The following is a 72,089-nucleotide window of genomic DNA, read 5'->3' on the forward strand; positions in this document are numbered from 1 at the left end:
AAACACCCAAGAGTAACAAGATCCGCAAGGGATTTGTGTGGGGAATCAAATTTCTCTTGGTGGAAGTGTAGATCGGGGCCTTCTCAACCAATCCCTAGAAAATCAACAAGTTTGATTGGCTAGGGAGAGAGATCGGGCGAAAATGGAGCTTTGAGCAACAATGGAGCTTGGAGAGGGAAGAGGTAGTCAACTTGGGGAAGAAGACCCCCCTTATATAGTGGGAGGAAAGATCCAACCGTTACCCACTTATTCAGCCCGCGACATGCGGTACTACCGCACATACCCACGGTACTACCGCTGGCGCGGCAGGGGCCAGACGAGGCCCTGTTGCGTATAGCTACGAGCGGTAGAACCGCCGGAATGGTACTACCGCGCGCCCTTGTGGTACTACCGCAAGGCAGGGTTCAATCTGGGCTGGGAAGGCACGGACTAATAAAATTACATCTGTGGCTACTTCCGCTGAGTATCGGTCTGTACAAAAATCCGGCACGGTACTACAGCTCACAGGGAGCAGTACTACCGCGTAGGGTGCGGAAGTAAAAAATTACTTCCGCCCCTACTTCCGCGCATGCCAGCGTTCTGGGCTAGAGGCCACTGTACTACCGCTCGCCAGGAGCGGTACTACCGCACAACGCGGTACTACTGCGGCCCTGGGCGGTACTACCGTTGGTCACTGCGGTACTACTGCTCCCCTGATATACAGTAGGACTTGGAGGCCTTCATCTTTGCAAAGACAAGGGAAAACGACCAGTGCTCGAATGAAGTGAAGGAAAGGTGGTGCAAAGGAACAGAAGTGTACGTGTTGATTCCACCCTAACCGTTCCGAAGCGGACCCCCTCTTAATAGTACGGCTTTCCTACGACTCAAATCCACGGAAAAGAAACGTAGAGAAACGTCGTCTTCAATAGGCTCCGAGGGGCACCGAATTGTCTTGTGCCTAGACATGAGATATCTGAAATGCTCAATGCACACGATTAGTCCGCAAATGCATTGTCATCAATCACCAAAACACCATAGGGAGAAATATGCCCCTACAATCTCCCCCTTTTTGGTGGATTGATGACAATATTGGATTTGCACATAGGGATATAAGATGAACATAAGCAAACCCAACATCTACAAAATATAGACAGGCACCCCTAGATGTGCGCACTCTATAGAAATGCTTTGGACTGCACGACACACATGCTAGGATCAACACTCCCCCTATATTTTATAAACAAGGCAACCCTTGCAACAATATGAATGACACTAAGCTTGGAGGCAAGGTAAAGTAATGAGCATGAAGTACAGGGCACATGATAGCATAAGCTCACAATCTACTAAACATAGTAGACAATAAGATAAGACAAAAAGATAAGCTGAGGACATATGTCTTACACCATATGATAGACTCCTGGACTCACACAAACACAACCACAAACCAACAAATCAAAGCAACGAAGGTTCAACAGAACAAAAGCAGAGTGAAACAAGTGAAACAAGACACGATACAAGACTCGCAAATCCTACACTCTCTCCCACTTTGGCAACGAGACACCAAAAAGGCAGAGAGGACACCTACGACACAGGTGGTGGTAGATCTCCAAAGCATCACCAGTCATGTTCCTCCTCCTTAGACTCCTCAACGGCACGGGATGAAGAGGGAACTCCAGACTCCTCCTCTGACTCACTCCACCGGCAGTGTTGTCCGGTCCATTGCTGCTCATCTGTGATCCTCTCCTCAGAGCCATCCTGGACTTCAAGGCCAACCTGTCTCATAATAGCCTTGTCGCGATGACGAGCCATCTTGGCGTTCACATGAGCCTAGTACTGCCCCTTGGCCTGCATGCAGAACAGAGCCTTCATCTTGGCCTTGAGCTTCTTAGCCCAAGTTGGCTCAGTAGAGGGAGGAACGTATCCCTCAGAACTGTCCTCAGACGCCTCTTCCTCCTCAAACTCATCCTCATCCACATCCATCCTAGCAGCCTCTGCCTCAGCCCGGGTAGTGGTGTTAGCCCACTTGCTCTTGATGCATAGCTTAATAGGCTCATGGCGAATAAGCCAGCTGGAAGCATGAAACTCTTCATCCAAAAAGAGCTTCTCCCAAGTCTTCGAGATCAAGAAAAACAGGTAAGGTCCATAGATGGGCACCTTACGATTGAACACAACAAACTGCAGCTCACACCACATGATATGAGAGACATCAAGTGGTTCCGTCTGTTGGAGACGCGCCTTCTCACAGATGAGCATCATGTCCACAAGATAGGCATGCACCTTGTCCTTGTCGCCTATGCGAGGAAAAATTGAGTTGCGGAAGATCCGGTGCATGATGTCAAGGAATAGGTTTAGCACACAGGTCTTCTTGTCATTGGCAAGCTTCTTCTCAACGAGGTAGGGTTGAAGCTTGTTCTGGTTGGCCGACTCGGGGTTGGCATGTGGGCGGACACCAACGGGCACATTGAGCCCCTCATCACGAACGTGCAACAATGACATGAACTCCTTCCACTTAGTAGACATCCTCTTCCCATTAGTCATCCAAGTCATGGTCCGCTGCTCATCCGTGTGGAAGTGGACAGAAGCAAAGAACTGAGCCGCAATCTCCGGGTCAAAGTCCATGTGGAACGTGAGCAACTCCTCAATGCCAAAGTGCTCCACCAAGTCCAGAGGCTCACCGAAATATGCCCGGTTGCTTTCCTTCTTCATATGATTCATGTCAATCCATTGCACTGGCACATAGATGTTCTGCTTGGCCTTGATCACATCCAAGAAGATAACGTTTTGTTGCTTAGTCCAGAACAGGTCATTACCCCTTGTGATCTCCCTAGGACTGACGTAGGGTTGAGCTTTCTACGAAGCAGAAACTGCACCTAAGGCATTTCATCCATGCCAACATTTGGCTCCTTGATCTTTTTAGCTGACGTCTTGACGTTGCGTTGTGGGGCACTGGAGCCCTCAGGAGCTTCTTGGTTGCGAAGCCGCTTGGAGCTCGTGTCGCGGCTGGGATTCGAGCGACGGACATTGGACCCACCACCTATGAGACACAAAACAAACACGCGAGAAGAACGCGAAGGATTATTGCAAAGACCAAGGCCAAAACCAAACGGAACATGTAGAAATGAGATTGAGTGGACAAAACAAGGCAATTTTTAACTCAACGGTAGTACTGGGCCGGAATGCGGATGTAAAATTTTACAGCCGCTCTAGCCGTGGTAGTACTATGCCGGGGTGGCACGGGAGTACCGCGCCTGCAGCGGAAGTAAAATTTTACTTCCGCGCCCCGAGCGGTAGTACCGCTCCAGCGGAGCGGTTCTCGTACGAGCGAGCGGTAGTACCGCACGGAACCACATCGCGCAAGAACGGCATCTATGGATCTAGAAACATCCGCAAAAGTAGATTGGTACTACCATTGATAAAAACTACACTGTTGCATCACACCAAATAGCATATCTACTGCACTAGCACTCTCCTACAACCTCCTGTTGCTAAGATTTAGCCGAAAATCACAAGAACTACACATGCATCTCCCCAAGACCTAGAAGCACAAAAAAGGGGCAAAGAGAGAGGGACTAGGGGAGATACCGGGGTCCATGGCAAGAGGGCGAGGTGGGGATCGATCCCACCGGTCGGAATGCGAGGAGAGCGGCCGGAGACGGAGATCCGGCGAGGTCCTCCGGCGCTGTTCTTGGGCAGGAGAGAGAGAGAGAGAGACGAAGTGGGGGAAAGAGATGAATGGGTATGGGGGAGTTAGAACTCCCCCTGCTCGCTCTTAACCCCCACGCGCTCGTGACTGCGCGGTAGTACCGCGGGTCATCTCGGTAGTACCGCCCGGGCGGAAGTACCGCACACGGGGCGGTAGTACCGCTCTTCCAGCGGCAGTAAAAAATTACTGCCGCAATGGAAGCGGTAGTACCGTGCCTGGCATGCCGCTGTGCACGCTCAGGGCAAGCCATCTCCTGCAGTAGTATCATGGCTTGCCACGGTAGTACTGTAAGCCCAAGAAAGTGCATGTTTGGACAAAAACTGAGAAAACACGGCCTTTGCAATGCAACCTTCAAGCAACCGGACATGCAAAAGAGCACACAAACAAGGCAACTCAAATACAAACACGGCACAAAAGAAGGCAAAAGACAACAAGGACCAAACACGAAACAAAACCCCTCAAAAAGAGAGGGCGGTGGCCGGAGCCACCTATGTTTGAGTCAATTGGTATGGCACCGCGAAGAATTATCCTTGGGCCCATGACCAAAACTCATCTTTGAAGCACAAGTACCATAAAAATGGCTAATGTGAAAGAGTTGATCAATTTATGCATAATAGGGGGAGGGAGAGTTCATTGAGAGAACAACACTCCCCCTGTGTCCATGCCTACACCTAAACAAGACATCAAGATGAGTATGGTGGGGTGTGCAAGGGTTCAAGCCACATTGCTCAAATCAATGATATTTAGCTCATGCCTTAACTCGCGAAATCTTGCTTCATCCAAGGGCTTCGTGAAGATATCTGCAAGGTTATCATGAGTGTTGACATAGTTGAGCTCGATCTCCCCTCGCCTAATGTGATCCCGGATGAAGTGATACCGAATCTCAATATGCTTCGTCTTGAAGTGTTGCACCGGGTTGAGAGAGATCTTGATGGCACTTTCATTGTCACACCAAAGAGGCACTTTGTCACAAATGACACCGTAATCCTTTAAAGTTTGCCTCATCCAAAGAAGTTGAGCACAACAACTACCGGCGGCCACATACTCCGCTTCGGTGGACGAGAGAGACACACAACTTTGCTTCTTAGAAGACCAACTCACCAAAGAGCAACCAAGAAATTGGCACCCTCCGAAAGTTGACTTCCTATCCACTTTGTCTCCCGCCCAATCCGAGTCCGAAAAGCCCACAAGGTTGAAGTTAGCTCCTCTTGGGTACCATAAGCCAAAGTTTGGGGTATGAGCCAAATATCGAAAGATTCGCTTGACCGCCATGTAGTGGCTTTCCTTAGGTGCGGCTTGAAACCATGCACAAATTCCCACACTCAACATGATATCCGGTCTAGATGCACAAAGGTAAAGCAAGGAGCCAATCATGGAGCGATATACCTTTTGATCCACCGCTTTACCATTGGGATCTATGTCAAGTTGGCATTTGACGGGCATTGGAGTGGAAGCTGGCTTGACATCACTTAGCTTGAATCTCTTGAGCATGTCTTGAGTGTATTTGGCTTGGTTGATGAAGGTTCCTTCTCTTCTTTGCTTGATTTCGAACCCGAGAAAGAACTTCAACTCTCCCATCATGGACATCTTGAACTTCGAGGTCATGAGAGCGGCAAATTCCTCATTGAAAGCTTTGTTAGGGGAACCAAAGATAATATCATCAACATATAGTTGTCATACAAACAACTCCCCTTTGACCTTCTTAGTAAAAAGAGTGGGGGTCGATTTTCCCAATTTCAAACCCACGATCTTGCAACAACTCGGTAAGGTGCTCATACCACGCACGTGGGGCTTGTTTAAGGCCATAGAGTGCCTTATCGATTTGGTACACATGATTGGGGAACTCGAGATCCTCAAACCCTGGGGGTTGTTTGACATACACCAACTCATTAATAGGACCATTAAGAAAAGCAGTCTTCACATCCATTTTTTGCAACTTGAGGTTATGATGAGAAGCATAGGCAATCAACAAACGAATAGATTCAAGGCGAGCAACGGGAGCAAAGGTTTCACCGTAGTCGATACCCTCGACTTGGGAGTAGCCTTGTGCTACCAAACGAGCCTTGTTGCGAACGATAATCCCATGAGCATCTTGCTTGTTCTTGAATATCCACTTGGTTCCAATGACATTATGGTTCCCCTTGGCCTTGGCACCAATCTCCATACCTTGTTGTGCTCGAAGTTGTTGAGTTCTTCATGCATGGCATTAAGCCAATTCGGATCCTCGAGCGCCTCATAGACCTTTTGGGGTTCAACACAAGAAACAAACGCGTGATGTTCACAATAGTTTGCTAATTGTCTACGAGTGCTTACCCCCTTTCTTAAGCTTCCAAGCACATTCGTCATGAGATGATCTTTGGTAGTGAGCTTGGATGCAATCTTGGCGGCACGACGCTCCAATTCCTCCTCAGGAGAGAGTTGAGGAGCGGTAACTTGATCATCTTGAGCGTCGTCTTGAGCTTGTTCTTGATCTTGAGCTTGCTCTTGATCTTGAACTTGCTCGGTGGTGAGAACTTGACCTTGGGCATCACTTGGTGGTTCACCACCATCTTGAGGTTGATCTTGCCCTTGATCTTGTTCATTTGGTTGAGGGCCTTCACTTTGTTCTTCGGAAGCGTGTGGGTCTTGGGTTGGTGATGGTTCCACTTGAGTGGAACATTGTCCTTCTCCTTCGGCCACAAGGGGTTCCTCAATGGGTAGGATATGACCAACACCCATTCTTCTTATGGCTTGGGGAGGAATTTCATCACCTACATCACAAGTACCACTTTGCTCCACTTGGGAGCCATTATTCTCATCAAACTCCACGTTACACGTCTCCTCAATGAGTCCGGTGGACTTGTTGAGGACACGGTAAGCATGAGAGTTTGTAGCATAACCAACAAATATGCCCTCATGAGCTCTAGCCTCAAATTTAGACAAACGAACACCTTTCTTGAGAATGAAACACTTACACCCGAACACCCGAAGTACTTGAGGTTGGGCTTGTTACCGGTGAGTATCTCATATGGAGTCTTCTTCAAGCCTTTGCGGAGATAGAGCCGATTGGATGCATGACAAGCGGTGTTGATGGCTTCGGCCCAAAAGTTGTATGGGGACTTGAACTCCGCCATCATGGTCCTTGTCGCATCCATCAACGTCCGGTTCTTCCTCTCCGCTACACCATTTTGTTGAGGGGTGTAAGGTGCGGAATATTGATGCTTGATCCCCTCATCACTAAGAAACTCATCCAAGGTGTAGTTCTTGAACTCGGTGCCGTTGTCACTTCTTATCGTCAAGATCTTTGCATTGTGCTGACGTTGAGCTTCATTTGCAAAGTCGATGACGGTTTGTTGGGTCTCACTCTTCCTCTTGAAGAAATATACCCAAGTGTATCTTGAATAATCATCCACAATCACCAAGCAATACTTTCTACCCCCAAGACTATCAAAGGATGGAGGCCCAAACAGATCCATGTGAAGGATCTCCAAGGGCCTCTTCAAGTAGAATGATAGTCATGGGAGGGTGAGCCTTCTCATGTAGCTTTCCTTCGATACAAGTACTGCAGGCACGATCTTTGGCAAAACTAACATTGGTTAGTCCATGGACATGGTCCCGCTTGAGAAGACTTTGCAAAGATCTCATATTGGCGTGGGCTAAACGGCGATGCCAAAGCCATCCCACGTCAACTTTAGCCATTAGGCATGTCGCAGTCTTAGTGGGTCGCTCCGAAAAGTTAATCACATATAGACCGTCCTCGACATGCCCAACAAAGGCTACTTTAAGAGTCTTGCTCCACAAGAGGGCCACGGTATCAATATCAAAGAAAGTGGCAAAGCCCATGAATGCAAGTTGACAAACGGAAAGTAAGTTGTATGCAAGGGACTCAACAAGCATGACTTTCTCGATCGTGAGATCATGAGAAATGACAACCTTGCCAAGCCCCAATACCTTAGAGGACGAGGCGTCACCCCACTCGACATTGGTGGGCGTAGATGAGACCTTGTGCACGTCCACCACCAAGTCCTTGCTTCCGGTCATATGATTTGTGGCTCCACTATCGAGCAACCATGATCCCCCACCGGAAGGAAACACCTATAAGAGATCAATGCTTGGTTTTAGGTACCCATTTTGTAATGGGTCCTTTGATGTTAGTAACAAGGGTCTTAGGAACCCAAATAGACCATTCAATGTACTCATAAGGAGAACAGGCATAAACATGCCCATCACTAGCATGGCATAGCACATAAGAAGGGTTAAAGTCGCCGGCTTTGTTGGAAGGAGTGGCAATGCCCTTCTTGACACCACCACCCTTCACATTGTTCTTCTTCTCCTTGGAAGCACCCTCTCCCTCCTTCACAAAAGTTTGCTTGAGAGGAAGAGGTTGTTTGGCCTTGTCATTCTTCTTCTTGTTCTTGGACTTGGGTGTAAACCTAATTCCCTCCTTTTCCACAACTTCCTTTTGATTGCTCAAAAGATCGTTGAGGTTTTTCTCACCTTGTATGCAAGACACAAGGCCTTTCTCAAGTTGCTCCTTCAACTTGGCATTCTCCTCCACAAGATGCACATGCTCACAACACGGGTTAGTAGCATTTGCATTATCAATTAAGACCATATGAGGAAATGTGGCTTTCTCCTTGGTTAGCTTCACTTGGAGTTGATCATGAGACTCCTTCAGGCTAGCATGAGCACCCTTCAAGGCCTTGTGAGCCTTGTCAAGTATATCAAACTCCTCCTTGAGTCTAGCATGATCAACCCCAAGTTTAGCCTTCTCGGATTGAGCACACGAGATACAACAAGAGCACGATCAAGATCTTTCTTTAATTTAGTATGATCATCATTGTGTGACTCCTCAAGAGCCAAACGATGACCACGCTCTTCCTCGAGCGCATTAGAGAGATCCGATATCTCATCGGCATAATCACGACTATGTCCTTCCATCTTAGAGATGGTTTCTTCGTGAGCCTCGATCATGTCATTGGCTTCACCAAGTTGTTCCAAGAGAGCAACAAAGTGCTTCTTGGATTTACCCTCGAGCTTACTCATAAAAGACTCAAATTCATTAACTTCCTCATTAGACCCCTCACTTTCATCAATGCAATCCGTCAAGGAAGGATTAGTAGTGATGGTAGTTTTTATGTTGGGGGTTACCTTGTTGGTGGCTTTGGCCATGAGGCACTTGGCGGTGATGTTCTCGTTGGGTGAGTCAAAGAGGGACACCCGTGGAGTTGTGGCAATGGCAACGGAGGCCATGGCAACCGTCTCACCGTATTCATCATCATCATCATCCTCATTGTACTCTTCTTGTACCACCAATCCCTTGGGAGGAGTCTTCTTGGTGAAGTTGTTCTTGTTGGGGAAGGACTTGGCCTTGTCTTTTCGGATAAGCTTGCCACCATTGTCTTCCCGCTTCTCGTATGGGCACTCCGCAACAAAGTGGCTCACGTTGCCACAATTATAGCATGTCCTCACATGTTGCTTGCCTTTGGCGCCACTTGAGTTGTTCTTGTTGAAGTTGGGCCTTCAGTTCTTCTTGCTCCAAAATTGCCTTGAAGCGAGAACCATGTGCTCATGATAAGCATATTTTGTATCTTCGGGGTTACTCTCCTCTTCTTCCTCTTCGTCCTCTTCTTCCACACTAGCCTTGGACTTCAAAGCAAGGTTGGGTTTCTTTACTCGCTGAGAGCGCAACACCACATTGTCGGCGGTCTTGTCCAAGATTCTCATAGCAACAAACTCATCCAACGCTTCACTTGAGGACAAGGTATGAAAGTCCGGCCTTTGATGGATGACATGGCCTTATGGTAGGGCATCATGGCCTTGAGAAACTTGCGCTTGATCCAATTTTCATCCGTATCCTTTCTCCCATGATCTCGGAGTGAGACCGCGAGAGTGGTTAATCTCCGGTAGAGCTCACGAGGTTCTTCATCTTCATTCATCGCAAACTCATCGGCTTCATCTTGCACCACTTCATAGTTGGAGTGTTGAATGCTTGCGCTTCCCTTGTAAATGGAAACAACATGTTGCCATGCTTCCTTGGCCACGGTGAAAGGTCGGAGATGCGCAATATCTTCGGGTGGAATTGCATCTTGGATAATGAAGCGAGCGGACTCGTTGAATTGATGATCCGCGGCTTCTCTAGGAGTGAGGTTGCTTGGGTCATGTGGGTAGAAACCTTGCGCAATAATTCTCCAAAGATTAGTAGAAGTATTATTTAAATGACGCTTAAAACGGTAGACCCAAGAGGCAAAATCCTCATTTTTCACAAACTTAGGAGGAGGACCAACGTGATTCAAATGAGTGGAGGGAACTGGTCCTCCATAAGTAAGGGGTGGTTCAACATGGGCAAAGATGTCGTTTCCACTTCTACCACTAGGCAAAGGAACTTTATCACTAGTAGCTTCCCCCCTTGTCGGAGTTAGCATCCGTCACCTTGTTAGTGAGATCGACCACTTCCAACGGTGCGGTGGATAATTTAAGACCATCAAGAAACTCCTTAAACATGCCTTTGACCTCGGTCGTCATGGAGGTTTTCAATGTGTCCAAAGCCGCATTGAATTCCTCGCGAGAGACCGAGGATCCCCCATCGGCCCTAGACAAGGACGGATTCGCACCGGGGTGCTCCTCCCCACCGTCTACGGTGTCAACCATACTCTTCGGACGGCAATGTCCTTAATAAAGAGACGAGGCTCTGATACCAATTGAAAGGATCGATATAGTTGACTAGAGGGGGGTGAATAGGCAACTAACAATTTTTAGCTTTTCTTTATCAAATTAAACTTTGCATCAAAGTAGGTTGTCTAGATATGCAACTAGGTGAGCAACCTATATGATGCAGCACCAACAACAAGCACACAAGCAAGCAAGGGATACAACACAATATAAGCTTGCACAAGTAAAGGTGAGAGATAACCACGAGTGGAGCCGGTGGAGACGTGGGTGTGTTACCGAAGTTCCTTCCCTTTGAGAGGAAGTATGTCTCCGTTGGAGCGGTGTGGAGGCACAATGCTCCCCAAGAAGCCACTAGGGCCACCGTATTCTCCTCACGCCCTCACACAATGCGAGATGCCGTGATTCCACTATTGGTGCCCTTGGAGGCGGCGACCGAACCTTTACAAACAAGGTTGGGGCAATCTCCACGACTTAAGTGGAGGCTCCCAACGACACCACGAAGCTTCACCACAATGGAATATGGCTCCACGGTGACCTCAACCATCTAGGGTGCTCAAACACCCAAGAGTAACAAGATCCGCAAGGGATTAGTGGGGGGAATCAAATTTCTCTTGGTGGAAGTGTAGATCGGGGCCTTCTCAACCAATCCCTAGAAAATCAACAAGTTTGATTGGCTAGGGAGAGAGATCGGGCGAAAATGGAGCTTTGAGCAACAATGGAGCTTGGGGAGGGAAGAGGTAGTCAACTTGGGGAAGAAGACCCCCCTTATATAGTGGGAGGAAAGATCCAACCGTTACCCACTTATTCAGCCCGCGACATGCGGTACTACCGCACATACCCACGGTACTACCGCAAGGGCATGCGGTACTACCGCTAGGCGGTGCGGTACTACCGCTGGCGCTGCAGGGGCCAGACGAGGCCCTGCTGCGCATAGCAACGAGCGGTAGAACCGCCAGAGCGGTACTACCACGTGCCCTTGCGGTACTACCGCAAGGCAGGGTTCGATCTGGGCTGGGAAGGCATGGACTAATAAAATTACATCCGTGGCTACTTCTGCTGAGTATCGGTCTGTGTGAAAATCCGGCATGGTACTACAACTCACAGGGAGCGGTACTACCGCGTAGTGTGTGGAAGTAAAAAATTACTTCCGCCCCTACTTCCGCGCATGCCAGCGTTCTGGGCTAGAGGCCACGGCCCTGGGCGGTACTACCGTGGGTCACTGCGGTACTACTGCTCCCCTGAGCAGTACTACCGCATGCCACAGAACAGTAGCACTTGGAGGCCTTCATCTTCGCAAAGACAAGGGAAAACGACATGTGCTCTAATGAAGCAAAGGAAAGGTGGTGCAAAGGAACAGAAGTGTACGTGTTGATTCCACCCAAACCTTTCCAAAGCGGACCCCTCTTAATAGTACAGCTTTCCTACGACTCAAATCTACCGAAAAGAAACGTAGAGAAACGCCGTCTTTGATAGGCTCCGAGGGGCACCGAATCGTCTTGTGCCTAGACATGAGATATCTGAAATGCTCAATGCACACGATTAGTCCGCAAATTCATTGTCATCAATCACCAAAACAACATAGGGAGAAATATGCCCTTACACACATGTCTAATGAAACTATTCTAGGTCTAAATGAAATATTTTTCTTGTAGGTGCTTATTTCGATGACTCTTTACAAAATTACAACTTAGCAGTTTTGCCCAACACCTGTTATGTTCCCGAAAGAACTTGATTTTTTTGTTGATTATACTTTTCTAGAATTAGAAATCATATTACCATGTTGTAAGTACAAACACCAATAATTTTTCCCTATTGTCAATAGGGATATCAGAGGGGGGATGTACTAGGTCTCGTCACCATTATAATGTTTGGCACATTACACAAGACGCTTTTTTCAGAAAGAGTGTTTTGTATAGTGTCGCCGAAATGTCATGGTGATAATGACATTATGTTTTAGGTGTAGTCGAAAAAAATCTGTAAAGAAGAGGAAGGGTCAAGAGGAGACACCAGCTACTCAAGACGACAATTCTTGTCTTCGGCATTCATAATTGCACCTTCCTTTTAAATACCGATTATGTGTTGTTGTCTTTTGAACTTCTTATTTAGAGGCACATTGGTACTGAAGATGAAGACATTGCCGACAATAGGTCTTGGGATGTATAATTATTCTAAGCAAGTTTCATTTAGTTCAATCATACTCGTGTTTTAATTCCAAATCATTACTTTCTAATAAATTATTTATGTTGGAACAAATAATGCATTCTGGGACACTAGAAAATAAGGATCGGGTTATAGTTCCTCCACGGTGCATCACTTCTAGTGTGCATAATTTGAGCACATGCGAAAATACTTAAAAAGAGATCTACTAGAGACGACATGAAGAGGCGAGATGAGTAGACTACTCATGACGATGACATAGTATAAGCACATCACATTGACATGCAACTCTTAAGCGTGCCGGAGAAATTAGTCGGCATTTGAACAAAGACAAGGGAACTATAACTCTACAAGTCTACAAAATATAGTTGATTTCTGTTCTCATATGTGACCGTGTGTTCGTTGATTTTTGTTACCTACACTAAATTTTCCTATCCTACACTAAAATATGTTCACGAATAAAAAGCATAACAAAGTATAAGATAGGTTAAGGGATCTTGTCTTTGTCGAATTCAACTCTAGCATGAAGCATCAGAGAGAGAAGAAGAATAGAGACCCCATAGAGAAGACCATTGATGATGTTCTGGAGGATGAAGACAATGAGTTCATTATTGGGATTGTCTCAATGATAATGTCTGCAAACATTTTGGTAATCAAGCTCAAGCTCAACAAGAGACATCAGCATCACAAGCACACACAAGAACGAAGATGTTTGCACCATCTAGGAATAAGAGGAAAAGAGCATGCACTCTATTCTTAATAGCATCGTAGAAGACCCCATGCTTTCTACTTCTTCCAGTTCTTTGTATTCAGAATCAGAAGATAATCAAGCTATTCCAAGATGAGTCTCACTCGGCCTATGCCGACAGACTAATTCAATGTTTGCATTGCACTATGCAACTATAAGGTTTTTTGTTTCTAGTTTGTAATCATATTGTTCTTGTGTGCAGGTGTGCCTTTAGTCCTACCAGTTGCTAGACCGGAATATGTCCAAGTTATGTACCTTTTGTTGTCTAAGTCATGTAGTAGACTGGATCATCTCGAGCTATGTACTTTGCAGGTTTGCGTCTTGTTGGGTGCAAGTTATGTACTTAATTTGCTATGGCTGGGTGTTATGTTAGCTGGATGTTATGTGCTAGGGCATCCTGTAGTTATGTAAAAGTTATGCACTGAATATTGCTTTGGCTGGGTGTTATATTGGTTGACATACATGCATCAAAAACTATGTTTCGGGCAAGTGATATCAAATAACATGTGGTTGTTTGTGCTAGTTGCTAGTAGCCATATGTGATTGAAATATTTATCCGTGACATATACATGTGACAATCCTATATGATATCCGACTGTATCACTATTATTTTTCATGATTTGGCGTTAGATAAGGGCATAGCCTGCTACACTAGCTTTTTAGGGAATGGCCAACACTACATGCTCGACCTCTGCCCCAGCTATCACATCGGCTCAATCAGTACATCTCAAATAAAAGGTGTTGTCTACATAGGCTAACAGGATCTTGCGGAGGAGCTCGGTTCTTCACCGACAAAAGTGTTTAAATGGTAGTGGTTGAGGCACTGCATGCTAATATGTTTTTTTATTGGGAGAGATCATGAAGAAAAGGGAATGAACTAGTAACGAGAGACTAAGAAAGGGACCACTACTACCATTGAGTAACGGTTTGTTTGGATAGCAGCTTCAAAACAAATGTATCTGTGGAATGCACTAGGCAAGGTGCTGGCCCCATAGGTCATGTCCGGGCATCTCCAATAGCAGCCTTATTTCTGGGCACAAAACAGGGTGTTATAAAGAAAAATGGGCATGATAACACGTTTTTGGCACAACAAGGCGCCGTCTTCAACAGCTGCCCTAAAATAGGGCACAACTGCTCCAATAGCTTCCTTAAAATAGGGCACCACGCCACAAATTTGTTCTCCACAATTGCATATGTATTAAACAAAATATGAACTTTGAAGAGAATTTAACTTTGCAAGATCACTGCACACTGCTACCTCTTGAGCACTGCGTTGGTTTTCCCTTGAAGAGGAAAGGGTGATGCAGCAAAGTAGCGTAAGTATTTCCCTCAATTTTTGAGAACCAAGGTATCAATCCGGTAGGAGGCCACGCACGAGTCCCTCGCACCTACACAAACAAATAAATCCTCGCAACCAACGCGATAAGGGGTTGTCAATCCCTACAGGTCACTTACGAGAGTGAGATCTGATAGATATGATAAGATAATATTTTTGGTATTTTTGTGATAAAGATGCAAAAGAAAATAAAAGGCAACGGAAATAGCTAAGTGTTGGAAGATTAATATGATGGAAAATAGACCCGGGGCCATAGGTTTCACTAGTGGCTTCTCTCGAGAGCATAAGTATTTTACGGTGGGTGAACAAATTACTGTTGAGCAATTGACAGAATTGAGCATAGTTATGAGAATATCTAGGTATGATCATGTATATAGGCATCACGTCCGAGACAAGTAGACCGACTCCTGCCTGCATCTACTACTATTACTCCACACATCGACCGCTATCCATCATGCATCTAGAGTATTAAGTTCATAAGAACAGAGTAACGCTTTAAGAAAGATGACATGATGTAGAGGGATAAACTCATGCAATATGATATAAACCCCATCTTGTTATCCTCGATGGCAACAATACAATACGTGCCTTGCTGCCCCTACTGTCACTGGGAAAGGACACTGCAAGATTGAACCCAAAGTTAAGCACTTCTCCCATTGCAAGAAAGATCAATCTAGTAGGCCAAACCAAACTGATAATTCGAAGAGACTTGCAAAGATAACCAATCATACATAAAAGAATTCAGAAGATTCAAATATTGTTCATAGATAAACTTGATCATAAACCCACAATTCATCGGTCTCAACAAACACACCGCAAAGGAAGATTACATCGAATAGATCTCCACAAGAGAGGGGGAGAACATTGTATTGAGATCCAAAAAGAGAGAGGAAGCCATCTAGCTAATAACTATGGACCCGAAGGTCTGAGGTAAACTACTCACACATCATCGCAGAGGCTATGGTGTTGATGTAGAAGCCCTCCGTGATCGATGCCCCCTCCGGCGGAGCTCCGGAACAGGCCCCAAGATGGGATCTCACGGGTACAGAAGGTTGCGGCGGTGGAATTAGGTTTTTGGCTCCGTATCTGGTAGTTTGGGGGTACGTAGGTATATATATAGGAGGAAGGAGTACGTTGGTGGAGCAACGTGGGGACCACGAGGGTGGAGGGCGCGCCCAGGGGGGTAGGCGCGCCCCCCTACCTTGTGGCTTCCTGGTAGCTTTCTTGACATAGGATCCAAGTCCTCTAGATCATGTTCATTCCGAAAATCACGTTCCCGAAGGTTTCATTCCGTTTGGACTCCGTTTGATATTCTTTTTCTGCGAAACTCTGAAATAGGCAAAAAAAACAGCAATTCTGGGCTGGGCCTCCGGTTAATAGGTTAGTCCCAAAAATAATATAAAAGTGTATAATAAAGCCCAATAATGTGCAAAACAGAAGATAATATAGCATGGAGCAATCAAAAATTATAGATATGTTGGAGACGTATCACACACGTAATCAAAAACATATTGAATTGAACTACAAATCCATCCATCATTTTTTTCGCCCTTCTTCTCGTTCAATACACATCTAAATAAAACATGACATTCATAATTAGGTTGAATCAAGGTATTTGTGACATACATAATTATATGATTCGACAAAATAATACCATATTACATTTAGTAACTAATCAAACTATAAAATAAAGGGTTTAGGGTTTGTGGCACACCTCCAACGTGGGGTGGCCTTTGTATTATATAGGGAGTACATCATCGTGTACAAATACAATTACAACTATAATACATGTAGCCCCAGTATATACAGAGTCTAACACCCTCCCTCAATCTCAACCGTGCTCAGAAGAATTTACTAGGTTGAGATTGCGCCTACAGCCTTCAAACTGAGGAAGAGGCATTGGCTGGGTGAAGATGTCAGCAAGTTGATCCTTTGAAGGGATGAACTTGATAAGAAGCAGCTTCTGGGCAACACGTTCTCTGACAAAGTGGTAATCAACTTCGATGTGTTTTTTCGGGCATGGAATACTGGATTCGAAGACAGATACGTAGCACCGATGTTATCACACCAAAGAACAGGAGGTTGCTCCTGAGAGATCCTCAACTCTCGAAGCAAGGACTGTATCCAAATCAGCTCAGCTGTGGCATTTGCAACTGCTTTGTACTCAGCCTCAGTGCTACTGCGGGACACTGTTGCTTGTTTACGAGCACTCCAGGCGATCAAGTTAGCACCAAGGAACACTGCATAGCCCCCCGTTGATCGCCTGTCATCCGGATTCCCAACCCAGTCTGCATCAAAGAACGCGGAAAGAGCTCCAGAGGTCGCCGGTTGCAGGTGCAAGCCATAAGAAGTAGTCAACCGAATATAGCATAATATACGCTTAACAGCAGTCCAATGAGAATCTCGAGGTGCATGCAGAAATTGACAAACACGGTTGACAGCATAAGAGATATCCGGACGAGTGATAGTCAAGTACTGCAGACCACCAACAATACTGCGATACTCAGTGGCCTCATCAGCACAAAGAAGTGAACCATCGAGAGCAGACAGTTTGTCAGTAGAAGACATAGGTGTAGTAGCAGTCTTGCACTTGAGCATACCAGCACGTCAAAGAACATCAAGAGAATACTTCTGCTGAGTCAGTGTCAAACCAGAACCAGAGTACGAGACCTCCAGACCAAGAAAATAGTGCAGCTTCCCAAGATCCTTAACCGCAAAATCAGCACGCAAGGAAGAAACCAAGCGATCCGCAGCGAACACCGAGGAGCTGACAAGAATGATATCATCAACGTAGACTAGCAGATACATAGTAATTGTAGGACGCTGAAGAAGAAACAGCGAGGTGTTAGCCGTAGATGGAACAAAACCATGAGCCCGAAGAGTGGTGCCAAGACGTGCATGCCAAGCACGCGGAGCCTGCTTCAGACCATAGAGCGCCTTAACAAGGCGACACAGATGCTGTGGACGAGCTGGATCAACAAAGCCAGGAGGCTGACGCATATAGACCTCCTCCTCTAGTGCACCATGAAGAAAAGCATTCTGGACATCAAGTTGGTGAAGAGACCATCCACGAGTAACAGCCAGTGAGAGCAAAAGGCGAATGGTAGTGGGTTTAACCACCAGATCGAAGGTATCCTCATAATCAAGACCCTGGCGCTGTTTGAATCCTTTAGCAACCAGGCGAGCCTTGTATCTCTCAATAGAACCATCGGCATATCGCTTAACCTTAAAAACCCACTTGGAATCAATAACATTGACACCCTCCTTGGGAGGAACTAAACACCACGTACCATTCTGAAGAAGAGCTTGGTATTCTTGTTCCATCGCAAGATGCCAGTGAGGAATGCTCATAGCTGCCTGAAAATGCCATGGTTCAGCAGTAGGATCCGCATGTGCCTGCGCCATGCAAGTCGCGAGCCAGGCAACAGTACCGTCCGTGCGCTTCTTCGGTTGAACCATACCACTCTTGCTGCGTGTATGAGGACGCTGAACAGGAGCTGGGGCCGATGGTGGTGAAGGCGCCGGCGACAGCGGCAAGGAAACCGCAACCTCAGGAGAGGCCAACGGCGAGGTAGCCGGTGGAGGCGTGGACGACGTCGACGCAGCAGGAGTCGGCAGCCCAGTGGAGGGCGAGGCCGACCCAGGCGAGCTTGGCGTACAGGGCCTCACAGGCGAGGCCGGCCCAGGCGAGCTCGGCGTAGCGGGCCGGACAGGCGAGGCCGGCCCAGGCGAAGTCGACGGGGAGGGCCGGGCGGGCGACGCGGCCGGCGGGGGACTCCCAAGCCCAGGTGTGGAAGGCGAGGCAGTCCGTTGGGCTAGGGCGCTGTTGGCTGGCGGGCAGGTGATACGTCTCCAACGTATCTATAATTTATGAAGTATTCATGCTATTATATTATCCATCTTGGATGTTTAATGGGCCTTACTATGCACTTTTATATTATTTTTGGGACTAACTTATTAACCCAGAGCCCAGTGCCAGTTTCTGTTTTTCTCCTTGTTTCAGTGTTTCGCAGAAAAGGAATATCAAACGGAGTCCAAACGGAATGAAACCTTCGGGAAAGTTATTTTTGGAATGGAAGCAATAAAGAAGACTTGGAGTATATGTAAGGGAAGCAACAAGGAAGGCACGAAGCAGGGGGGCGCCCACCCCCCTGGGCGCGCCCTCTACCCTCGTGGGCCCCTCGTGGCTCCCCTGACCGACTTCTTTTGCCTATATATGTCCATATACCCTAAAACCATCGGGGAGCAGAATATATCGGGAGTTCCGCCGCCGCAAGCCTCTGTAGCCACCAAAAACCAATCGGGACCCTGTTCCGACACCCTGCCGGAGGGGGGATCCCTCACCGGTGGCCATCTTCATCATCCCGGCGCTCTCCATGACGAGGAGGGAGTAGTTCACCCTCGGGGCTGAGGGTATGTACCAGTAGCTATGTGTTTGATCTCTCTCTCTCTCTCTCTCGTGTTCTTGAGGTGATACGATCTTGATGTATCGCGAGCTTTGCTATTATAGTTGGATCTTATGATGTTTCTCCCCCTCTACTCTCTTGTAATGGATTGAGTTTTCCCTTTGAAGTAAGCTTATCGGATTGAGTCTTTAAGGATTTGAGAACACTTGATGTATGTCTTGCCGTGCTTATCTGTGGTGACAATGGGATATCACGTGATCCACTTGATGTATGTTTTGGTGATCAACTTGCGATTTCCGCCCATGAACCTATGCATAGGGGTTGGCACACGTTTTCGTCTTGACTCTCCGGTAGAAACTTTGGGGCGCTCTTTGAAGTTCTATGTGTTGGTTGAATAGATGAATCTGAGATTTTTTGATGCATATCGTATAATCTTACCCACGGATACTTGAGGTGACATTGGAGTATCTAGGTGACATTAGGGTTTTGGTTGATTTGTGTCTTAAGGTGTTATTCTAGTATGAACTCTTGAATAGATCGATCCGAAAGAATAACTTTGAGGTGGTTTCGTACCCTACCATAATCTCTTTGTTTGTTCTCCGCTATTAGTGACTTTGGAGTGACTCTTTGTTGCATGTTGAGGGATAGTTATATGATCCAATTATGTTATTATTGTTGAGAGAACTTGCACTAGTGAAAGTATGAACCCTAGGCCTTGTTTCCTAGCATTGCAATACCGTTTGCGCTCACTTTTATCGCTTAGTTACCTTGCTGTTTTTATAATTTCAGATTACAAAAACCTATATCTACTATCCATATTACACTTGTATCACCATCTCTTCGTCGAACTAGTGCACCTATACAATTTACCATTGTATTGGGTGTGTTGGGGACACAAGAGACTCTTTGTTATTTGGTTGCAGGGTTGTTTGAGAGAGACCATCTTCATCCTACGCCTCCCACGGATTGATAAACCTTAGGTCATCCACTTGAGGGAAATTTGCTACTGTCCTACAAACCTGTGCACTTGGAGGCCCAACAACGTCTACAAGAAGAAGGTTGTGTAGTAGACATCAAGCTCTTTTCTGGCGCCGTTGCCGGGGAGGCTAGGTAAGCGGCATTCACACCCCATCAACTAAGCTCTTTTCTGGCGCCGTTACCGAGGAGGTGAGTGCTTGAAGGTATATCTTTAGATCTTGCAATCGAATCTTTTTGGTTCCTATTTTATCACTAGTTTAGTCTATAAAATAAAACTACAAAAAAATGGAATTGAGTTTGTCTCATACGCTTCATCTTTTTAATATCTTTCATGAGAATGATGGGAAGGAAAAATGTGCTCAAGTGCTAGAAGAAGAAGTCTATAAAATGTTTGGCACTAAATCTTTGAATGATGAGCATGATTGCAATGTTGTTAGTATGAACTTCTTGAATATCCATAGTACTAATGATGATTGCACTAGTCATGATGAAAATATCTCTTACAAGCATGTCGATTTTTGTGGAGTGCATAGAGTTTGCAAGTACATACCAAATAGAGAAGATAGATTTTGCAAGAGGCATAAGTATTTAGAAACTAAATGGTTGCAAGAAAGGCTAGATGTTTGTGCTGAAAATTTAAATTTTCTTAGCCATACTTGTGAACTTTGCAATGAACGTGGTCATTTAACTATCCGATGCAAATTGTTTCATGATCTAATCGTTTCCAAAAATTGTGATGAATTGATTTCCCTTGCACATCATAATGAACTTAGTTTGCTTATGGGTTATGAAGAAATGAAACGTATAACTAACTATCTTCCAGTATTTGCCCGTGATAAACTTCTTGATTTTGATCTAGAGGAAATTTATATGTATTGTGCGGTGAATTGCATTGAAAATCCTTATATTGCCAATTACATAAAGAAAAGAAAGCAAATAGAAGATGAAGAGAATACTAATGAAAGGGAAGAGACTTCCCAATATCCTCCTATTATTTCTTATGATGAATCAGGTAACGAGGAGGAGCCTTCTATTCAACCAATCTCATTAATAAGGAGCACCAAAAAGAGGATTGAACCCACACATGATGTGGTGAAGAAGAAGAAAAGAAAAAGGAAGAGAGGTAAAAAGATATCTCTCCCAAATAATGTTGCTCCTATTATTGTTGTGCCTCATGAAAATGAATCAAAAATAATTGTGGAAGATGATGCACTTGATGATGATCTCGTTATGCCTATTGCTTGTTGTGATGATTATGATTGGGAAGATAATGATACTTCTTATGATCATGAAAATCTTTTTGGCACTTGCTTGGAAAAATATGATAATAATGTTTAATATATTATTGGTGATATCCATACTATTAATGATGAGAGTGATTATGCTTATGATATGAAAAGGCCCAAGCTTGGGGATGCTATGTTTGATGAGAATGACATGTTTGAGAATATTTTGCTGAAATTAATGTTTGTCCCAATCTTGGGGATGCTACGTTTAATGAAGATGATATTTTTAGCCTCCCAAGTTTTGATGAGCAAATTTATTATGAGGATAGCATGGCTCCTACTTATGATGATTATATTGATGAAAGTGGGTTTGGAAGAGTGTCAACTTTAGGAAGTAAGGATCCCATATTTTGGAGGACGTTGAATCTTATTGTGATGAATATGAAAGTGGATTTGGAGACGTCATGACTTTATTTAGTGATGATTCCACTATCTTGGAAGAGGTTTCAATCGATTATGATGAGAACAAAGTTGCTACTTATGATGATTATTGTGATGAAACTTATGCTATAAAAAGTAGTGATGACTATATTTATAAAACTTGTCATGATTATGATTCCCCTTTTTTTGAACATTACTCTTTTAATGTGGAAACAATTTATAGTATTCAAGTCTCTTATGATACTCCCACTATCCCGAATGAGAAGAATTTTGCTTATGTGGAGAGTAGTAAATTTTCTATGCTTGTAGATCATGAAAAGAATGCTTTAGGTGCTGGTTATATTGTTGAATTTATTCATGATGCTACTGAAAATTATTATGAGGGAGGAACATATGCTTGTAGAAATTGCAATAATATCAAGTTTCCTCTCTATGTGCTTAAAATCTTGAAGTTATGCTTGTTTTACCTTCCTATGCAAGTTGATTATTGTTCCCATAAGTTGTTTGCTCACAAAATCCCTATGCATAGGAAGTGGGTTAGAATTAAATGTGCTAGTCATATTCTTCATGATGCTCTCTTTATGTTTCAATTCCTATCTTTTATGTGAGCATCATTGAAATCATCATGCCTAGCTTGGGGCGTTAAACGTAAGCGCTTGTTGGGAGGCAACCCAATTTTATTTTTGTTCCTTGCTTTTTGTTCCAGTTTAGTAATAAATAATCTATATAGCCTCTGGTTAGATGTGGTTTATGTTTTAATTAGTGTTTGTGCCAAGTAAGACCTGTAGGATCTTCTTGGATGATAGTTATTTGATCTTGCTGAAAATTCCAGAAACTTTCTGTTCACGAAAACAATTGTTTAAAATCACAAGAACGTGATAAAATACTGATTCCAATTGCATCAGATCAATAATCAAATTATCTAGGTCTTCTTGTTTTGGTAGAATTGTTTGAGTTCCAGAAGTTTGCGTTAGTTACATATTACTACAGACTGTTCTGTTTTTGACAGATTCTGTTTTTCGTGTGTTGTTTGCTTATTTTGATGAATCTATGGCTAGTAAAATAGTTTATAAACCATAGAGAAGTTGGAATAAAGTAGATTTAACACCAATACAAATAAAGAATGAGTTCATTACAGTACCTTGAAGTGGTGGTTTGTTTTCTTTCGCTAACGGAGCTCACGAGTTTTCTGTTGAGTTTTGTGTTGTGAAGTTCTCAAGTTTTGGGTAAAGATTCGATGGACTATGGAATAAGGAGTGGCAAGAGCATAAGCTTGGGGATGCCCAAGGCACCCCAAGGTAATATTCAAGGACAACCAAGAGCCTAAGCTTGGGGATGCCCCGGATGGCATCCCCTCTTTCGTCTTCATTCATCGGTAACTTTACTTGGAGCTATATTTTTATTCACCACATGATATGTGTTTTGCTTGGAGCGTCATTTTATTTTCTTTTGTTTTGCTTGCTGTTTGAATAAAATACCAAGATCTGAAATTCTTAAATGAGAGAGAGTCTTCACATAGCTACATAATTATTTAACTACTCATTGATCTTCACTTATATCTTTTTGGAGTAGTTTGTCATTTACTCGTGTGCTTCACTTATATCCTATGAGTAAATGGTGAATGATTTGAATGTTATAAATCTGAAATTATATATGTTTCATATGCTTATCCCATGGGGAGTAATGACTTCACATATAAGAAGTAGAGGTGGTAAATTTATTGAAGGTTAGCAAACATTGTATTGGTCACTTGAACAATTCATGAAAGAATATTGAAGGAAGAGAGATTTCACATATAAATATACTATCTTGGACATCTTCTATGATTGTGAGCCCCATTAATTATTTTCAAACCTGAGCAAATTAGTTGAAGTTGGACAAGGAAGACAACATAATGAGTTATGCTTGGGTATATTTGTATAGAAGTTATATTGTTATGGATCCTCTAACATGTGGTGCTTGCTATTTAGAATCCTTTGCTAGCCAAAATATCTGTACTAAGCGGGAATACTGCTTGTGCATCCAAATTCCTTGAAGTTTCTCCATGAGTGTCCACCATATCTACCTATATGCGGTATTTACCTGCCATTCCAAGTAAATTTGCTTGTGCCAAACTCTAAACCTTCAAATAATAATCTGTTTTGTATGCCCGAATCGCTCATGTAGTGACTAGGGGCTGTCAGTATCTTCCATGCTAGGTGGGTTATTCTCACGATGAGTGGACTCCGCTCATCATTCACGAGAAAATGGCTGGTAACTGGGATGCCCAGTCCTATGATCAAAAGATCAAAAACAAATTCGCAAATAATTTAAACAAAACTCCCCCAGGAATGTTGATAGTTGGACGGCACCCGTTGTTTCGGATAAGCCGTGGAGTGTGAATGTTGGTGGAGGGGGAGTAAAAAATTTACCTTTCTACGTGGGAACCGCCTATAATGTATCTAGGATGGAAGATATTGGGAACTCTTGGTCGTTATGTTGACAATCAAATCATACCTCTCAAAATTATTTTCATCCCTGTTTTAGCTTCGAGCTCTGGCACCTCTGCAAATCCCTGCTTCCCTCTACGAAGGCCTATCTTTTACTTTTATGTAAGAGTCAGTAGTATTCCTTCTCATTCCAACCTACTCTTTAGTTGGCAAGCATCATGTGATGGAAAGATCTAAGCATATATGGCCATTCAAATATGTTTGAGCATGAATTATTATTGTTGACATTACCCTTGAGGTAAAAGGTTGGGAGGCGAAACATTAAGCCCCTATCTTTCTCTATGTTCGATGAATACTATTTGTTCTAAAAATATGCTTTGGTGGTAGCAATCATGGAAGACTAAATGATAGTTGAGTATGTGAAGTTTGCGGAATCAAAGCTCTGACATAGACTCTTCCTGAAAATAAGATGAATTGTAATTGTTTGATGGCTAATAACACGGTTTGTTAGTTTTCAAGAAGGTTTATGATCTATACTTTAACATGTGAATAGCTTGTTACTTGATCATGAGAAGCTTTATGAGTTGAGCTATTGTTATGACATATGATGATGCTAGAAAAGGTGATTGAAATTATCATTGATCAAACTTGTGCACCTGCTAGCATTCACACTTCATAAATTATTTCTTTTATCATTTACCTACTCGAGGACGAGCAGGAATTAAGCTTGGGGATGCTGATACGTCTCCAACGTATCTATAATTTATGAAGTATTCATGCTATTATATTATCCATCTTGGATGTTTAATGGGCCTTACTATGCACTTTTATATTATTTTTGGGACTAACTTATTAACCCAGAGCCCAGTGCCAGTTTTCGTTTTTCTCCTTGTTTCAATGTTTCGCAGAAAAGGAATATCAAACGGAGTCCAAACGGAATGAAACCTTCGGGAAAGTTATTTTTGGAACGGAAGCAATCTAGAAGACTTGGAGTATACGTAAGGGAAGCAACAAGGAAGGCACGAGGCAGGGGGCGCGCCCTCCACCCTCGTGGGCCCCTCGTGGCTCCCCTGACCGACTTCTTTCGCCTATATATGTCCATATACCCTAAAACCATCGGGGAGCAGAATAGATCGGGAGTTCCGCCGCCGCAAGCCTCTATAGCCACCAAAAACCAATCGGGACCCTGTTCCGGCACCCTGCCGGAGGGGGGATCCCTCACCGGTGGCCATCTTCATCATCCAGACGCTCTCCATGACGAGGAGGGAGTAGTTCACCCTCGGGGCTGAGGGTATGTACCAGTAGCTATGTGTTTGATCTCTCTCTCTCTCTCTCGTGTTCTTGAGGTGATACGATCTTGATGTATCGCGAGCTTTGCTATTATAGTTGGATCTTATGATGTTTCTCCCCCTTACTCTCTTGTAATGGATTGAGTTTTCCCTTTGAAGTAAGCTTATCGGATTGAGTCTTTAAGGATTTGAGAACACTTGATGTATGTCTTGCCGTGCTTATCTGTGGTGACAATGGGATATCACGTGATCCACTTGATGTATGTTTTGGTGATCAACTTGCGGGTTCCGCCCATGAACCTATGCATAGGGGTTGGCACACGTTTTCGTCTTGACTCTCCGGTAGAAACTTTGGGGCGCTCTTTGAAGTTCTATGTGTTGGTTGAATAGATGAATCTGAGATTTTTTGATGCATATCGTATAATCTTACCCACGGATACTTGAGGTGACATTGGAGTATCTAGGTGACATTAGGGTTTTGGTTGATTTGTGTCTTAAGGTGTTATTCTAGTATGAACTCTTGAATAGATCGATCCGAAAGAATAACTTTGAGGTGGTTTCGTACCCTACCATAATCTCTTTGTTTGTTCTCCGCTATTAGTGACTTTGGAGTGACTCTTTGTTGCATGTTGAGGGATAGTTATATGATCCAATTATGTTATTATTGTTGAGAGAACTTGCACTAGTGAAAGTATGAACCCTAGGCCTTGTTTCCTAGCATTGCAATACCGTTTGCGCTCACTTTTATCGCTTAGTTACCTTGCTGTTTTTATAATTTCAGATTACAAAAACCTATATCTACTATCCATATTACACTTGTATCACCATCTCTTCGTCGAACTAGTGCACCTATACAATTTACCATTGTATTGGGTGTGTTGGGGACACAAGAGACTCTTTGTTATTTGGTTGCAGGGTTGTTTGAGAGAGACCATCTTCATCCTACGCCTCCCACGGATTGATAAACCTTAGGTCATCCACTTGAGGGAAATTTGCTACTGTCCTACAAACCTGTGCACTTGGAGGCCCAACAACGCCTACAAGAAGAAGGTTGTGTAGTAGACATCAGCAGGCTGCATGGGGCATGCAGGCGCCCGGCCGATCGACGTGAGGAGTCGGGGATGAGGGAGCCGCCGGATCCTCCTCGTCCAGAAGCTGCAAACGTGCACCCCTCCCAATACCTGCACCATGGTTAGACAACAAAGAGGGCGAATGTGCAGCATCTACAAATTGATCAGGCAAGGTAGTGGATGGGTGCACAGGCGGTGTGGAGGCAGCAACGGAGGTGGGAAGAGCAGAAAAGGGGAAAACATGTTCATCAAAAACAACATCGCGGGAAATATACACACAATTAGACGGAACATGAAGACATTTATACCCTTTGTGAACAGAACTATCCCAAGGAAGACACATTTTTTGGATCTAAACTCAAGCTTGCGATTATTATAGGGACGAAGGTGTGGCCAGCATGCACACCCAAACACCTTAAGAAACGTGTAATCAGGAATTTGACCAAGCAAGAGTTTAAGTGGAGTTTTCATATGAAGGAGCCGCGAGGGAAGCCTATTTATAAGAAAACAGGCTGTAGTGAAAGCATCACTCCAAAACCGAAACGGAACAGATGCATGTGCTAGCAAAGTTAACCCAGTTTCAACAATATGACGATGCTTACGTTCGGCTGAACCATTCTGCTGATGTATGTGTGGGCAGGACACACGATGAGCAATCCCAAGTTTTTCAAAGAAAGTGCTAAGATTGCGGTACTCACCCCCCCCCCCCAATCCGACTGTACATGAATGATCTTATGATTGAGAAGAGGCTCAACATGTGCTTGAAACTTAAGAAACACATCAAAGACATCAGACTTGAGTTTAAGAAGATATAACCAAGTAAAACGACTATAAGCATCAATGAAACTGACATAATATTCATGACCACTAACAGATAGTTGGGCAGGGCCCCATACATCTGAAAACACAAGCTCAAGAGGAGTTTTGACTATATGGTTGGAAACAGAAAATGGTAACTGATGACTCTTGCCTTGCTGACAGGCATCACAGATAGCAGCATCATTAGTTCTAGACTCTGACGGTAGTTCATGACGGTGGAGAACATGGCGAACAATGGGTAATGCTGGATGACCAAGGTGAGAATGCCATAATGCAGGAGACACGCGAACCCCGCTGAAGACCTGAAACTCAGCAGCAGCAGCAGCAGGAACGGCGGTGGGCGCATCCAGAGCATACAAGCCTTGGCGAAAACGACCTCTAAGAAGTATGTCCCTCGTAGCTCGGTCCTTAACAAAAAGATGAAACGGGTGAAACTCACAAAAGACATTATTATCCTGAGTAAGTCTAGGAACAGAGAGTAAGTTACGAGTAACAGAGGGGACACGAAGAACATTTCTAAGATGCAAATTCCTAGAGGTGTTTGTGAGAAGTGATGCCTGACCAATATGAGAGATGTGCATACCTGCCCCATCCGCTGTGTGAACCTTGTCGTGGCCATGGTAGGGTTGCTGAACGGTGAGCTTGCCCAGTTCATTCATCACGTGGGCTGTAGCTCCAGTATCCATGTACCAAGAAGGATCAACAGGATATGAGGACGTATGCCCCTGTTGCGCCATGAGGACTTGGCGATCATTGCCCTTGCCGTTGTTGCCGAGGCCGAGGAAGTCGGTCTTGAAGCGACGATGACAGCGAGAGGCGACATGACCCGGCAGGCCACAGAGTTGACACGGCTGAGCCGCACCACAAGCAGCACAACATGCATGTGGACGGCCATCAATGGTGACCACAGAGGAGCCAGGGCGCGACGGCGGCTGCTGTCCCGAGGATGCACCACCGGGTTTGCCCCCCCCCCCAGCCGAGGGAGCAGAAGAAGGGTCACGACCACCTCCTTTGCCGCGATACGCAGCGTTAACAGAGGGGTCCGCGGGGATGTCTGGGCGGCGCGCGTTGAGCCGTTGCTCCGTCGAGAGGAGGCGGCTGTAGAGATCCTGAGGACGGATAGGAACCTTCGTTCATTGATCACCTCCGACAGCGAGTCGTAGTCGCTATCAAGGCCCACGAGGATGTAGGCCGTGAACTCAGTGTCACGAAGAGGCTCTCCAATGGAAGCAAGAGTTTCGGCCAACTTCTTGATCTTGTTGTAGAAGGCGGTCACCGAACCGCTGTCCTTACGGGTCTCGGCAAGTTTCGCGCGGATGGACATGCTCTGCGCAGTAGACTGAGATGAAAAGCTCGACTCCAGGATGTCCCACACCTCATGAGAAGTAGCGGCGAAGAGAACCAGGCCGGCAACACCCTCCCCCAGGGAGGATTGTATCGCCGAGAGGATGGCTTGGTCCTGAGCAATCCACGCGCGAAACATCGGATGATTCAGCGGTGGACACGGCAGGGTACCATCGACGAAGCCCTCCAAGTAATGGCTACGAAGTAATGGAAGCACTTGCCCGCGCCAGTAGAGGTAGTTATCCGGCTTGAGCTTCACCGGGAGGAGGTGCGAGAACAGGAACGGCGGCGAGGAGATCGCAGCCAAAGCATCTTCAAGGTCCATGTAGGGCGGCGGCGCGGACGGAGGCTGATGTGGGCGCCATACGCCGAGGTGCCGTACGACGGGGGTGCACTGTACGCCGCCGGTGGGCCATACGGCAAAGAGGCCGCGGGAGCGCCGGGACCAGGATACGCGCCATATGGAGGACGCGCTGCTGGCGAAGGACCGTATGGGGCACCGTACAGAGGAGAACCAACATAGCCGACGTAGGCCGCGGGTGGTGCTGCGGTGTAGACGGGGGCAGCAGGGACAGACACAGCCGTGCGCATCATCGGATGCGAGGCGGCTGAGGGCGGCGGCGGAGGCACCATAGGGTACTTGGCGGCCGGGAGCAGCGTAGAGGCAGCAGATGACGAGGAGTTGCCGGCATACTGGTAGGCGACGGGACCGGCGTACTGGTAGCCAGCAGACCGCGTCGTCAGGGGGCCAAGCGTGCCCTCCGTCGTGTAGGGCGCAGCTCCTCCATAGAGGAGAGCCGCGAGCGACGGCGGCAAGAACGCATGATCCATGGGAGCCATCGGCGAGGCGACGGGGCGGGGAACCGCACCAGCGGCGGCGGCAGTCGATGCGGTGGCGAGGGCCGCTGCTAGGGCAGCAGCGGTGTCGGCGGCCGGGTGCGACATGGCGGCGGCTGGCGGCGGGGGCGGAGCGGAAGACATTAGGTTAGATCGCTAGGCGTGCTACCATGTAAAACAAAGGGTTTAGGGTTTGTGGCACACCTCCAACGTGGGGTGGCCTTTGTATTATATAGGGGGTACATCATCGTGTACAAATACAATTCCAACTATAATACATGTAGGCCCAGTATATACAGAGTCTAACACAAACAACAAGAAGGAAATCCTTATCCAACAGATGATGAAATTAGATTTTGGAAATCATGTGCAACTTGATCAACTTGAACATTACTATTTTGTTGTTAGGTAAACTGAACGTGCAAAAACTTTGTACATTCGCTAGCCTGAATGTGTCAAAACCCTGTACACAATACTTTGTACTGAACTGAACACTAGCTAGCCTGAACTCTGAAGGTGCATCGGTTTAGTACTGAATTGAAAATGCATAGAAGGCAGCGCAGCCGCGCAGGTGCATGTCCAGAAGGGAATCGCAGGCCATCTACGTACTGAACTGAAAATGCATAGAAGGCGTCGGAGGTGCATGTCCGGTTAGAGCCGCGAGATTTTGATGCAGCAGCCGAAGTGCTGTGTATATGCAACACTGTATTTTACGGTTTGGCTGTTGTTGGAGGATGTTTTTTGTCCCCTCGTGTTCTAGGCTTGTTCCAGAAAATAAGGATGCTATTGGAGATGACATATTAAAACTTTGGTGCCAAGCACAAAGCCATGAGAGAATTTCTTATTTGGCCCTTTCTTAAAATTTGCTTTTCTTTTTGGCCCAAGAAACTTCTTTCTTCTCTTTTTGACACTTAAACTTCATTTTGTTCCCTACGTGACACATTCATCCATTTTTCCATCCGGCGATGTGAAATAGCATGTACAAAGACAATTTTACCCCTGGTGATAGTATGTCGCCAAGAAAGGGAAGACAAGGAGCGCGAATATGTTGAGATCTCACGTTCAAATATTCATATCCACCACTGCCCAACTAGTCGCGTTGCAGCTTGATCCCGCGGGAGCCCGCATGACGTGCATCCGGTTCGGAGTCCTGACGCTAGCCTCTTCCTCCTCACCACCACGCCCGTGACGTGTAGTTGGCTTTTAAAACGCTAGACCAAATCACCCAGTTGCTCACGCACGATACGCGCAAAGCTAGCTCTAGAAGCACGCTAGCTAGCACCTCGATTGATTTTGCCTGGAACAGTGCATTGTGCACGCACGTCTAGCCGGCGTGTCACCTGCGTACGCGACCAGTGGAAGCTAACTCTTAATTGATCGGATCGATTCAATTTCGACGGGATACTCTCGTAACTTATACGCTACAGTAGAGGCTGAATGGGTTGTCACTGTTCCATTCATCATATTATTATTCCCGAATTCTGAATCGCGCAGCTGCGTTGGATTGCTGTCTCGAGCGCACGCGCTACCGGACAAAAGCCCCACGTACCCTCGTCGCTGAAAAAAACACCGCTACCCATCCACTATCTCTCTCCAGAAAAGAACGCCTTATCCTAATCTCCTTTCCTCGTCTCAACCTGGTGGTGGCGAAGAACCAGAGGGCCACAGCCGCCGCCAGTGTCGTAGCCCGGGGTGTCGAGGGAGAGGCGACGGACTGGAGGAACCAGGCGAGCCGGTCGGCGGGTAACCGGAGCAGCAGCGCCATCGTCTCCTCCCTTCGTCTTTCTTCTAGCTGGAGCGGGGTCGGCCAGCTGCCGCATCCCCGTCGAGGAAGGGGCCACGGAGCTCACGCCGGAGAGTGGCCTAGTGCTTAGGTAAGGCTGCAGCCGCGCCGTCGTGTGGTCTGCTGACACCAAGGGCTGGTCCATCGCCGGGGCGTGCATCAGCAGCGACGCCTCCGATATTGGCCACCCGCCATGGATGTTCCTCTGGTCTGACCCTAGTGCCATGGAACAAGTCAAGGTACCCCGCCTGCCCCCCCCCCCTGTCACACCCTCTGTTCGCTTGGATTTGGCAGCCCTCACCTTGGATTCTCTTTGTATCCAGCACGCATGGCAGCAGATCGCTGCAGCCATCCTTCTCACCTGGGAAGGAGGAGAGCCATCAGCAGCAGCCCAGGTTCGTCTCTCTTTTTCCTCGTCCCTGCTCACTTCCTCAACTCTCTGCTCAGGTTCTGTGTGTTGCTGCTAGATCCTCAAGTGTGAGTTTAGCCTGCTAGATGTGTATACTAGTTTCAGTTTATCTAGAAGAAGAGGGGAGTGAGGAGACCAGTTTCGCTCGTGTCTTGCTCAATTCTGTACTAGTTTCTCACCAAGTGTCTCCTGACATGGGTTAGGTGGATGGATGGATACATATATCTAGCAAAATGAACATGAGTAATTATTGTCTACTGATTAAGCCGATTGATGCAAGGTGTTCATATATCTATCTATCTATGTGTTACTACTTCTAGGAAATGGAATCAGTGTTTTTGCTTGGAGATTGTACTGATTTTTACGACCAGGAATTTTTTTGTTTTTTGCATTCTAGCTACCTCACTTTTTAGCATGAGTTGCCTAGAGTTCCAATTCCCCAACCCCCTTGCTTCTCCATCTACTCCAACTTGTTCTATCTAACCTGCTCCGAACTGCTGCAGGATCTACTCAATTTTGATCCTTTTCTTAGTGCCTGCCAGTAGTTGCTTCAAAATTTAGCATCAGTTGCTTGAAATTATAGGCAAAGTTGTTGCATTTTTTTTTACTTTTGCACACGAGATCATGTGTTATCATTTTTGTTTAGAAGGATCATGTTTGAGGGAACTTGGTGGGCAGAACAAATCAACATATACAAGTATAAGTCTATCATATGCTCTGCTCTGCTCTGTCTCTTGATTGATGACAACAGAATTCAGTAGGAGTACCGTTTGTTCATCCAATTGATAATTCATTCCTGAACTGCCACCATTTTTGCGAGATGAATAATGGGCTAGATTCAGAGATAAGTGAATTTTGCCTACATATAGAATTAGATTGCTACTATTTTTTTTATAAAATGAAATGAATGTGCTCCATGCAACTCAGGGGGTTTTGGTGTTGATTTTGCATGAGATACAACTGATTTCAATGTCATAAACACATTTTTTTGTGCAACTTGTTGCTTCAAAGCATGTGTAGTTGCTCAAGTTTATAATATGGGTTGCCTGGAATTAAACGAAAGGTTACTTTAATTTTTACTAAATCTATAGGGCCTGGAAACAGGGGGAGGTGCGGATTTTGTACTCCGCTGAGTGGCTTCTCTTGTGACGGGCGTCACGCCTGATATGGGGATTGAAGGGGGTTGGGCAGCATTGGATTCGGAAGGCGACTTTCCACTCCAAGGATAGAATAGTTACTTGGATTTCGTTAAAAGAGTTGCATTTTGTGCGTGTACCGCAGTTGCTTAGTTTTGTTGGGGCAGTTGCTCGGATTCGTTTTTGAACATTTTTGTTGCATTTTTGCCTCTTGTAATGCGGTTGCTTGGTTTTCCTAGGACAGTTGCTTCCTTTTTACTAGAACAGCTTTGCATTTTTGTGTTTTTTAATTGAGTTTCTTGGATTTTTGCTAGGCTAGATGAGAAGTTGCATGGAGAGGGGGGTCAGATAGTTTTCCACAAAGGTTATTCAAGTTTCTCACACCTTTTTTTTCTTCCTAAAGTAGTAGATAATCTAAGTAGTAATGCTAGGGACAATTACCTATTTTTGCTAGGACAATTTCACACTTTTCTGTTTCGAGTTGCTTCGATTGTTTGCTGTAAGTTTTTTAGATTATCATCTCAGATTTGAATACGCATGCAGACTGAGAAGATACATCTATGAAGTAGTTCCTGATGGCCTATAACTGATGCGATGATTGACTTGCATGGCTATCATCCCGATCCTCCTCCCGTCGACGCGCTCCGTGCGAAGCACACCATCGCCCCACCCTCTACCCTAAAGTAGATGCTAGGGGAGTTGCTTGATTTTTCTAGGACAATTGCTTGGTTTTGCTAGGGTAGTTGCTTGTTTTTCTTGCTAGAACAATTTTTGCATTTTGTGTACTTTTGTAGTTGAGTTGTTTGGATTTTTGCTAGAACAGATGAGAAGTTACATGGAGGAGGGGGGATAAGATAGTTGTCCACAAAGGTTATTCAACTTACTCATATGTTTTTTTTCTGCCTAAAATAGACAATCTAAGTAGTAGTGCCAGAGACATCTGCTTGTTTCTGCTACAAAAGTTTCCCACTTTTTGCGTTTCTTTGTAATCGAATTGCTTTGATCTTCTGCTACAACATACGAGAAGGTGGATGAGAGGGGAGTTGCTTGGTTTTGCTAGGACATTTTTTTCATAAAAGGTTATTCAAGTTGCTCATACATTTTTTTCCTCTGCCTAAAATTGATGGTAGGGGAGTTGCTTGGTTTTGCTAGGACAATTGCTTGGTTTTGCTAGGGCAGTTGCTTGTTTTTTTTTTGCTAGAACAATTTTGCATTTTTGTGTTTTTTATATTGAGTTACAAGCAAAAGGGCTGCTCAACCTGATGTTTCACAGGGTGAAATGCTGGATCGACATGAGGTACCCATGGTTTTTTCAGATTTTTTTTGATGAAACGGTGATGATGAAGAAGGAAAGCAACCGGAACGGGCGAAGAGAGGTGGATATGAAGTAATTCTAAAAAATACTGTATTAGTAGATTAAGTTGCATCAGAATATATATGGAGCTGCTTAGTTCACATCAACAGTTGAATAAAAATGCCTGGAACACATTTTTGCTTTTTTAATAGTTGTCCATGAATCACACTAAAGTTGCCTATGTTAGAGAATATATATGTTGTCTCTATTTGTTGTTTTTGTGGTTCTTTTTTTTCGCACAAGGGTTGCCTGATATTACTGCAAGGAGCTTATGGGGCAGCAACCCCTCTTTTAATGCATGACACTAATTGCTTCAAATTTTAAAAGAGTTGTCCGAAATCATAGCAAAGTTGCTGCATGTATTTTTACTTTTGTTTTGGGGATGCATGCTACTTTTTAATGCAAGGAACTCATATGGGGCAGCGGACCTTTTTTACATGCCTGATAGTAGTTGGACTCATTGGATGGTTAAAAGTGTCTACAGAGGCAGATTCCGATATTTGGGGCGTTTTGGTGATCCACGTTGGAGCTGACCTTATGATAGGCGATTTAGAGGTGAAGCTAGTCAATTGGTAGTCATGGTAACCAACTTATAAGGATCCTCCGTTGATGGGTAGTCATACTAGGTGGGAAAAGGAGTTGCTTTTCTATAACACTAAAGTTGCCTCTGCGGCACATAAAGTTGCTCAGAAAAAAAAGTTCGGCGAAACCTACTCACATGGGATCTAGTTTTGAAGAACTCATCACGAGAAACCCAACGGTGAAAATGGATTTGAATTTTGAGATTCTATTCAAAAGTTACAAGTTTTTAAAGTTTTTGATCCCCTAATAAATGCAGGTGTGATGGATAGCGTGAGCACATAGGACCTGACATTTTTGTGTGTGGACGTGACGTGGTAGTTTTGCCAGATTTTTCTATTCGCATGCGAATTCGCGCGCAGGGGTTGTCCTTTCCTTATTCGGCTGCATGGTCGCGCGCGCGGGATGCCCCTTCCCTTTTCTGGTAGAGCACTAGCTATTGCGATCGGGCGCCCGTGTGCCAGCGAGCCGCATCCATTATTATTAGCCCCTGTAATATATTTTATGATTAGTCATATAGTACTTTTTGTTTTTGTTTATTCAATCACGACAAAATGTACCACATTACTTCTATGTTTGCTTGTGAATAACCTGGTCCAACACTGGGGTAAAATAGTCCTTTTAGATCATACTTAACGCCATTACTAGCCAAAACTGACGGAAATGTCACGTAGGGAACAAAATAAAGTTTATGTATCAAAAAGGGAAGAAAAAAGTTTTTTGGGCAAAAAGGGAAGCAAATTTTAAAAAAGGCCAAATAAGGAATTCTCTCCAAAGCCATAGTGAGCACAATGCTACAGGGAGATCAGACCTGCGACTGAAAACTGGTGCAAAATGCAGCGCAAGACCAGCTCAATCGGCTCCACGCAACAGAGGACGCAGGCAGACGATGCATGAAGACAGTATGATTAGCACTCCAGTAGTCCCCGGCGCTTTCGTTGACCGCCATGGCCCAGCCTAACAAGCCACGAGACAAAACCCTATGCGCGCCACTGTGCCGCGCCAGTGCAGCGCCACGGCACCACAACTTGACGACGAATCCTTGCACAAATCGACGTTACTACAAAGCAGCAGAATTACATACAGGGAGCGAGCGGCTAATCAGTGCGATTACTACATCATCAGGCATGCGAGAGATGCGCGTCTCAGAGCAAGAGGCAGCAGCAGAGCAGCGCGGAGGCCGACGGCCAAAGGGCGCCGCCCCTCGTGATCGCTCCGCCGGGGGAAGCGCCGGAGCTGCCGCCGCCGCCGCAGACGTCCACGCCGACCTCCTTCACGACGGCCCGGTCGTCCACGCACAGCCCCGGGTTGCCGCTCAGGTCGAGGTTCCGGCCGAGCCGCCGGAGGAACGCGCCGTCGAACGGCACGGCGCCGTCCAGCCCGTTCTTGCTCAGGTTCAGGTGGTACATGCGCTTCAGCCGGCTCAGCCCCGCCGGGATCCTGCCCGTCAGGTTGTTGTTCTGCAGCGACAGCGTCGTCAGGCTCGTCAGCCGCCCGAACGTCTCCGGGATGGACCCCGAGTAGCCCGAGTTGGCCAGCCGGAGCTCCTGCAGCCGCGCGATGCCGCCCAGCTCCGGCGGCAGCGGCACGCCCATCGGGTTGTTCTCCATGATCAGGTACTGGAGGTCCCGGAGGCCGGCGAGGCCCGCGGGCAGGCGGCCGCTCAAGCCGTTGTTGCTCAGCGCCAGGAAGGTGAGGGAGCTGAGGCCGGAGAAGGTGGCCGGGACGCCGCCGGTGAGGTTGTTGGAGCTCAGGTCCAGCTTCTGCAGCTGCGCCAGCCGGCCGAGCTTGCTCGGGATGGGGCCCGAGAAGGAGTTGTAGCTGAGGTCGAGGCCCTGGAGGCTCCGGAGCTCGCCGATCCGCGCCGGTATCGGGCCCGTGAGCGAGTTGTAGCTGAGGTCGAGGTGGACGAGGCCGGCGAGCTCGCCGATGCCCCGCGGGACCTCACCGCGGACGAGCGGGTTCTGGGAGACGGTGAGCACCTGCAGCGACCGCAGGCCGGCGAGCTGCGGCGGCAGCGTGCCGGACAGCGAGGGGTTGGAGCGGATGCTGAGCTGCTGCAGGCGGGACGCGGAGAGGTTGGCGGCGGGCGGGAGGGCGAGCGTGGCGGTTTTGGCGGGGTTCTTGAAGCAGTCGACGAGGAAGAGCGACTGGAGGTGGGGCAGCGCGGAGAAGGCGTGGGTCGGGAACGCCGCGGCCTCCCTGCAGGCCGGGTTGGGCGGCACGCCGAAGTCGAGCCGGGTGACGCGCATCAGCCGCTTGTCGGCGGCGTCCGGCTTGCACTCGAGCCCCGGCCAGGGCGCGGCGCAGGGGTCGGGGGCCGAGGAGGAGCGCCAGTCGCGGTCGGAGGAGACGGCCTCCATGACGCGCAGCAGCGCCTCCCGCTCGGCCGGGTCCATGGCGGCGCCGGCCACGGCGAGGAGGGAGCAGAGGAGGAGCGCGACGGCGGTGGCCGGCATCGTGCCGCGCGTCCGTGTGGGTGCTGGCTGGCGGGCTGGGTGGCTGCGTCTGCGGCCCGGGCCGGGGGGTGTCGCTTTTTGACGTCGTCTCGTCCGTCCATGGTTTATTGATTGAGCTATACTATGGGAGTGAGTGAGGGCGGTGGGGGCATCGGACTGACTGATGACTGACCCGAGGTGACGGGACTGGGGCCTGGCTGCCCCTGCCCGTGCAGTACAGGCTACAGAAACAGCCAGGAGAAGAACAGCGTTCGTGCGTGCGTGCGGGCTTTGCCTGGGAAATCCACTGTTACCACCACCAACCTCTCGCTCGATTTGATTCGATCGGGACCTCGCCGGCCGGCCGGCCGGCACCGGATGTGATCGATCGATCTGCTGAAAGAAACCATGGAAAACTCCAAGAAATGGCCCCGTCTCTCCGCCGATTCACACGCACGGGAAAATAACTGTTTCCCCGTAAGATTTATTCACACCGGCCGTGATACGCCTTTCCCATGCTTTGCCGAGCACGGCCGGCCGCCACGGCTCATAGCATCTCTGACTGATCCCCTCCCTATCCACTCCGGTGTCAATGGAGGATAAATTCCATTAACCTAGGCAACCACTAATAGTTTTCTTTTACATTTTTTTATCTCGTTTTTTCATTCGTCAATTGAATTGAACTGAGTCATTTGTAGTCAGGATAGTGAGGTTGAGAGCGATGATCTTCAGGGACTCTTCGCCGTCGTACGAGAAAGAAGACGATGACAATTTCGAAATGGCCATTGGTATGATATTTAATGAGGATTTTTGGTGGCCTAGAAGAGGACCGCAATTCAGCCGTATACACATCAGTCGAGATAGAGCGGTGGGCCATTCCAAGATTATAAGAGATTGTCTCGACCCCTATCCAACCTATTCAGTGAATTATTTTCGCCGGCGATTTCGCATGCGCACAAATCTCTTTCTCACGATTGCAATAGCCATGGGGAAGCATGATGATTAGTTCAAACTCTGGAGGAGTGCATCCAGAGAGATAAGTGTGAGCCCTTTGATGATGTGAATCACGGTTGTTCAACTGCTAGCATATGGGTGTTCGACAAACACTGTTGACGACAATGTCCGTGTTGGAGAAGATACAAAATTGAAGACCATTCGAAGGTACACAAAACCCGTGATTAAGATCTTTAGGCCAGAGTACTTGGGCACCGAGTGATGAGGACACCAAGAGACTTTTGGCTTTGAGTCAAGAACGAGGATGGCATGGGACGCTTCGATCAATTGACTGCATGCAGTAAACATGAAAGAATTGTCCTGCATGATGGAAAGGTCAATACAAAGGCCACTGCAACGATTCAGTAATCATTCTTGAGGTTGTTGCATTGGAGGATCTATGGTTTTGTCATTCATTCTTTGGATTTGTCTGGCTCTCATAACGACCTAAATGTGTTGTCGAGATCACCACTGTTAGCTAGGCTTGTTGCCGAAGATTCTCCACCTTGCAACTATGTAGTCAATGGCCGGAGCACATGATTGGTTACTATCTTGCAGATGACATCTATCCTTCATGCGCCACATTTGTAAAGACAATCCCACGTCCTAGAGGTAACAAGAGATCTCACTTTGCAATGTGTCAGAAGTCGACAAGGAAGGATGTGGAGAGAGCTTTTGGTGTGCTTCAGAAGTGCTTTAACATCATTCGTGGCCCTGCCGAGTATTGGAACCCCAAGGTCATATGAAAAATCATAGCATGTCGCGTCATCTTGCTTAACATGGTCATTGAAGATTAGAGAGGCGTGCGTGAGAACTACCGGTACATCTTCAATGGATATCCCGTTGAGCCGGAGCACGATGCAAATAGGATACAAAGATTCCTCGTAGCGTATCACATCATCGAGAACCGACAAGTCTCCAACATTAGGCCAACTCCAACGCGCGACCCCATCCCGCCCGTCCCCGTTCGCTTGAGGCAAAACGGACAAACCAGACCGCCCAGCGCGCGACTGCCTGGACCCATTTGGTCCGTTTTGTGTCGGGGCCGACCCATTTCGAGCGCAAACATGCGCCGGGTTTTGGTCGCGGCGGACAGCAAACGGACGCGTCGCTCATCCGCTTCAGGGCCGCGTGACAGGAGGCCACCTACCTTCCATCGCCCCACATTAATGCGCACGCGCGGTCGGCCCCACCTGTCATCCGCCTAGGCGAACGGTCGATGTCCTTCTTAAATGGGAAGCCATGGACCGGTCGCAGTCCACACTCCCCACTCCAGCCCGTGCTGCCTCCTCGAAACTGGTGCCCCACGCCGCCGCGGTCACCGGAGCGGGAGTCGTCGCCACGGGAGGAGGTGGTGCAGGCACCTCCCGCCTTCCAGCCCGCCCCATGTACCAGGCACCGCCGTCCCACCTCTGGACGCCGCCGGCCTACGTCGACCTCGTCAGCGACAACAACGACAACAGCGGCCACTGAGAAGACGGCGGCGGCCACGGCATCAACGGGCACGGCAGGAGCGCGCGGGCGGCGGATTTCTTTTGTTTTTTTTATGTTAATTATGTCTATGTGAACTGTGAAACTGGGTCGTTTTGTGACTGTGATGTTTAATTATGTTTTATGTTTTTATGTTTGCGTTTTTTTTTTCGGCATTTCATTTTAGTTTTTGTGTTTTTTTTAATCAATTCCACCCCGAACAGATTTGGGGTGCGGCCGCGCGTTGGGCGCACCGACAACCCAACGGCCCAAAGCGGACATGGGCGACCCCATTGCCGCCCCAAGCAGACGAAAACAGGCCAAACCGGACGTCCGTTCGGGGTCGTGCGCTGGAGTTGGCCTTATCTTCTTGAGCATCAGTGGAATCTCCGTAGCACTTCATAGTTGTGATTTTATCATGCTCTTTACTTCATTTGAATCATTTTGTGTGTTTGAACTTGAGTTTGTAAACTATGAATTTGTAATAGTCATGAATTGTGTGAACCTTAGTTATTATATTTGGATTTAAAATAAAGTTGAAATGTAGTATTTAAACTAAAATTAGAAAGATTTGGGAAAAAATTACTCCGTTAAGTCTAGGGGATCAGTTAAAAACAATATTTCTTTTAGAGAAGCAAATATATATATATATATATATATTTATTCATTTATTTATTTATTTTGCGGGCAAATATACTCCTCTCCTTAGTCGTATCCTTAAATTATACTCCCTTCTGTCCATAATGTAGTGCATATAGATTTTTGAAAAGTCAAATTTTGCAAATTGTATCAAGCTTCTAGAGAAAAATATTTATATGTACAATGTCAAATATATAAAATGTAAACTACTTCTTTTGATGAATCTGATGATATATGTTCCACGCGTGTCCAAAATTTATGAGGTTTACTATATTCAAATAAATCTATATATATATGCACTACTTTATGGGATGGATAGAGCAAATTATAGGATCCGCAAGACATGCTTGAGCCGGGACACATGGCTCATTGATTGCAGCCTTGCTGACTTGGCTCTTGGCTGACTACAGCAACACGAACTGTGGAAACCCAACCCTGCCGACTGGTACAGCAACAGCATGCAGACTACAGAGATCAATCCCGAACAGTGGCCGGTTTAGTAGTACTACTAGCTAGTAATATAAGTCGACATCTATCGATCGCACGTACGCACGCATTGTTTGCTTGTCCATGCATGCATGTGGGGATCGACCTATCATGTACGTATACAGGGAAAAGCTAGTTTCGTAGCCATGCATGTGATCGGTGCGGCGCATGGCTCTGAATTATTGAGGCGAGGGTTCCTTCTCTGTAGCCTGTGCACTCTAGTCTGTACTCTACACGTATCGATCGGCTCCACAGAACTGGAGCTCATTGATCCGTTGGTTGCTCATAGGGCTGGTCGACAGTATTCGTCGGTCGAGCAGGTGCTAGTTGTACGTGCTGCCGATCGACGAGTTCTTGTACGGTACACTGCATGCAGCTGAGCTGAGAGATCACCGCCCGAGTGCCAGTGAGCGAAGCATCATATGATTGGTCATCTGGGGCTGGGAGGCACCTCCTGTCCTGTCCTGGACGGCCGGCTTTCTCCTCATCGCTCGTTGCCACAACGAGAAGACTCGCTGCAGCAGCTAGCTACATCCATACTGGCTCTACGATGCGTACACGTATACGTATGCATGGAGGGTACGTGCGTGCACATGCAGTGTGGGATCGCACGTACGTACAGGCGGGAGGCAGGAGCATCTAGGCACACTGTAGCGAATTTTTGTTCGTTTGGGACTGGAGTAAAGCATGCATTCAAACCGGAGGAGCAAGAAAAGTTGCCTGAGTTTTCCATAGACAGATCGGTGCACATGTGGGTGTGGTGGATCACCCAGTCCCACTACCCGGCGGGCCAATCTCTACAGGGAAGACGCACAGTGCGGCGATCGATGGATCGATCGATCAGAGGCTCGTGCATTGAATCGCTCGTCCGATATATCATCCCCTAGACCCGGCCGTCGTACCAGGGATGCAGACGAAGCTGGAGCTCGTGTGTGTGCCGTGGAGGGGCAGGCAGGCATGCAGACGCGGCGCAGGGGGCCATCACCTCACCGGCCGTGTCATGGGCACGCATGCATGCATGGCGAGGCGAGGTCCCAGGTGATGTGACAAAAGATACCTGACGGGCCCTCCGTGTTGGGCGAAAGTTGACCGGAAAAGCAGAGGCTGAGATGACCGATCACGCCCTCACCTTCACGGCGTGCAGCTGCGGGTGCAGGCCGAGACGAGACGGACAGGCGCCATGTGCGCGCGCACGTACGTGCCCGGACATGGAGCCATGGGCGTCGCGCGTCGCGGGCAGCGAATCATTCCGTCCATCCCTAGTTTTCTACGCCGGCCGTGTCTGGAACAGGCCATGCCGGTCCGTCGACATTAACGCACGATTTTGGAGCACGTAGCAGCTGGGGGCTAGCTAGCTCGGACCTGCACGTACCATTCCTGGCTGGTTGAGAGTAGTTGAGTTCCTGACGATGAATGGGATGGAGTAGGTATGCTGGTAAGTAATAGCCGATCTGAACTCAACTCCTGGAATGATTGTGCGTCGCGCTTCAGCGCTGAGCCAGAGATTCAGACTCGGCTTGGGCTTCAAATAGCTCGCATGCAGTGTCACATGAGGTTGAGAGCTCGGCCATCCGACGTGTAAATCGATTCATCTCCAACTTTTTTGTGTACTGTATACTGCTACGCTGACGAGTTGTCGATGGAATCCGGAGGGCCAGGCCAGGCCCCTACCTCCAGCAGCCCACAAACAGGCCACGTATACATGTCAAATTGATGGTAGGCCTTGTTTCAAGCTTGAAAGCAGAGGTGCACGGCGCAGATCATGTAGCATATGATATCAGAACGAACGAGGCAAGCATGCTGAAAGTGGGCAGGCCATGTTTACACACGGACGCGGTGAACTGTGCATTGGCTCATTCAGGTCCCATCAGCTGCACGCGAGCATCATTCAGAGCGTAAACAGTCTCTGGCCAGCAAAGAAGAAAGAAGTTTCACCGCAGTGGAACCCGACGGCGGTCGGAGCAGGAACGGAAAGGAAAGTCACGAGCTGCAGCGCTGTAGCAAAAGTAATGGTGCTCCCAAGGGAGATGTCTGAGTGCACATGATTATTCATTCAGTTGCACAAAGCAATGGCTGGCGTTTGGCGCCGTTGAAAACGAAATAAGCTTTGGACGAATGATTTTCCCCGGAGTGTTTCCATCTTTCATTTCTAAAGCAACCATGTATTTATATTTTAGTGTGTCTAGGACACATCAAGATGTGACATAACTATGTCACATCTAAGTCTTCTTCATTATATATATTTCTATCCCAACACTTTTTTTTGTGTGTTTTGAAGTTGTCCGTCTGATCGACCGACGGCCCATCTACATAGAAGAGCAATGTGCTACCACCAAAGAATTCGCGCGCGTGCATCATCTGCTCCTCTCAGTCACTAACAAACCTAAAAGAGCTGCCATTATCACTGATTTAATTTAGCTTAGTACCACTATGGCGTCAGTGGCATGCCTAAGCGGTAGTGTATACTACCAATGTCAGCACATGTACGTGCTTCCAAAATTACAAGAGACACACACCCCTGGTGAGTCGATGGTCGACATGCAATTGGAGACTCTTCATAAACACACACATTCCTAGTTGTGAGTCGATGGTCGACATGCAACTGGGGACCCTCGACAAATACACACACCCCTAGTTGTAAGTCGATGGTCGACATGCAACTGGAGACCCTCGACAAACACACACACCTGTAGTTGCGAGTCGATGGTCGGGTTGCAACTGGAGGCCACGACAAAACACACATTTCCCTAGTTGTAAGTCGATGGTCGACATGCAACTGGAGACCCTCGACAAACACACACACACACACCTGTAGTTGCGAGTCGATGGTCGGGTTGCAACTGGAGGCCATGACAAAACACACACTTCCCTAGTCGCGAGTCGATGATTGACATGCAACTGGGTACCCTCGACAAACACACATCCCTAATTGCGAGTTGATGGTAGGCATGCAACTAGGGACCCTCAACAAACACACACACCCTAGTTGCGAATCGATGGTCGGGTTGCAACTGGGGGCCACAACAAATACACACCCCTAGTTGCGAGTCGATGGTCGGCATGCAACTAGGGATCCTCGACAAACACACACACACACACACACACCCCTAGTTGCGAATTGATGGTCGGCATGCAACTGGGACCCTCGACAAACACACACACACACACACACACAGAGAGTTGCGAGTCAATGGTCGGCATGCAACTAGGGACCCTCAACACACACACACACACACACACACACACACACCTGGTTGCGAGTCGATTGTTGACATGAAGGACCCTCGACAAACACACACACCCCCTAGTTGCGGGTCGATGGTTGAGATGCAACTGGGGACTCTCGACAAACACACATACACCCCCTAGTTGCGAGTCGATGGTTGAGATGCAACTGGGGACTCTCGACAAACACACATACACCCCCTAGTTGCGAGTCGATGGTTGACATGCAAATGGGGACCCTTGACAAACACACACACACACACCCGTAGTTGCGAGTTGATGGTTGACATGCAATTGGGGACCCTCGACAAACACACACACCCCTAGTTGCGAGTCGATGGTTGACATGCAACTGGGGACCCTCGAAACACACACACAGTTGCGAGTCGATGGTTGACATGCAACTGAGGACCCACGACAAACACACACACACACACACACACACACACACACACACACCTAGTTGCGAGTCGATGGTCAGGTTGCAATTGGGGACCCTTGACAAAATACACACTTCCCTAGTTGTGAGTCGATGATCGACATGCAACTGGGGGGCACGACAAAACACATACACCCGTAGTTGCGAGTCGATGGTCAACATGCAACTGGGGACCCTCCACACACACACACACACAGAGACACACACACACATATACACACCTAGTTGCGAGTCGATGGTTGACATGCAACTGGGTACCCTCGACAAACACACACAGACTCCTAGTTGCGAGTCGATGGTCGGGTTGCAACTGGGGACCCTCGACAAACACACATACACACCCCCGAGTTGCGACTCGATGATCGACATGCAACTGGGGGCCACGACAAAACATACACACCCTAGTTGCAAGTCGATAATGGACATGCAACTGGAGCCACCACACACACACACACACATTAATCTTCATGAGACTGAACAAAATCTGATTTGAAAAATATTCAAATATTTTTAAATGTTCATGAATTTGAAAAATCATTTGATATAAGTGTTCACAAAAAAACTGAATTTTAATAAGTGTCATGAACGGGACAAAACATCGTGAACGGAACCTTAGTATCGTATATACATTATATGGGCCTACTAAAAACAAGTTAGCCTCTTCGAATTCTTACAACACAGCCTACAAAGGACAAAAAAAAAACAGCCGGGCCATGCAAGGAAAGGCTGGACCAACAAAAGGAAATAAAGCAACGACCGAGCAAGCGACAACGACGTGGGACGAGGGACGCGCGTGGTCCGATTCAGCTCGACATGATTTACAGGGTAGATCCAATGGTTAAGAATTTGGATGTGACATCCTTTAAAAACATTTAGATGTGAATTAGTCATTTTGTTATATTTTTGTACAGAGCAAAAATGAACAAAAATGAGAACCTGCAAGTAGCTATGAACCCATGCCTGAAAATGCGCAGGCCTTCCCACTACTCTGTGTATGTGGAGCTTAACCTCATCTCTGAATCTATGCCTACGACGGCACAAATTAGGCACTTTCCCTGTAAAGGTAAAATCATTTCTTGTGTACCAAATCGCCCTAAGTTATAAGAACCACCACCTCCAAGAAGAATTGTTTTGCTAGATTCACTAGTAGAAAAAGGGCTTTTACCCCGGTTGGTAAGGGCCTTTTGTCCCGGTTTTCGAACTGGGACTAAAGGGTCGTTACTAAAGCCCTAACCCTTTAGTTCCGGTTCTTACACGAACCGGGACAGAAGGTCCTCCACATAGCCGCTGCTGCCAGCCCAGGCAGGGGGGGCATTTGGTCCCGGTTGGTGACACCATCCGGGACCAATAGGCAGGGCTTTTTGTCCCGGTTGGTGTCACCAATCGGGACCAATAGGCATCCACGCGTCAGTATTTCAGGGGCTGGGGTTTTTGTTTTTTTTGAAGGGGGGGGGGGGGGTTGGGGGGTTTTGGGGGGTTAATTTAGGTGTTTCATATATTGTGTTAGCTAGCTAATTAATAGAGAGAAGTGTCCTCTCTTATCTCCGTGCTTGGTCGACGCTACGTACTATATACGTATGGAGAGGACTAGACACGCTAGCTAGTAAGCAAATGAAGAAAACAGAAGATCGTCATGAACATATGCATACAGAGAGAAGTGATATCGACCACCTCTCCTTCTCTGAGAGATTGGTCGAACAACAAGTTCTCGTATATCTATCAGACACTACCGGCTACATATATACAATAATTATCTCTTACAATATAATCTCCTAATTAAATTGTAAGAACACATGGTCCACATAGTATTCTCCGTTTTCAGCGATCACGTGGTCAAGGAAGAATGCCGCCAATTCCTCTTGAATTGCTCGCATACGATCTGGTGCTAGGAGTTCATCCCGCATCCGAAAGATCTAATTTGAAGAAGGGGGTCAATACATATATATATATATATGAATAAATGAAACTCGACACAAATGATGGTAATAAAATAAAATTGTGAATATTATTGCTTACGCACTTCATATTGTTCGTCAGAGTAGCCCCGCTCACAGGTCGTGTGGCGGATAGACTCGCAAACGTAGTATCCACAGAAATCATTCCCTTGTTCCTGCCACAACCACTTTACAAGAAATAGAGGTCAATCTAACTGATAAGCAAGCATGCTAAATGGTATTGATGAAACTAGCGCTTGAACCACTAGGAGATGTGCGAAACATGCTACTATAGTACTTACTTTCGGGTGTGAAAATTGCAGCTTCTTCGGCAGTCCCGGAGATTTTGTGGTGAATTTTCTCCAAACCCTGCCAGACAAAGAAAACAATTACTTGATATCAGGAAATGAACAAAGTTGCTGATATGGTGGATAATGATCGATTTAACTTACTTCTCGAGCATTTGAGTCATGTCCGCATAGTCCTGGGGATCTTTTCGTCTCGAGTCTAAGACGGTTACTACTCCCTGCTCAAGCTTAATCTCTAGGAGAATATAGTGGAAGCTGCGCATGCATGCATAAGTCATCAATTACATTACCATAACCTGGACTAATAAGGGAAACCGAATATGCACAAGACAGTAACACTCACTTGAAGTTGTAAGGAAAGACTATTATATCTTTGTTTTGATTTAATACCAACGATCGTAGCAAGTTGGCCTCGGCTTCTTTGGCATGTTTTTCAACCGTATATGCATCTATGAGATTTGTGTTAATCAACCCAATATCACCGATTTGTCTTTTCTTCAATTCGGCGATCTTCAATCTGCATAATATAGTGAGGATAATTATAAATACATGCAATGAAAGAGCTGACCTATATAGAGAGACTTGATGACAGAAGTAGTACTACTTACAGACAGTAGCAAGTGATCGTTGATTTATCGAGGGCCTTTTGATTGAAAAACTGGAAGAACTCCTCAAATGGAATATTCAGCAGTTCAATTCCAACGAGGTCATGCTCCGGTTTAACTCTCAGCGTCAAAGTATTCATCCCATCAGACTCTCTGCAGGTTTTCATGTACCAATCATGTAATCTTCGCATCATCGTTGTTAGAGATCTTTCATCTTTGACGAGAGGCTTCCCGTAATGGTATTTGTGTTCGTCCACCTCCATGATTTCATAATGTACATCGCCGGGCAGGTAATCTCCAAGATTGCTATAACCGGGTACAATCCTCAGATCATTAGCGACGATGTCGCTAGACACCTTGAGCGAGGGGCACGATTGGTTCGCTTGTTCGCCGAGCTGGGCAATTTTTTTCCCAGCACGTCGTTCTTTTAACCTTTGATCACTGACAGTACTTCCTGACCGCTCTGCTTCGACAAATGTCTTTGCAATAATGCGCTCATAGTTGCCTTTCGGCGGAGACTTTGGTGGTTTTGTCAGGGCAGCCAGAGTGCGCTTCGCTTTCACCGGATCTACCTTCTCCTCCGGACGTGGATGTTTCTTTGCTTTCACCCCTTCAAAGAAGTTTGTCACTTCGGCTCGCACGATCTTCGCGTTCTCCTCCGGGGTCCTCTCGTATGGTAACTTCTCTGGAGTCTTCAGAGAAGGACCGAATCTGTATTGTCTCCCGCCTCTGGCAGCTGTACTGCTAGACGCCGGCAGAGCAGACGGACCGGCTGCGGCTGTCTTCTTTCCTTGCTTACGAGGCCGAGGAGAAGGACTACGACGCGCCGGAGCTGCCGGAGCGGCGGCGGGTCTCTTCCGCCCTTGCTGATGAGGCGGAGAAGGAGGAGGCTGGCTGCTCTGGCACGCCGGCGCAGGCGGAGAAGGAGGCGGAGTGCCGCCACGCGTCGGAGAAGGAGGCTGAGTGCCCTGATCACTCGCCGGAGGAGGAGGCGGAGTGCCGCCACGCGCCGGAGAAGGAGGCTGAGTGCCCTGATCACTCGCCGGAGGAGGAGGCGGCGGAGTGCCCTTACTCGCCGGAGGCGTCCAGTTCGGAAGGTTAATGAGCTCCTTCCGCCATAGGCACGGAGTCTTCAGAGCAGAACCCAGCCGAGTCTCCCCTTCACCGGTAGGGTGTGTTGGGTATCGTAGCATAATTTAAAATTTTCCTACGCTCACCAAGATGCATCTATGGAGTCTACTAGCAACGAGGGGAAAGGAGTGCATCTACATACCCTTGTAGATCGCGAGCGGAAGCGTTCCAATGAACGTGGATGACGGAGTCGTACTCGCCGTGATCCAAATCACCGATGACCGAGTGCCGAACGGACGGCACCTCCGTGTTCAACACACGTACGGTGCAGCGACGTCTCCTCCTTCTTGATCCAGCAAGGGGGAAGGAGAGGTTGATGGAGATCCAGCAGCACGACGGCGTGGTGGTGGATGTAGCGGGTCTCGGCAGGGCTTCGCTAAGCTTCTGCGAGAGAGAGAGAGGTGTTGCAGGGGAGGAGGGAGGCGCCCAAGGATGTTATGTGCTGCCCTCCCTCCCCCCTTTATATAGGCCCCCTGGGGGGGGCGCCGGCCCCAAGAGATGAGATCTCAAGGGGGGCGGCGGCCACAAGGGGGGGAAGGGGTTGCCTTGCCCCCCAAGGCAAGGGGGAACTCCCCCCTAGGGTTCCCAACCCTAGGCGCATGGGGGGGAGGCCCAGGGGGGCGCCCCAGCCCACTAGGGGCTGGTTCCCTTCCACTTTCAGCCCACGGGGCCCTCCGGGACAGGTGGCCCCACCCGGTGGACCCCCGGGACCCTTTCGGTGGTCCCGGTACAATACCGATAACCCCCGAAACTTTCCCGGTGGCCGAAACTGGACTTCCTATATATAATTCTTCACCTCCGGACCATTCTGGAACATCTCGTGACGCCCAGGATCTCATCCGGGACTCCGAACAACTTTCGGGTTTCCGCATACATATATCTCTACAACCCTAGCGTCACCGGACCTTAAGTGTGTAGACCCTACGGGTTCGGGAGACATGCAGACATGACCGAGACGCCTCTCCGGTCAATAACCAACAGCGGGATCTGGATACCCATGTTGGCTCCCACATGCTCCACGATGATCTCATCGGATGAACCACGGTGTCGAGGATTCAATCAATCCGTATGCAATTCCCTTTGTCAATCGGTATGTTACTTGCCCGAGATTCGATCGTCGGTATCCCAATACCTTGTTCAATCTCGTTACCGGCAAGTCTCTTTACTCGTACCGCAATGCATGATCCCGTGACTAACGCCTTAGTCACATTGAGCTCATTGTGATGATGCATTACCGAGTGGGCCCAGAGATACCTCTCCGTCACACGGAGTGACAAATCCCAGTCTCGATCCGTGCCAACCCAACAGACACTTTCGGAGATACCCGTAGTGCACCTTTATAGTCACCCAGTTACGTTGTGACGTTTGGCACACCCAAAGCACTCCTACGGTATCCGGGAGTTGCACGATCTCATGGTCTAAGGAAAAGATACTTGACATTGGAAAAGCTCTAGCAAACGAAACTACACGATCTTTTATGCTATGCTTAGGATTGGGTCTTGTCCATCACATCATTCTCCTAATGATGTGATCCCGTTATCAATGACATCCAATGTCCATAGTCAGGAAACCATGACTATCTGTTGATCAACGAGCTAGTCAACTAGAGGCTTACTAGGGACAGGTTGTGGTCTATGTATTCACACATGTATTACGATTTCCGGACAATACAATTATAGCATGAATAATAGACAATTACCATGAACAAAGAAATATAATAATAACCATTTATTATTGCCTCTAGGGCATATTTCCAACAGTCTCCCACTTGCACTAGAGTCAATAATCTAGTTACATTGTGATGAATCGAACACCCATTGCGTCCTGGTGTTGATCATGTTTTGCCCTAGGGAGAGGTTTAGTCAACGGATCTGCTACATTCAGGTCCGTATGTACTTTACAAATATCTATGTCTCCATTTTGAACACTTTCACGAATGGAGTTGAAGCGACGCTTGATATGCCTGGTCTTCCTGTGAAACCTGGGCTCCTTCGCAAGGGCAATAGCTCCAGTGTTGTCACAGAAGAGAGTCATTGGGCCCGACGCATTGGGAATCACCCCTAGGTCGGTAATGAACTCCTTCATCCAGACTGCTTCCTGTGCTGCCTCCGAGGCTGCCATGTACTCCGCTTCACATGTAGATCCCGCCACGACGCTTTGCTTGCAACTGCACCAGCTTACTGCTCCTCCATTCAAAATATACACGTATCCGGTCTGTGACTTCGAGTCATCCAGATCTGTGTCGAAGCTAGCGTCGACGTAACCCTTTACGACGAGCTCTTCGTCACCTCCATAAACGAGAAACATATCCTTAGTCCTCTTCAGGTACTTCAGGATATTCTTGACCGCTGTCCAGTGTTCCTTGCCGGGATTACTTTGGTACCTTCCTACCAAACTTACGGCAAGGTTTACATCAGGTCTGGTACACAGCATGGCATACATAATAGACCCTATGGCCGAGGCATAGGGGATGACACTCATCTCTTCTATATCTTCTGCCGTGGTCGGGCATTGAGCCGTGCTCAATTGCACACCTTGCAATACAGGCAAGAACCCCTTCTTGGACTGATCCATACTGAACTTCTTCAATATCTTGTCAAGGTATGTACTCTGTGAAAGACCAATGAGGCGTCTTGATCTATCTCTATAGATCTTGATGCCTAATATATAAGCAGCTTCTCCAAGGTCCTTCATTGAAAAACACTTATTCAAATAGGCCTTTATACTTTCCAAGAATTCTATATCATTTCCCATCAATAATATGTCATCCACATATAATATGAGAAATGCTACAGAGCTCCCACTCACTTTCTTGTAAACACAGGCTTCTCCATAAGTCTGTGTAAACCCAAACGCTTTGATCATCTCATCAAAGCGAATGTTCCAACTCCGAGATGCTTGCACCAGCCCATAGATTGAGCGCTGGAGCTTGCACACTTTGTTAGCATTCTTAGGATCGACAAAACCTTCCGGCTGCATCATATACAACTCTTCCTTAAGGAAGCCATTAAGGAATGCCGTTTTGACGTCCATCTGCCATATCTCATAATCATAGTATGCGGCAATTGCTAACATGATTCGGACGGACTTCAGCTTCGCTACGGGTGAGAAAGTCTCATCGTAGTCAACCCCTTGAACTTGTCGATAACCCTTAGCGACAAGTCGAGCTTTGTAGATGGTCACATTACCATCTGCGTCCGTCTTCTTCTTAAAGATCCATTTGTTTTCTATGGCTCGCCGCTCATCGGGCAAGTCAGTCAAAGTCCATACTTTGTTTTCATACATGGATTCTATCTCGGATTTCATGGCTTCTAGCCATTTGTCGGAATCCGGGCCCGCCATCGCTTCTTCATAGTTTGAAGGTTCACCGTTGTCTAACAACATGATTTCCAGGGCAGGGTTGCCGTACCACTCTGGTGCGGAACGTGTCCTTGTGGACCTACGAAGTTCAGTGACTTGATCCGAAGCTTCATGATCATCATCATTAACTTCCTCCCCAGTCGGTGTAGGCACCACAGGAACATTTTCCCGCGCTGCGCTACTTTCCGGTTCGGAAGGGGTGACTATCACCTCATCAAGTTCCACTTTCCTCCCACTCAATTCTTTCGAGAGAAACTCCTTCTCCAGAAAGGACCCGTTCTTAGCAACGAAGATCTTGCCTTCGGATCTGAGGTAGAAGGTATACCCAATAGTTTCCTTAGGGTATCCTATGAAGACGCATTTTTCCGATTTGGGTTCGAGCTTTTCAGGTTGAAGTTTCTTGACATAAGCATCGCATCCCCAAACTTTTAGAAACGACAGCTTAGGTTTCTTCCCAAACCATAATTCATACGGTGTCGTCTCAACGGATTTAGACGGAGCCCTATTTAAAGTGAATGCGGCAGTCTCTAAAGCATAACCCCAAAATGAGAGCGGTAAATCGGTAAGAGACATCATAGATCGCACCATATCCAATAGAGTGCGATTACGACGTTCGGACACACCATTTCTCTGAGGTGTTCCAGGCGGCGTGAGTTGTGAAACTATTCCACATTTCCTTAAGTGTGCACCAAACTCGTGACTTAAATATTCTCCACCATGATCTGATCGTAGGAATTTTATTCTCCTGTCACGTTGATTCTCAACCTCACTCTGAAATTCTTTGAACTTTTCAAAGGTTTCAGACTTGTGTTTCATTAGGTAGACATACCCATATCTACTTAAATCATCAGTGAGAGTGAGAACATAACGATATCCTCCGCGAGCCTCAACACTCATTGGACCACACACATCGGTATGTATGATTTCCAATAAGTTGGTTGCTCGCTCCATTGTTCCGGAGAACGGAGTCTTGGTCATCTTACCCATGAGGCATGGTTCGCATGTGTCAAATGATTCGTAATCAAGAGACTCCAAAAGTCCATCTGCATGGAGCTTCTTCATGCGCTTGACACCAATGTGACCAAGGCGGCAGTGCCACAAGTATGTGGGACTATCGTTATCAACTTTACATCTTTTGGTATTCACACTATGAACATGTGTAACATCACGTTCGAGATTCATCAAAAATAAACCATTGACCAGCGGGGCATGACCATAAAACATATCTCTCAAATAAATAGAACAACCATTATTCTCAGATTTAAATGAGTAGCCATCTCGAATTAAACGAGATCCAGATACAATGTTCATGCTCAAAGCTGGCACTAAATAACAATTATTGAGGTTTAAAACTAATCCCGTGGGTAGATGCAGAGGTAGCGTGCCAACGGCGATCACATCGACCTTGGAACCATTCCCGACGCGCATCGTCACCTCGTCCTTTGCCAGTCTCCGTTTATTCCGTAGTTCCTGTTTTGAGTTACAAATATGAGCAACCGCACCGGTATCAAATACCCAGGAGCTACTACGAGTACTGGTAAGGTACACATCAATTACTTGTATATCACATATACCTTGGGTGTTGCCGGCCTTCTTCTTGTCCGCTAAATATTTGGGGCAGTTCCGCTTCCAGTGACCACTTCCCTTACAATAAAAGCACTCAGTTTCAGGCTTGGGTCCATTCTTTGACTTCTTCCCGGTAACTGGCTTACCGGGCGCGGCAACTCCCTTGCCGTCCTTCTTGAAGTTCTTCTTACCCTTGCCCTTCTTGAACTTAGTGGTTTTATTCACCATCAACACTTGATGTTCTTTTCTGATCTCTACCTCAGCTGATTTCAGCATTGAATATACCTCGGGAATGGTCTTTTCCATCCCCTGCATATTGTAGTTCATCACAAAGCTCTTGTAGCTTGGTGGAAGCGACTGGAGGATTCTGTCAATAACCGCGTCATCCGGGAGATTAACTCCCAGCTGAGACAAGCGGTTGTGCAACCCAGACATTCTGAGTATGTGCTCACTAACAGAACTGTTCTCCTCCATTTTACAGCTGAAGAACTTGTCGGAGACATCATATCTCTCGACCCGGGCATGAGCTTGAAAAACCAGTTTCAGCTCCTCGAACATCTCATATGCTCCATGTTTCTCAAAACGCTTTTGGAGACCCGGTTCTAAGCTGTAAAGCATGCCGCACTGAACGAGGGAGTAATCATCAGCACGCTGCTGCCAAGCGTTCATAACGTCTTGGTTCTCAGGGATTGGTGCTTCACCTAGCGGTGCTTCTAGGACATAATCTTTCTTGGCTGCTATGAGGATGATCCTCAGGTTCCGGACCCAGTCCGTATAGTTGCTGCCATCATCTTTCAGCTTGGTTTTCTCTAGGAACGCGTTGAAATTGAGGACAACGTGGGCCATTTGATCTACAATACATAGTGTAAAGATTTTAGACTAAGTTCATGATAATTAAGTTCATATAATCAAATTATTTAATGAACTCCCACTCAGATAGACATCCCTCTAGTCATCTAAGTGAAACATGATCCGAATTCAACTAGGCCGTGTCCGATCATCACGTGAGACGGACTAGTCAAGATCGGTGAACATCTCCATGTTGATCGTATCTTCTATACGACTCATGCTCGACCTTTCGGTCCTCCGTGTTCCGAGGCCATGTCTGTACATGCTAGGCTCGTCAAGTCAACCTAAGTGTATTGCGTGTGTTCCGAGGCCATGTCTGTACATGCTAGGCTCGTCAACACCCGTTGTATTCGAACGTTAGAATCTATCACACCCGATCATCACGTGGTGCTTCGAAACAACGAACCTTCGCAACGGTGCACAGTTAGGGTGAACACTTTCTTGAAATTATTATAAGGGATCATCTTACTTACTATCGTCGTTCTAAGCAAATAAGATGCAAAAACATGATAAACATCACATGCAATCAAATAGTGACATGATATGGCCAATATCATCATGCTCCTTTGATCTCCATCTTCGGGGCACCATGATCATCTTCGTCACCGGCATGACACCATGATCTCCATCATCATGATCTCCATCATTGTGTCTTCATGAAGTTGTCACGCCAACGATTACTTCTACTTCTATGGCTAACGCGTTTAGCAATAAAGTAAAGTAATTTACATGGCGTTTATTCAATGACACGCAGGTCATACAAAATAATAAAGACAACTCCTATGGCTCCTGCCGGTTGTCATACTCATCGACATGCAAGTCGTGATTCCTATTACAAGAATATGATCAATCTCATACATCACATATATCATTCATCACATCTTCTGGCCATATCACATCACATAGCACTTGCTGCAAAAACAAGTTAGACGTCCTCTAATTGTTGTTGCAAGTTTTTACGTGGTTTGTAGGTTTCTAGCAAGAACGTTTCTTACCTACGTATGACCACAACGTGATTTGCCAATTTCTATTTACCCTTCATAAGGACCCTTTTCATCGAATCCATTCTGACTAAAGTAGGAGAGACAGACACCCGCTAGCCACCTTATGCAACTTGTGCATGTCAGTCGGTGGAACCAGTCTCACGTAAGCGTACGTGTAAGGTCGGTCCGGGCCGCTTCATCCTACAATGCCGCCGAAACAAGAAACGACTAGTAGCGGCAAGAAGAATTGGCAAACTCAACGCCCACAACTGCTTTGTGTTCTACTCGTGCATAGTAACTACGCATAGACCTGGCTCATGATGCCACTGTTGGGTATCGTAGCATAATTTAAAATTTTCCTACGCTCACCAAGATGCATCTATGGAGTCTACTAGCAATGAGGGGAAAGGAGTGCATCTACATACCCTTGTAGATCGCGAGCGGAAGCGTTCCAATGAACGTGGATGACGGAGTCGTACTCGCCGTGATCCAAATCACCGATGACCGAGTGCCGAACGGACGGCACCTCCGCGTTCAACACACGTACGGTGCAGCGACGTCTCCTCCTTCTTGATCCAGCAAGGGGGAAGGAGAGGTTGATGGAGATCCAGCAGCACGACGGCGTGGTGGTGGATGTAGCGGGTCTCGGCAGGGCTTCGCTAAGCTTCTGCGAGAGAGAGAGAGGTGTTGCGGGGGAGGAGGGAGGCGCCCAAGGCTGTTATGTGCTGCCCTCCCTCCCCCCCTTTATATAGGCCCCCTGGGGGGGGCGCCGGCCCCAAGAGATGAGATCTCAAGGGGGGCGGCGGCCACAAGGGGGGGAAGGGGTTGCCTTGCCCCCCAAGGCAAGGGGGAACTCCCCCCTAGGGTTCCCAACCCTAGGCGCATGGGGGGAGGCCCAAGGGGGGCGCCCCAGCCCACTAGGGGCTGGTTCCCTTCCACTTTCAGCCCACGGGGCCCTGCGGGACAGGTGGCCCCACCCGGTGGACCCCCGGGACCCTTCCGGTGGTCCCGGTACAATACCGATAACCCCCGAAACTTTCCCGGTGGCCGAAACTGGACTTCCTATATATAATTCTTCACCTCCGGACCATTCTGGAACCTCTTGTGACGCCGGGATCTCATCCGGGACTCCGAACAACTTTCGGGTTTCCGCATACATATATCTCTACAACCCTAGCGTCACCGGACCTTAAGTGTGTAGACCCTACGGGTTCGGGAGACATGCAGACATGACCGAGACGCCTCTCCGGTCAATAACCAACAGCGGGATCTGGATACCCATGTTGGATCCCACATGCTCCTTGATGATCTCATCGGATGAACCACGGTGTCGAGGATTCAATCAATCCGTATGCAATTCCCTTTGTCAATCGGTATGTTACTTGCCCGAGATTCGATCGTCGGTATCCCAATACCTTGTTCAATCTCGTTACCGGCAAGTCTCTTTACTCGTACCGCAATGCATGATCCCGTGACTAACGCCTTAGTCACATTGAGCTCATTATGATGATGCATTACCGAGTGGGCCCAGAGATACCTCTCCGTCACACGGAGTGACAAATCCCAGTCTCGATCCGTGCCAACCCAACAGACACTTTCGGAGATACCCGTAGTGCACCTTTATAGTCACCCAGTTACGTTGTGACGTTTGGCACACCCAAAGCACTCCTACGGTATCCGGGAGTTGCACGATCTCATGGTCTAAGGAAAAGATACTTGACATTGGAAAAGCTCTAGCAAACGAAACTACACGATCTTTTATGCTATGCTTAGGATTGGGTCTTGTCCATCACATCATTCTCCTAATGATGTGATCCCGTTATCAATGACATCCAATGTCCATAGTCAGGAAACCATGACTATCTGTTGATCAACGAGCTAGTCAACTAGAGGCTTACTAGGGACAGGTTGTGGTCTATGTATTCACACATGTATTACGATTTCCGGACAATACAATTATAGCATGAATAATAGACAATTACCATGAACAAACAAATATAATAATAACCATTTATTATTGCCTCTAGGGCATATTTCCAACAGGGTGGTCATGCTGGAGGTCCTCAAATCCCTCCGTTATTTCATCCACCATCACCCTAGCATATCCTTCTGGAATCGGCCAGCAGTGGTAGGTTGCGCCGGGTTCAGGAGGTAAAACAGAGCCAACAGCCGCCTTGACTTTGAAGTTCTGCCATTGCGCCATAAGGTGGCAATGTTGAGACTCCGTGATAGCATCCACGGGGTAGCTAGCAGGAGCCGTCAAGACATGCTCCGGCTGAAGCAGCTCAGTGGAAGCCACGCTGCTTCTCCGCTGAGATGGCGGGGTAGCTTCGGGGGTAGTTTTGACATGTCGATTGCCGTCTCGTTCCTCTAGCGCTTGAACCCTTTCGTGCAGCTTCTGAATTTGGGTCTGCTTCACTTTTTTCCTCCTCTCCTGGCTTTTGTAACCGCCTGCGTCCGGAAAACCAGCCTTCCACGGAACGGAGCCTGGCGTGCCTCGTGTCCGTCCAGGGTGCTCAGGATTCCCGAGGGCCGTTGTGAGCTCGTCGTTCTCTCTGTCTGGAACGAACGTCCCTTGCTGCGCTGCATCGATATAGTGCTAAAGCCTCTTGAATGGTATTCTCAAAAGCTCGTCCGTCCAAACGCACCTCCCTGATACAGGGTCCAATTTTCCGCCAGCCCCGAAGAACCAAGTCCGGCAACGGTCTGGCCAGTTCATTGTCTGTGGTTCGATCCCTTTTTCAAGCAGATCATTCTCAGCCTTGGCCCACTTAGGCCGGGCTTTGAGGTAGCCACCTGACCCCGTGCGATGGTGAAGCTTCTTCTTCGCAGCATTCTTCTTGTTTGTCGCTGACATCTTCTTACTCTTTTCCGATGTCTTGTGGGCCACAAATGCGGGCCAGTGATCTCTGATCTTCTCATACCGGCCGATGAATTCTGGTGTCTCTTCTTTGTCGACAAACGTTTTCAGCTCATTCTTCCACCTCCTGAATAGGTCTGCCATCTTCTTAAGAGCATGAGACTTGATTAATTGCTCTTTAACTGGCTTCTCCGGATCCTCCTCTGGCGGTAGGGTGAAATTTGCCTTCAGCTCAGTCCAAAGATCATCTTTCTGCATATCATTGACATAAGACACCTCAGGGTCTTCCTTCTTAGGCTTATACCATTGGTGGATGCTGATCGGGATCTTGTCCCTAACAAGAACCCCGCACTGAGCAACAAATGCTTCTTTGTCCGGATGGGTTCAATCGGTTGGCCGTCGCGCGCAATTGCTGTGATCTCAAACCTTTCATCCGAGCGCAACTTTCTCTTCGGGCCTCGTCTCTTTACCGAAGTTGTGCTTGATCCGGAGGGCTAGAAAAAAGAAGAAAAACGAGAGTTAATTACAAAGTGTACATACCAAAACAATGAATGCATCAATTAGCTAGTCAGCACAGGCTTAGCTAATATATTTACCTGGCCGGACTCTGTTCAATCACCGGAGCCGTCACCACGGGCTCCTTCTTGCACCAGCATTGGGTCACCGGAGCCATCATAATCATGTCTTTCCTCCTCCACTCTTCGATCACCGTAGCCTGCTTCTTCACCCTGTTCTTCCAGACCATCATTGTTGTTAAGATACGACAAGATATCACCTCCGGCTAAGATTATGTCCCCCAACACCTCTTCTGCTTGCTCGTCTCGTCCGTGCTCCATTGTTTCTGCAAATATTACAACATGGCAATTATTACACAAACATGACAGCAGGTGGATATATTAGTGCAAACGTAGACCTATCTTATTCCGGGTTTGGGGTGGCCTCGGCAACGCTTCAAGGGTAGGGGCTTGACGGGAGGGGTAGGAGACCGACATCGTTTTTTTCTAGGGTTTGGTTGTCCTTGAGAGTTTTGGTCGAGCGAGAGGGCCCGGGGGTGCTCCCGTGGTATAAGTTATCACGGTCGAAGTTATCCGGGAGGGGGAGGCAACTGGCGATGAAAACTGAAACTTTTCACAAGTGTTTGTTATATAGTCCGACGTCCCCCCCTCATGTCGAAGTTATCGGGGAGGGCCTGGGTAGATCGACAACGACGACGCTCTTTTTCTAGGGTTTGGGTGGCCTCGATAGTTGGTCGGGCAAGCGGACCGCCTCTTTCTCATGCATGTCCGACGTCCCCCCTCATGTCAAAGTTATCAGGGAGGGGGTAAATTTTACAAAGTTTTCATACAATCAAAGAACTCTATATATATCATCATCATCTATCATCACAATCAAAGAACTCTATATATCATCATCATCATATCATTTACAGAAAAATTCTAAAGAAAAAATAATCTATATATCACAATATCAATATTTTCTATATACATACATCCATACATACATACATACATACATACACATACATATACATCTACATTAATTATATATATATGAACAAAAAAATACTAATTCTATGAACATAAAAAGGTCTATGAACAAAAAAACATCACATCAATATTTTCATCCATCCATACATACATATATATATACATCTACATTATATATGAACAAAAAAATACATAAACTTTACTAATAAAAAAAGACAGCGGGCCGGGGCGGCGACAGCTCACAGCGTGGGTGGCGACGGCGACGGCGACGGCGACGGCGGGGGCGGGGCAGGGCGCGGGCTCTGGGGCGGTGACGTACGGCGACGACGACAGCGGTGGCGGGGCAGGGCCGCGGGCTCGGGAGCGGCGACGACGGCGGCGGGGGCGGGGCAGGGCGCGGGGGCGGTGACTGCGACGATGACGACGGGGGCGGGGCAGGGCAGGGCGCGGGCTCGGTGACGGCGGTGGCGGGGCAGGGGCGCGGGCTCGGGGGCGGTGACGTCGACAGCGATGGCGGGGCCGGGGCAGGGCGCGGGCTCGGCGACGGCGCGGCGGAGGGGCCGAGGCAAGGGCGCGGGCTCGGCGATGGCGACGAAGGGGGCGGGGCAGGGGCGCGGGCTCAGGGGCGGGGCGGCGACGGCGTCGGGGCAGCCTGGCGGCGTCGATGTGCTCGGCGTCGTCGGGGCAAACTGCAGATGAACTCTGAAAAATTTACCAAGTGTTTGCTTATATAGCAAAGCCATTGGTCCCGGTTCGTGACACCAACCGGGACCAATGCCCCCTTTAGTCCCAACCGGGACCAAAGGCCGCCGCTTCCCGCCCTTTGGGCTGCTGAAAAGAGGCCTTTGGTCCCGGTTGGTGGCACCAACCGGGACTAATGGGGGGGGGGCATTGGTCCCGGTTGGTGCCACTAACCGGTACCCATGCCCCCCTTTAGTCCCGGTTGGTGCCACCAACCGGGACCACAGGACATGTGCTGCCCGCGTCGCGGCCAAAGTTTAGTCCCACCTCGCTAGTTGAGAGAGCTCAAGAGTGGTTTATAAGCGCTGCTGCGCCCACCCTCTCGAGCTCCTCTCAACTGCAGGCTTTCGGGCCTAACCATACACTATGTGCCTGTGGGGCCTACTGGGCCACGTGCGGGCCTGAATCCTGGCCCATGGTTGGGTTTCTAGTCGTATTCAGGCCGTGGTGGCCCAGCAGATGGCACTTTTTTTCCTTTGTTGCTTTATTTATTTTATTTTGTTTCTACTTACAACAAAATACTTACTGTTGCTGTTTTTATTTATTTTATTAAAGTTTATTTTTTAATTATTTTTGCTTTTAGGTCACAAAAATTATAAACTTTCTGTTAGTGCCATTAGTTTTCAAATTTGAATAGTTTAAATTTGAATTCTTTGAAATTTGTGTGAATCACTAGTTTGTGATTAACTTTACTATAAAAATAGATTTTGGAGTGATTCTTTTTCCTGCTATTTAATATTACTGTGTTTTATGATTCTATTCAAAAACAGATTTTGTTATTTTAGTTTCTAACAAAAAAAATCTTTATGATAATGCTTTTTGCTATTAAAGTTTCTAACAAAAACATTCTTTATGAAAATTCCTTTTGCTATTGGAGTTTTATAAAAGCTTTTTAGTTGATTCTTTTGGCTATTGAAGAATATTATAGTTTTGTTTTAGTTGATCATAACAACATATTTTAATTGATTATTTTTAGTTCATTCTTTTTGCTATTAGTTCATGAGCTATAAATGACCCTGAAATTGAAAAGCACTACAAATGAACTCTGAAAAGGTTGAAACTTGGCATGGTGTCATCATTTCACCCACATAGCATGTGCTAAAAAGTTGAGAGGGTTACGGCAAAAACTGGATGCACTTCGTGTACAAAATGGACAATCTCTTCCGAAGTATCAGGGTTTCGAACGAAAACTCATCAGTTACAAAGGGATTTCATTTTTTTGAACTTATTTGAACTCCAGACTTTGTGTGTGTTCAAAATGCACCATTCAAAGCCACATCATCAATTTTCAACCCTTTCTGACTTCATTTGTTATTTTTCATGCATTTACTGATTTTCATGAGCTATATGACCGTGAAATTGAAAAGCACTACGAATGAACTCTGAAAAGGTTGAAAGTTGGCATGGTGTCATCATTTCACCCACGTAGCATGTGCTAAAAAGTTGAGAGGGTTACGGCAAAAACTGGATGCACTTCGTGTACAAAATGGACAATCTCTTCCGAAGTATCAGGGTTTCGAACGAAAACTCATCAGCTACAAAGGGATTTCATTTTTTTGAACTTATTTGAACTCCAAACTTTTTGTGTGTTCAAAATGCACCATTCAAAGCCACATCATCAATTTTCAACCCTTTCTGACTTCATTTGTTATTTTTCATGCATTTACTGATTTTCATGAGCTATATGACCGTGAAATTGAAAAGCACTACAAATGAACTCTGAAAAGGTTGAAAGTTGGCATGGTGTCATCATTTCACCCACATAGCATGTGCTAAAAAGTTGAGAGGGTTACGACAAAAACTGGATGCACTTCGTGTACAAAATGGACAATCTCTTTCGAAGTATCAGGATTTCGGACGAAAACTCATCTGTTACAACAGGCATTTCAAATGAACTACAAAAAGGTTGAAAGTTGGCATTGTATCATCATAATAGTTATGGAGAGAAAGCCTTCACTTTTTCTTCGCTTGTGTCCATGGATAATCTTCATCGTTTATCAGGATGCTTGGATCAGCCTTGACTTTGAAGGGAGGAATTTCATGAAACTTTTTAAATCTTCAGACATGTCTGTCTTGCCCTCCACTCCCACGATGTCCCTTTTCCTGAAAGAACTATGTGGCGCTTTGGCTCATCGTATGATGTATTCGCTTCCTTATCTTTTCTTTTTCTCGGTCTGGTAGACATGCCCTTCACATAGATAAACTGTGCCACATCATTGGCTAGGACGAACGGTTCGTCAGTGTACCCAAGATTGTTCAGATCCACTGTTGTCATTCCGTACTGTGGGTCTACCTGTACCCCGCCTCCTGACAGATTGACCCATTTGCACTTAAACAAAGGGACCTTAAAATCATGTCCGTAGTCAAGTTCCCATATGTCCACTATGTAACCATAATATGTGTCCTTTCCCCTCTCGGTTGCTGCATCAAAGCGGACACCGCTGTTTTGGTTGGTGCTCTTTTGATCTTGGGCGATCGTGTAAAATGTATTCCCATTTATCTCGTATCCTTTGTAAGTCAATACAGTCAAAGATGGTCCCCTGGACAACGAGTACAGCTCATCACAAACAGTGTTGTCACCTCTAAGACGTGTTTCCAACCAACTGCTGAAAGTCCTGATGTGTTCACATGTAATCCAGTCGTCGCACTGCTCCGGGTGTTTGGAGCGCAGACTGTTCTTGTGTTCATCGACATACGGGGTCACCAAGGTAGAGTTCTGTAGAACTGTGTAGTGTTCTTGAGACCAAGAATATCCGTCCCTGCATATTATTGAGTCCCCTCCAAGCGTGCCTTTTCCAGCCAGTCTCCCCTCATACCGCGATTTAGGGAGACATGTCTTCTTAAGGCCAGGAATGAAGTCAACACAAAACCCAATGACATCCTCTGTTTGATGGCCCATGGAGATGCTTCCTTCTGGCCTAGCGCGGTTACGGACATATTTCTTTAGGACTCCCATGAACCTCTCAAAGGGGAACATGTTGTGTAGAAATACGGGCCCTAGAATGACAATCTCGTCGACTAGATGAACTAGGACATGCGTCATGATATTGAAGAAGGATGGTAGGAACACCAGCTCGAAACTGACAAGACATTGCGCCACATCACTCCTTAGCCTTGGTATGATTTCTGGATCGATCACCTTCTGAGAGATTGCATTGAGGAATGCACATAGCTTCACAATGGCTAATCGGACGTTTTCCGGTAGAAGCCCCCTTAATGCAACTGGAAGCAGTTGCGTCATAATCACGTGGCAGTCATGAGACTTTAGGTTCTGGAACTTTTTCTCTGGCATATTTATTATTCCCTTTATATTCAACGAGAAGCCAGTCGGGACCTTCATACTGAGCAGGCATTCAAATAAGATTTCTTTCTCTTCTTTCGTCAGAGCGTAGCTGGCAGGACCTTCATACTGCTTCGGAGGCATGCCGTCTTTTTCGTGCAAACGTTGCAGGTCCTCCCGTGCCTCAGGTGTATATTTTGTCTTCCCATACACGCCCAAGAAGCCTAGCAGGTTCACGCAAAGGTTCTTCGTCACGTGCATCACGTTGATTGAAGAGCGGACCTCTAGCTCTTTCTAGTAGGGTAGGTCCCAAAATATAGATTTCTTCTTCCACATGGGTGCGTGTCCCTCAGCGTCATTCGAAACAGCTAGTCCGCCGGGACCCTTTCCAAAGATTACGTGTAAATCATTGACCATAGCAAGTACGTGATCACCGGTACGCATGGCGGGCTTCTTCCGGTGATTTGCCTCGCCTTTGAAATGCTTTCCTTTCTTTCGACATTGATGGTTGGTCGGAAGAAATCGACGATGGCCCAGGTACACATTCTTCCTGCATTTGTCCAGGTATATATTTTCAGTGTCATCTAAATAGTGCGTGCATGCGTGGTATCCCTTGTTTGTCTGTCCTGAAAGGTTACTGTGAGCGGGCCAATCGTTGATGGTTACAAACAACAACGCGTGCAGGTTAAATTCCTCCTATTTGTGCTCATCCCACGTACGTACACCGTTTCCATTCCACAGCTGTAAAAGTTCTTCAACTAATGGCCTTAGGTACACATCAATGTCGTTGCCGGGTTGCTTAGGGCCTTGGATGAGAACTGGCATCATAATGAACTTCCGCTTCATGCACATCCAAGGAGTAAGGTTATACATACATAGAGTCACGGGCCAGGTGCTGTGATTGCTGCTCTGCTCCCCGAAAGGATTAATGCCATCCGCGCTTAAACCAAACCATACGTTCCTTGGGTCAGCTGCAAACTCAGCCCAGTACTTTCTCTCGATTTTTCTCCACTGCGACCCGTCAGCGGGTGCTCTCAACTTCCCGTCTTTCTTACGGTCCTCACTGTGCCATCGCATCAACTTGGCATGCTCTTCGTTTCTGAATAGACGTTTCAACCGTGGTATTATAGGAGCATACCACATCACCTTCGCAGGAACCCTCTTCCTGGGGGGCTCGCCGTCAACATCACCAGGGTCATCTCGTCTGATCTTATACCGCAATGCATCGCATACCGGGCATGCGTTCAGATCCTTGTACGCACCGCGGTAGAGGATGCAGTCATTAGGGCATGCATGTATCTTCTGCACCTCCAATCCTAGAGGGCATACGACCTTCTTTGCTGCGTATGTACTGTCGGGCAATTCGTTATCCTTTGGAAGCTTCTTCTTCAATATTTTCAATAGCTTCTCAAATCCTTTGTCAGGCACAGCATTCTCTGCCTTCCACTGCAGCAATTCCAGTACGGTACCGAGCTTTGTGTTGCCATCTTCGCAATTGGGGTACAACCCTTTTTTGTGATCCTCTAACATGCGATCGAACTTCAGCTTCTCCTTTTGACTTTCGCATTGCGTCCTTGCATCGACAATGACCCGGCGGAGATCATCATCATCGGGCACTGGTTTCTCTTGATCTTCAGCAGCTTCCCCCCTTGCAGCATCATTGGGCACATCGTCTGGTTCCTCTTGATCTTCAGCAGCTTCCCCCGTTGCAGCATCACCGTATTCAGGGGGCACATAGTTGTCATCGTCCTCTTCTTCTTCGCCGTCTTCCATCATAACCCCTATTTCTCCGTGCCTCATCCAAACATTATAGTGTGGCATGAAACCCTTGTAAAGCAGGTGGGTGTGCAGGATTTTCCGGTCAGAGTCAGACTTCGTATTCCCACATGTAGGGCATGGACAACACATAAAACCATTCTGCTTGTTTGCCTCAGCCACTTCGAGAAAATCATGCACGCCCTTAATGTACTCGGAGGTGTGTCTGTCACCGTACATCCATTGCCGGTTCATCTGCGTGCATTATATATAATTAAGTGTGTCAAAAACCATTACAGAACATCATGAATAGATAATTAAGTGACCAAATTAATAGAAGTTCATCATCACATTAAAACCAAAGTACATACATAGTTCTCATCTAACAACATATATATAGCTCTCCAGAGCATCTAATTAATTAAACCATACATTGAAACTATGTAAAACATTTCAATGCGAAAACAAATGCGATCATAATCGCAACCAAGGTAACAATTGATCCAACGGCATAATGATACCAAGCCTCGGTATGAATGGCATATTTTCTAATCTTTCTAATCTTCAAGCGCATTGCATCCATCTTGATCTTGTGATCATCGACGACATCCGCAACATGCAACTCCAATATCATCTTCTCCTCCTCAATTTTTTTTATTTTTTCCTTCAAGTAATTGTTTTCTTCTTCAACTAAATTTAACCTCTCGACAATAGGGTCGGTTGGAATTTCCGGTTCAACCACCTCCTAGATAAATAAAATCTATGTCACGTTGGTTGGCATATTTGTCATAAACAATAAATGAACCAAATAGTTATAAAAAGATAATATATACCACATCCGAATCATAGACAGGACGAGGGCCGACGGGGGCGGATACCAAAACCACCGCACTATGTAATAAGAAGGAATAATAAAAGTAACAAAATTAGACAAGTATCTATCTAAAGTAAGAATTTTTTTCTTTCAGAAAGAAGATAAGAACAAGAGGCTCACCACGGTGGTGCTGGCGACGAGATCGGCGCGGGCGATCGACGGTGGTGAAGACGGGGACGGGACGTGACGGACCGCTAAACCTAGACAAATCTCGGGGAAAATGGAGCTCGGAGGTCGAGCTTCGAGAGGAGAAAGATTAACTAGTGTGGCTCAGACATTTCATCGAACACCTCATGTGCATAGGAGGTGAGCTAGAGCACCCAAATGCCCTCCCCTCGCCGGCCAGAAAAAACAAAGCACTGTGGAGTGCTCTGCTGTGGCGATGGGGTATATATAGGAAACTCATTGGTCCCGGTTCGTGGCACCAACCGGGACTAAAGGGGGGGCATTGGTCCCGGTTGGTGCCACGAACCGGTACGCATGCCCCCCTTTAGTCCAAGTTGGTGGCACCAACCGGGACCAAAGGCCTTGTGCTGCCCCGCGTCAAAAGTTTAGTCCCACCTCGCTAGTTGAGAGAGCTCGAGAGTGGTTTATAAGCGCTGCTGCGCCCACCCTCTCGAGCTCCTCTCAACTGCAGGCTTTCGGGCCTAACCGTTCTCTTTGCCTGTGGGGCCTACTGGGCCTTCTACGGGCCTGAATCCTGGCCCATGGATGGGTTTCAAGTCGTATTCAGGCCGTGGTGGCCCAGTAGGTGGCATAATTTTTTTCCCTGTTTTTTGTTTTCTCTTTTGCTTTATTTATTTTGTTTTATTTCTACTTACAATAAAAAACTTATTTATTTTATTCCATTTTTTTCTAATTACTTATTTATTTTACTTTATTTATTTTATTTTTATTTATTTTACTACTGCTATTTTTATTTATTTTACTGCTGCTATTTTTATTTATTTTATTTACTATAGTTTATTTTATTTTATTAAGGTTTATTTATTTTTATTTATTTTATTAAGGTTTATTTATTTTATTTACTATAAAAAAATGAACATAGATGCGCCTATAGAGAAAATTCAACCTAAATTCATAATAAATTTCTATGAAATTCAACGAAATTTACTTTGAATTTAGGTCAAATTCCCTGTATAAGGGCATCTATTTTCACTTTGAGAGGAGCTCAACAAGACAGAGAGGGACGGGCTTATAAACTGGTGTGAGCGCCCTTCGGTTGGCGAGGTGGGACTAAACTCTGACCGCAACTAGGACCAACCCTTTAGTCTCGGTTTGTGGTATGAACCGGGACTAAAGGGTGAGCCTCTGGTCCCGGTTCAAGCCACCAACCGGGACCAATGGTGGTGGGCCAGGAGCGAGGCCCATTGGTCCCGGTTTGTCCCACCAACCGGGGCCAAAGGGGCCGGACGAACCGGGACCAATGCCCCCACGAGCCCGGCAGGCCCCTGGCCGCACAAACCGGGACCAATGCTCAAATTAGTTCCGGTTCGTGACTGAACCGGGACTAATGTGAATATTGCCCTGTGACCAAAGCCCAGTTTTCTACTAGTGATTCTGCCCGTTGCACTTTCTACCTTCGTTTTGATCTCGACTTCTTTCTTTCACATGTATCATTTCTTTCATGTCCATCTTCTTTTGTGTCGACGTTATCTCATTGTACTAGAGTTTGGTGGAGGAGAGAGCTGACAAAAACGAGAAAAACTTCTTCCAGTTGGGAAGGAAGACCCGAATATTCGTTTCTGAACTCGGGCTCAGATGATCCTATTATCATGGCCTTCCATTCTCCCCGTGATCTGCGCCATAGGATGTATTCCTTCCTGTAAACATGCATGTGTTGGCGTTAAATGTAAAGCGGGGCCTTGCAATTACTGCTGGTAGGTGATGTAAACCTGGACCTGCGTCTCGGTCCAGGTTTTTGCCTGCCGATACCTCCTATTTTCTGGGCCATTCTGATCGATTTCTCCGACGTACTGACCCTAGCAGCACAGCCCGTCCTATCAGGTGATGCACGCCTACCATGAGTCGTTGAGCCTGTAAATTAACATCAACCTTCAGTTTACCTCCATTGTCCAAACGAAAACATATTGCTGAACTGACGCTGCTAGATCACCATTACAACATTAGTATCAAGTCTCAATAATGTTTGTTTTACTAATCCACACCCTTGCCCCAATGCTTGCTCCTTGCTAGTAAACTCCAGCTTTCAGTGACTAATTTAGTCAAAAGCAGATTACAGAAACCACATCTCCTCTGTTCATACGGGGTTGAGATTGCCAGTGATTGTATGGACTACCTCGGCAAACTTTTCTTCCCGGCTTGCAAAGTCGGGCCCATATCACAGATTCGAGGATGTGCAGTTGCCACTGCGCACGAGGAAGGGCGCTGTCATCACCGAGTACAACTCCGGCACATCAGGCTCCGGCTGCTCCAAGTTGTCTGTTGTGACCTCCCGCAAACCGTCGTTAGCCATCGCACTTTCGAGATTTGCGTTCGCCTCTGAGGATCTCGTTAGCTGTTTGTATTCTACGGTACTATAAACGTTTTTGAAGGCCCGCATAGACCCATAAGGCCACATATTGACCTGGTCCCACCCGATGCACAAAACTCGCGGTGAACCGAATTTCTTGCGCCAGGGCTCAGTTAGATGTTACGATCCTGTGCCACGGAACAGATTGTCGACCTTTTTTTGGAACGAAGGCTCAAGAAGAGCCCGGCTTTGAATTAACAAAGCCATCAACCGGCCAGGCGAACAAGACTGCAACTAACAACAAGAAAGAGGAAAGCGGAAAGAAAAAGATACAATGTGCTCAGCAGAACAACTCGAAGGCAAAGAGTACACACCACTCTTGCCATCGAACGACGCAAAGCCAAAACTAGCTAACCTACGAAAGCGCCAGGAGGAGGGCACCACCATTCATGATTTGTGTCGCTGGCTGCCACCAAAGGGATCAAACAGGGCAAACATGATCTGACTCCGCTGCCGCAAAGGGCCCCTACCCTACCACCCGGGTTCGACGGGTGCCGCACCGGCGGCCGACGGAGTGATTCACCCTAGAATCCAAATCAGAGTGCCCCGGCTGCCAAAGGAGAGGCACAAGGGACAGACCCACATGAAACGGAGAACCGACCACCAAAACACCGTCGTCGGCAGCAGCAAGGCAAAACACCGAACGAGAGTTATCGGACGCAGACGCTGAAACCTCAGAGAAGGCCAAAAGGATGCGACACCAAGCCCCCTGGTCAAGGATAGGAATTGCCACGCCGAAGGCCTACCGCCGGCATGGAGGCAGGGACCCCAATCCCCTCGAACCAGCGGCTGGAACCCTCCGCACCTGGACCAGAGAAGGATGCCGTTGATGAAATCAGGCCACCACATGCCGCCCTCGAACCACACCCAACTCCACCACCACTCGAGCCATCCCCGGACGACACCCTCAGGAAGGAACACGCCACCAAAATGCCGTTGTCGCCAGGAAAAGGGGACCTGAGGCTTTCACCTGAGCTCTTGGACGGGATGGGAGGAGGAGGAGTCCCACCGAAGCCTCCAACAAGGTAAACGACGCACAAAGGCGTCGCCTTCGGTGTGGCCGCCACGCCGGCCAGGGGTTTCCCCTGGATCCGCCCCCAAGCACCAGATCCGCGCACCCGACGCCGAGATCCAGCGACCAGAGCCGCCAGAGGCCGAGATCAGCGCGGATCGGAGTAGATCGAGGTTGAAGACGCCACTTCTCCAGGGCGCAAACGACTGGCGAGGAGTCGCCGCAGCAGCCGTCGCCCGCCGCCTCCGCGCCGCCCTCACGGCCAGGGAGGCGGCCCACCTGCACCCGCCGACGCCACCCGCCGCACAGGCCACGTCGCGCGCCGCCGTCCGGGGCCGCTGCCCCGGAAGCCGAGGCCCTCCACACAGGGTGAAGCCACCGAGATCCCCGCCGCCACCTTCATCAGAGCCGCGCGGGCTCGCCGAGGTGCTCCTTTGGCGGCGGCGGAGGGGGGGAAGGGAGGGGAGGGGGCTAAAGTTTGGCGGCTAGGGTTGGCCCCCGAGTCGCCTCGGAGGAGACGACGCGGGGGGGGGGGGGACCTTTGGCCACTGTTTGACAGATTGTCGACCTGACGGAGACGTTTCCCAAATTTCTAAATCACGTGGAGCTCCTCTTGGTGACCCCACCGTATGGTACTGTGTCCTACGGTATTTGTGAACCAAGTCTAATTTCTACAGGAGGCACCACACCACTCAATGCGTGTTTTCAGAATCCCCAGATGGGAACCATCGATCGGGATTTCGGGTCTAGCTGAGCTCGGGCTCCAAAACGCCCTGTCCAGGAAGACCTCTATATATAGGCCAACCAAATCTGCCTCTCATCAGCACAAGCATTTCTATCCCTAATCCTAACAGCGTAATTGCTTGGTGCTTGGTCATGGTTGTTAGAAGGGAGAGGGAGATTTGATGGAATAGTTTGATGTATTGCTTGAGCCTCGTGGGCATATATATAGGAATACATGATCTACTTGAAGTACAAGGCAAGCCAGAATATTTCCTAGTCTAACCTATGTTTCCAATCTAATCAATATACTCAACATCCCCCCGCAGTCACAACGGTAGTGACGCAGAAGGTGAGACTGGAGAAGAATCCGAAGGCACGCCGACAGACACCCCCCCCCCCACAGTCGTAACGGTCAATGCATCGCGAAGATGTGGCTGGAGTGGAAACCGACGAGGTTGCTCAAGCAAGGCGGTAGCCCTTTGTGCCGTTTGTCGAGGTAGCCAAGAGCGTAGGGTGGTGTAGCCGTGGTCGAGGTAGCCGTGCGAAGAATGCCGTGGTCGATGTCGAGTCGGGGTGGCCGGTGTCGAGGAAATCGCCATGAAGCCGCAGGCGCAAGGGGGCGCCGAGTTAGTCATGGGCGCAGTAGTGTCGATGTAGTAGTGCGCCGGGAAGAAGACGTTGGTGACGACGTGTCGCGCCGGGGTTGCCAAGCCCGGGGACATATCGTAGACGAAGGCACGCACCGGTGTTGCCAGCACTGGACATGCGTAGACTGACGAAGATGAAGTTGACGAAGCGCCGCACCAGACTTGCCAGGCCCGGGGACACGTCGTGGACGAAGGCACGCTTCGGTGTTGCCAGCACTGGGCATGCGTAGACTGGGACCTGCACGAGTTGTACGCCATGTCGAAGAAGTCGGAGAAGCCAGCAGAGAAGGACTCGACGATGGTTGCGGCGCCAATCGGCGCGGGGCCAATGTCGCCCGCGGTCGTCGGAGTTGACGAAGTGGTCAGGGTAGATGACGGCGACGCTGGCGACGGGCTGGTGCTGGACGAAGACAAAGGAGATGGACGTGCGGCGGCGGCTACAGGGGTAGCGGCGGCAGCGGCCAAAGAAGAGCGGCGGCGGCTAGATTAGGAGCGCGGTGGCGGTGCTCGAAGTAGGCGAAGAACCCTGACAGTGTGACGAAGACCGGCGCGGACGGTGGCATCCCGCGCCAGACGGAGCGGCGCATACCATGAGAGGTCGACGCGCGGTGATGGCGGAGTGGACCGCGTGCCGCGACGCTACGGCTCGAAGGGGCGACGCAGTGGCGGCGGGTAGGTCGGGGCGACGGCAGGAAGACCTCGAGGCGCCGGCGGGGACCGCGTACCGCGGCGCTACGGCCCGAAGGGGCGACGCAACGGCGGCGCGCGAGTCGGTGGAGCCGCGGGGACGGCCTCGGGCGGTGGCGGAGACCGCGTGCCACGCTCGCTACGGTACGATGGGGCAACGCAGTGGCAGCGTGAGGGTCGATGCTGCCACGGAGACGACCTGGAACGGACGGACTCGAGGGGGCGGTAGACCGTGGGCTGCGGCACTACGACCCAAAGAGACGACGCAGCGGCAGCACGCGGATCGGCAGTCGCGGGAGAACCACGGGGCGGCGGCACTGCGGCCCGGCGGGGCGACACAGCGACAGCCCGTTGCTCGATCAGTGAAGATGCGCGCCATACTCGGTGACT

General features: G+C 47.6%; 1 protein-coding gene and 1 long non-coding RNA gene across 2 annotated transcripts; one reads left to right on the forward strand and one right to left on the reverse strand.

Annotated features, from left to right (window-relative positions):
• The first annotated feature begins 30,996 nt into the window (after window positions 1–30,996).
• LOC123182743 (uncharacterized) lies at window positions 30,997–34,394 on the forward strand. Its single transcript, XR_006492304.1, has 2 exons — window positions 30,997–31,435; window positions 31,520–34,394. It is a non-coding gene; the product is annotated as an uncharacterized lncRNA (long non-coding RNA).
• A 1,170-nt stretch (window positions 34,395–35,564) lies between these two features.
• LOC123182742 (receptor like protein 29-like) lies at window positions 35,565–37,242 on the reverse strand. The gene has a single exon (XM_044595404.1). It carries the CDS (start codon window positions 37,131–37,133, stop codon window positions 35,820–35,822), a length of 1,314 nt encoding a protein of 437 aa, XP_044451339.1. The 5' UTR covers window positions 37,134–37,242; the 3' UTR covers window positions 35,565–35,819.
• Between the last annotated feature and the right edge of the window lie 34,847 nt (window positions 37,243–72,089).

This window comes from Triticum aestivum, chromosome 1D (genome assembly GCF_018294505.1).
Source record: "Triticum aestivum cultivar Chinese Spring chromosome 1D, IWGSC CS RefSeq v2.1, whole genome shotgun sequence".
In the NCBI taxonomy this organism is placed as follows: Eukaryota; Viridiplantae; Streptophyta; class Magnoliopsida; order Poales; family Poaceae; genus Triticum; species Triticum aestivum.

Excerpts from the sequence above, each read along its gene's own strand:
- LOC123182742 (XM_044595404.1), bottom strand. The coding sequence starts at position 37,133 with ATGCCGGCCACCGCCGTCGCGCTCCTCCTCTGCTCCCTCCTCGCCGTG.